General features: G+C 41.5%; 1 protein-coding gene across 6 annotated transcripts; it reads right to left on the bottom strand.

The window, feature by feature from the left end:
• Window positions 1-7,595: 7,595 nt before the first annotated feature.
• Klhl24 (kelch like family member 24) lies at window positions 7,596-40,133 on the bottom strand. Of its 6 annotated transcripts, XM_076942662.1 has the most exons (10): window positions 40,005-40,127; window positions 38,815-38,918; window positions 37,127-37,287; window positions 34,975-35,034; window positions 31,176-32,155; window positions 21,531-21,715; window positions 20,342-20,460; window positions 18,485-18,673; window positions 17,116-17,304; window positions 7,596-13,516 (listed from the first exon to the last, which is right to left on the bottom strand). In XM_076942662.1, the coding sequence occupies exons 5-10, from the start codon at window positions 32,093-32,095 to the stop codon at window positions 13,316-13,318; spliced, it is 1,803 nt and encodes a 600-aa protein (XP_076798777.1). In that variant the 5' UTR covers window positions 32,096-32,155; window positions 34,975-35,034; window positions 37,127-37,287; window positions 38,815-38,918; window positions 40,005-40,127; the 3' UTR covers window positions 7,596-13,315. The 6 variants fall into 6 exon arrangements, with proteins under 6 accessions (XP_076798777.1, XP_034370603.1, XP_076798779.1 ...); XM_034514712.2 differs by lacking the exon at window positions 37,127-37,287; XM_076942664.1 differs by lacking the exon at window positions 37,127-37,287 and having other exon boundaries at window positions 31,176-31,962.
• Between the last annotated feature and the right edge of the window lie 11,396 nt (window positions 40,134-51,529).

Genomic DNA, 51,529 nt, shown 5'->3' with positions numbered 1-51,529 from the left:
TGCCCTCTGGCTTTCCATAGAAAGCCATAGGAAATTGTATGTTTTCATAGAAAATTTATAACCTATTATGATGGCCTGCTTGTCAGTTTGAATACACTTATGACCTTGAATACACTTTTTCTGAATATTTAGTGTTTGGGCTATACTATAACATGGGAATTTCTTTTCTGGTCCAGTGTATTTGATGTTTTGTTCACCTCCTTTACTTTGATGGACATCTACTTCCTTACATCTGGGAAGTTTTAAGATTTGTTGGTTTTTGTTTTTCTGAGATAGGGTTTCTATGTGTGCCATCACTGCCTATGCCTAGCTAAATCCTTCCTCTCTCTTTCTTCCCCCTTCCTTTTTTGTCCAAAACAGGGTTTCTCTGTGTAATAGCTCTGGCTGTCCTAAAACCCAATTTGTAGACTAGGCTGACCTCAAACTGAGATTCACCTGACTCTGCCTCCTATGTGCTGGAATTAAAGGCATGTACCAGCACACCTGGCCCAAGTTTTAAGATTTTTACTAAAAATATTTTCTATACCTTTGGCATGGAATTCTTGTTTAGTCTCATAATTCATAAACTGTTTTTAATTTTTTATGTATTTATTCAGTCATTTAGTTATTTGTAATTTGTAGTCTCTCAAAGTTTCCCCCAGATCTTGTATACTCCTTTTCTACTTCACTTTTTTTACTTTTAAGTGCAGTTATGTGTATGGGTGTGTGCATGTGTGAGTGCAGGTACCCACAGAGTTCAGCACCTAGGAAACGGTGGTGGATCCCTTATAACTGGAGTTACAGGTGGCTGTGAGCTATCCAACATGGATCCTGGGAACTAAACTCAGGTCCTCTGAAAGAGCAGCAAACACTTTAAACACTGAGCCATCTCTCCAGCTCATTCTCTAAACAATGATTTTAACTGACTGACTTTCTGTACTTTCCTTAAGCCTCGATCTTCTGTCCTCCAAGTCATCCATTCTGTTCGTGAGGCTTTCCATTTAGTTTTTATTTGGATTATTGATTTTTTTCCAGTTACATTCCAGTTTGGTTTTTATTTAGTATTCATATCTCTTTGTTGAATTATATTTTTATGTTGAATTCACCTTCGTTTCTTTATTCGGTTCCTGTTGTTTTCTTATAAATTGGGAGATTATTCACACCTTCTTTGACTTTGTTCACACATTTATTCATGTCCTCTTTAAGATCTTTAAATGTATGTATAATTGTTCTTTTGAATTCTTTGTCTGAAAGTACATCTAAGTCAGTCTCACTGGTGGCCATTTCTATGTGATTGGTAATTTTTGGAGGAGACAGTCCTTTTTGGCTTTCGTGTTACTTTGCCCAACTGATTGTCAGACGGTTTTATGACAAGATCTGAGTTAAATATGTTTAAATGTTTAGTATTCCTTGTTCTTCATGGCTCTTGGCTCAGCTCTGTTATGATTATTCTCTGTGTGTGTGTCCTTTATAACTAGAGTCAGTGCAGTCTGTGGGGTATGGGAGGTTGGTAGTGCAGGGGTGTAGAGATGGGATGATCACAAATGTTGCGGGCCTGGGGTGCAGGCTTATGGGGTGGTGTCAGTAGCAACTGTTTCATGTGTCCTCTGATCTCAGGATTCAGAAGGTGTTGTGCAAGGGTGGTCAGGAATCCCATGACCTCTAACTCAAGGAGCCAGAGTGAGTACAGAGCCATGTGCACATTTTCAGATAACAGAAGTGGGTCAAGCATCCTGTTACTTCCCTTGTCAGGAAGCATGTGCAGATGCAGGAGAGAGTACTGCTGGCCAACAGGGGAAGGGATTAATGATTTATTCTGGCTTCACCAGTGATGGTATACTCAGGTCAGAAGTTGTGCCCTGGGTGGAGAGTCCAGAAACCTCTAACCTGTCTGCATGAGGTTCTCATTGGCAGGAAAGGGAAGCTGGAGAGCTTAGAACCTCCTATTTGTACAGGCTGGGCACTTCTGAAGAAGGAGAACTGTATGTATATGTGTGAAAATTTGCTGATTTTAAAAATCCACACCTTACCATGGGCTGAAAAAAAACCAAAAACTTGAGGGTCAGAGTGCTGGCTCAGTGGTTAAGAGCACTTGCTGCTCTTGCAGAGGATCTTAAGTCTGAGATGCTTAAGATCTCAAACTTAAGATGTTGGTGCTTGAGTTTGGTTCTCAGCACCCACATGGTTGCTAATAACCATCCACAACTCTGGTTTCATCTAAAATACTCATCCAGTGTCTGTGGGTACCAGGCACACATATGGCACACAGATATCACAGATATATATGTGTACACACACACACACACACACACACACACACACACACACACACACATCCATCTTGTAAACAAAACTCTCCAAAGGCAGTGGCCCTTATGATACTTGTGCTGATGATTGCCACCTACCACACTCTGTGGGAATTTAGACCCTCAGTAGCTTCTTAAATATTTTTATGTTTGTGTATAGAAATGTTTTGACTACATATATGTCTGTGTATCACCTGTCTACTGCTGGCCAGAGGTCAAAACAGGGCATCAGATCCCTTGGAAGTAGAGTTATAGGCAGGTATTAGCTATCATGTGGATATTAAGAATTAAACCTGGGTAACTGCAAGAACCACCAGTGCTCTTAATGGTCCTCCTGTTGTCTGTCTGCTTCCCCCTGGGGCGTCAGACACCTCTTCGCCAAACAAGACTGAGGAAGGCAAAGCAGAGCTATGAAGAATAGGTTCCATGGGTTTCTGGTCCGGCCAGGAATGCTATGAGTGTTACAATTCTTAAAAGAGAAACAAGGAGGTTTGGGCAGCCTGTGTGGGAGGGGCAGCAGGCAGGAGTGGGGGGGTAGGGGTGGGGGATTGTATTAGTCAGGATTCTCTAGAGTCACAGAATTTATGGGTAGTCTATACAGTAAGGGAATTTGTTGATGACTTACAGTCTGTAGTCCAACTCCCCAACAATGGTCAGCAGCAGCTGCAGCTGTGAATGGGAGTCCAAGGATCTAGCAGTTGCTCAGTCCCACAAGGCAAGCAGGTGAAGAAGGTGAGCCTTCCTTCTTCCAATGTCCTTATGTAGTTTCCAGCAGAAGGTGTGGCCCAGATTAAAGGTGTGTACCAACACGCCTGGATCTGGATTAGGGTGTGTACTACCTTGCCTGGGCCTAAGCTTTTCATAGCCACTATGCCTCAAGATCAGGATCAGAGGTGAGCCTTCCAATTCTGGATTGTAGTTTGTTCCAGATATAGTCCACCAAGAACAGCCACCAAAGGGCCCTTGGTTTCTCATCAGCTACTGGGGTAGCACCAGTGGCAGAGGTGGTGTGAAAGGCTGGTCCAAGATATAGCAGTGAGCGCTCTGGGAGAGAGAACTCTTCCGCAAGTGTTACAGCTCAGTAGACAGCCACTCTCAGATGAGCCCTGGTGAAATAACTTAGGTGCTTTGTCCAATGTGGATAAGGACTATATAAACCTTGAGGAGTGGGATTTAGGGGGTCGATGTTTCCCACTGGCTGAGTCTGAGATGTCAGTGATGCTCTATTTGCGTGGACTCCAGGGGCTACTTTACATGACTGACTGTCCATGGTCCTCTCAGTGGTGTCATGGTTACATGTTCCAGAGCAGGTACAGAGATAGGTAGGGAGCAGCTTCCCTTCTGCTGGTCTCAGATCTCTGAGATTCCCAGGATCTGAGGTCAATCAACCTTGCCAGTTCTTATGCCTGTGTGGTGGCATGGCCCCTACACTATCTCTCCAGACCTAATTTGCTTTTATGACACTGCTTATAACTGTTTGACATCTCTGAAAAACTAAATGTTCTGTCAAGACCCATATATACCAAATTGGGGGGATATTTCAGTTAATAGATTGCTTCCCTTACATGCAAAAGACCCCGGGTTCAATTTCTAGCACTACACAGAACTGAGCATGGTGGCTTAGGTATAGAATCTCAGCACTTGGAAGGTAGAGGCAGGAGGAATTCATAGTCATCTTGAGCTACATGAAACCCTGTCTCAAAAAGGATCAAACGCCTTCTATCAGTTTGTTGTTTATAACATCTTGTATGTGTGTGTACGACTGTGGGAATCTGTTCTCTTTCTATCATGTAGGGCCTGGGGACTGAATTCAGAATGTAAAGCTTAGTAGTCATTCCTTTACTCACTGTACTGTCTAATCAGCCTCATCTTTTCCTTTTTAAAATTATTTTGTATGTATGGGACTATTTGCCTGCATGTTTGTTTGTGCACCACCAGTGTGCCTGTAGACCAGAAGAGAGCACTGATCCCTTGGAACGGGAGTTGAACATCATTTGAGCTGCCATGTGAATCCTAGGAATTGAACCCAAGTCCTCTGGAAAAGCTGCCAGTGCACTTAACAGCTGAGGAATCTCCAGCTCCAGCCTTCTTTTGTCTATAATTTTGTCTAACCACCTCCCTTCTCACCTTTCCCTCATCCTTGCCAATTCAGGTCTTCTTTTTCTCCTTCCTTTCTCCCTCCCTCCCTTTCTCTCCCCCTGCCACCCTCCTCTCTCCATTCTCTTCTCTCCAGCATTTTTGTGTAGCAAAGAATTCTGGAATTAAAGGTGTGTGCCACCACCACCTAGCTACCTTTATTATCTCTTATATGGGAGAATTCCTAAGTGGGTTGCCTAAGACCAAAAGCTCCTTATTGAAATGCAACTGAAAACAGTTCTCATAAGGAATTTATCTGAAGATAATAGGTTCCTGGCCTTGATGCAAGAGCTAGACATCAGTTAAGAGTCAGATGGACACTCCTGGCTGCTAGGAGAATAGGAAATTTAATCAATTTTATAGCTTCTTTAAAAAGAAACAAGAAAGGGTTGGTATGCTAGTTTTTGTCAACTTGACACAACCTAGAGTCAACTGGAAAGACAGACCCTCAACTGAGAACTTGGCTCCATCAGGCCCGAGGGCGTATCTGTGGGGGCATTTTATTGATTGATATGGGAGGGCTCAATGCACAGTGGGCAGTTCTGTTCTTGGGTAGTGTGTGGGAAGTCTCGACTGTCTAAGGTAGCTAGCTGAGCAGTCAGTAGGCAGCATTCCTGTGGCTCTGTTTAGCTTCTGCTTTCCCGGTCTTCCCTTGAGTCGCTGCCCCGACTTTGTACAATGACTGACTATAGTTTATAAGCTGAAATAAACCCTTTCCTCCCCCAGTGGTTTTTGGTTTAGTGTTTTATCCCAGTAACAGAGGAGCAAACTAATACATTTGGGAATGGATGTTAAATGTGCCGCAAAACGTGCTTTTCTAAAGGAAAAGAGTTCTGAGCATGGAGAAGGAACAAGCAACGGGAAGAGGTGGGGCTTCTTCCTATGTTAATGCATAAACATTTTATAAAAATGAGAGGCCAATATCTCAAAAAGTCCCCAACCTGGCTAGGAGCAAGCTATCTCTCACCAGTCAACAGCAGAGGAGCAGAAGAAAGGCATGTTCCATTTTCTCTTCACGTGAGTTTCTTTTTTAAGAGTGTATGAGTGTTTTGCTTGCATATATGCCTGTTTACCACATGCACTCCTGGTGCTCTTGGAAGCCAGAAGAGGGTGTTGGATCCTACTGAACTCACAGAGGTCTCCCTGCCTCCCAAGTCCTGGGAAGAAAGGCATGTGCCACCATGCTCAGCCAAGTACTTTTTAATGTAAAGTTACATAATATTCCCAGTGCAACAGTAGAGGGTGACTTCAATACCAAACTCTCACCCATTAATGTCTTCCCAACAAAGCCCAGAAATACACTAATCAAATGATAGCACGGATCAAACAGATTTGATATCTAGAGAACATTCCACCAAACAGTAGAGTACACTTTACTCAAGGAAATCCACCTGCCTCTGGCTCATGAGTGCTGGGATTAAAGGTGTGCACCACCACTGCCTGCTACCTTTAAAAAAAAAAGACAGGGCCTCATTATAGAACTCTAGCTGGTCTAGAACTGGCTATGTATGCCTGGTTGGTCTTGAAGTCAGAGATCTGCCTGGCTCTGCTTCTGGGTGCTGGGATTGAAGTTGTGTGCCTCCATACTCAGCTCTTATTGGACACTGAATAGGTAATTTAGACTTAATAATAGCCTGGGTAGTTTATACAGAATAAATTGTAAGTCTTACTGTGCCGATAGCTTTACAGAGGTTGAAGACAGGGCACCAGCAATCCATTAGTTCTTACTGGGGTTGGGGCGGGGCTCTGCCTTGATTACATCATAGATAGCCTCATGGTGAGGAATGCGTGAGAGGGAAAGATCACGGAAAGCCAGAGATGGACTCAAAGCTAAGTAGTGTCAACCTGTTCTTGTGAGAACTGACCTACTTGATCCCTTACAAGGGCAGAGATACATAATTATTTGCCTTTCTCTAGGTTTCATTTTTTAAAAGACTCAAAACTTTATTTTTAAAAATCACCTTTGTTACAAATTAAAATTTTTAAAGAAAGCTTCTTTTACTATATCCAAAAAGTTAGTAAATATGCACAAAAGAGAAAACTAACTTGAAAACATTAAAACAGTAAAAAGTGTCTTTCACATGACTTCTAGCTGGTATCATGTCACAAAGGCTGTTTAATCACATACATTTCTAACCTATCCTCCACCTAGGACCTAAAAAGGAAAGTTAACAGCCCATTCAGGAACAAGTGCGCTCAACGCACAATTCTGTACAGTGCAGATTTTTTTTTTTATTGTCAGTGGTCTTTGACTTCCCACATGGACTACCATTTTCTCCTTTGTCCCTGTGAGGAAATCTAAACTTTCAAACAGAGCGTGATTTTTGGGACAACCTCTGATAATTAAAATCACTGGTACATATTTCTTGTTTGTTCTTAAGATGGGGTTTCACTGTGTAGACATGGCTGGCTGCAAGCTAGATATGTAAAGTAGGCTGGTCTTGAACTTAAAAGAGATTCACCTGCCTTTGCTTCCCAAGTGAGATTAAAGGCCTGTACCATCATATACCAGGAGATTGGATTTACTGGGGTAGCATTTAATTTTGACAAGGAGCCAGTGTCCAAAAGTGTTTACAAATTTCCTTTAGTTCGAATGGGTGTGCCAAATACAAAGAACCTCCCCCATGAACAAGATCTTCATGGCTTCAGACAGTAAAGCAGAAAAAACCAGGAGCAGGCTAGAAGCCTTCATTTCTGAAAACTTCTACCTCTCAAGGGTTGCGATGTATAATTCCTCGAACACACACGGCAGCATACGGCTGTAACTCGAGGAGATCCAATACCCTTTTCTGGCCTCCATGGATACTAAGTGACTCTTAAAAGAAGCCAACTTTCATGCTCTTGGGTGTGTCTGTGTCCTGCCCCCCTCCTGGATGCCTTTCTCTTACACTCACAGATAAGCTGTATTAACACATCTTTATTAAACCTCTGCTCTGCTTCATACAAATAGTTCAACTTTAACCCCACTACATCAGGGGCCATACTTAACACACACCAACTTTAGTATTCTTGTCGGTCACCTTTTCCTTTCCTCAAGTCACTAGTTTAGTTTCTTGTTTATGTTCTGAGTTATTTTATGGTTACTCTGGTAGATATAAACATCTGATTTACCCCTTGTCCCTTTTTACACAATCATTTAGGTATATTTAAAAAACAAACTGAAAACTCATCGGATTTTTGGTAAACAAAATTTAATGTAACCATATAGTCAAGTAATGTTTAAAAGACATTAGATACAACTTTTAAAAATTTAAACTATGGAAGAAGTGCAATTAAACAAAAACATAAGCATTGCTGTAAGACAGCTGAACTGAGAACAAGGATACAGAAAACATTCTTTTCTCACTGTGAAGATTCAAACTCTGAGCAATACAGTAAGGGTGTGTGGCAGTTACAGTGAAGCACATACACTGTGCGGTTCTGAAAGCCTTACCGCAGCTAGCCCAGAGACACACACTGCAGGAAGGGGTGGCGATGAAGAGGAAGCGCTTTCAAGAAAAAGCCAAGAGCAGAACTAACTACTGATACAATGACAAACAGAAATAACTACACATACTTTTTTTCCCACTATCTCAAATGACCTTTATGAGAGCTTAATGGGTATTTATCTGAGTATTTTACAAAGCACCTAGGTACCAAAAATTAAAAATGTAAAACTCCAAGCAACAACCTTAACATTCACTTTCTGCCAAGCGGGCAGCTGGAACTCACTAAAGTATTTCAAGACGGCTGGGAGCGGTGGCTCAGGCCTACAGTCCTAGTACTCACAGACAGAGGCAGAAGGACTGCCACTAGCTCAAGGTCAACCCGGCCATATACTGCGTTCCAGGTTTGCCAGGGCCACATTAAATCCACCAACTGAACAGCCAACCAACCCACCCAGCCCACAGACAGAAACCCACGCAGCCAAGCATGGTGGCACATGCTGTCATCCAAGCACTTGGGAGACACAGACAGAATGACTGGAGTTCAAGATCATTCTCAGCAAATCAGAGTTCTTGGCCAGCCTGGGCTACATATGACCCTGACTCCATCTAGGCCAGCCTGGGGTATATATGACCCTGACTCAAAAGATAAAACTACACCCTCAAAATCCAATACTGAGGTTTATTAGACTGAAATGGCACTGGGTAGCTTAAGGCACGAACATTAAAACAAAACTTCTTTGGAACAATATATAGTTATGACTTCACTTTCTATGTTATGATCACCTTTAGCAATTAATATTTAAGGCAATCACACAAATGTAAAAGGTTCATTTACAACATTTAATGATACTTATTTTTATGTGTATGTTTTGCCTCTACTATGACAGTTTACATATAATGTACATGCACCATGTGTGCCTGTGGAGGCCACAGGGTATTGGAACTTCGGGAACTAGAGTTACAGACACTTGTTAGCCAGAGTGAGGGTGCTTGGAACCCAAGCCAGATCCTCTGCTAGAGCAGCGAATGTTAGTGCTTGCTCCTAACCGCAGAACCATCTCCCCAACCCGCTTACAAATAAAACACTTTAATATATCTAAAACATTTTGAAACATCTCTGGTATTATTAGTTTATACTCCTGGAAGTGGTGTTTGATGCCTACCACTAGATGTGGCAGTAAGCATACTTAGCCAGTCAGACCTATGGCATCACAGGTCAGCCAAGCTGCTTCATTCTGGTTACATGGTATGATGAATTTTCATGTTGGTTATGTGGTTTGATGAATTGTTTACCTAACATAATGTGTGAGATGATATCATTCCATCTTTCTACATAATGCCAGTCAACTCCATTACTGTTTCTCACATGGGATTTCATATGGCCAAGGATGACCTCAAACTGGCTGTGTTGCCATGGCTGTCCTGGAACTTTCCTGATCCTCTTGCCCCACCTCCCAAGGGCTGGAATTACAGACACTGCCACCACAGCCAGCTATGTACCACTAACTGTAGCATGACTAAACCATTTTAACTAGTAACATCTTGGGTTGACTATGAGGCAGTCCACAGGAAGCTTCTGGACATTATCTTATTACTTGGTACCACATGAAGTCTATAGGATGTATCTTTTCCCACATAAACCTAAAGACGTTAAAGGCACACACAAAAAATTCAACTCCCTTTCTCTCTTCCTGTATGGGCTCTCAGAGTGATTTTTAAAACTCTACTGTCAAATCAGGAAAAAGCAGCGCACACCTGGTTTGGACACCAATAAAAGTAGAAAACCCACCTTTGTCTTTCCTGAGTTTCAAAATGAGAGTCTGACAGCAGACACAGAAACAATTCATATTCACCAGGAAAATGTGTCAGTTCACAAAGCACTGTCATCCTTCCAAGCAGAATGGATGTTCAACCTCTGCTATGTGAAGTTTCCGAAACATTTTAGTTTAGAGCCATCAAGTGAATGGTTTCCAGGTGCGAGCACTTTGCACACCCTGACGGGCAACACAGACAAGCTGATGCACTCCCTGAGCATTTGTGTTGTTTTAAACCTGATTCAAATGGAGTAAACACCTGGATCCCAATCACGTATGAAAAGTGACTACTGAAACTCCAATTCCTATCTGTTAGTCAAGTCGGTGTGGAGATAGCACAGTAGAAAGGGAGGAAGTCAGGCCACCTTGTGGAGTACATGGAGAAGACTTGGAGGAGGCTGTAAGTTCATAAAAAATGTTCACAAAAACCAATTGTAAGTTTCTGTTGATCCACAAAACATACGTCCTTTCCGACAGAACAGCCACAAGTGATGTTTGCAAACGTCTCTCGAGGTCTGCGTTCTGACCTTGTGACACTGCTGCTACACAGATGCACAGATCCTTATGACCAGATTGCACTTTCAGATGAAATGATTATTTTAGAAAATGGGTGCTGGCTTCCACTTCTAACTGCAGCTCTCAGAAGGCAAAGAATTGCCAAGAGTTTGAGGCTAGCACAGGCTACAGAGATCTTGTCTCAACAATAAAGAGTACTATAGAAATGTTCAAATTTAGTCTTATGCAATTGAATTCTACATGATCAACTAATCTTTTACTTTATATATCTCTGACTAATTTTTTACTTTATATATTCTGACAATTAAACTACAAAAATCATTGGGTGTTTGTGATATATGTACACAACCACATTATCTATAAATAAACACATACACACACTAACTTAGAGGCTCATATAAACATCACATATCAAAAGAAAATATGCCAATTATGGGATGACAGAATGAAGATAACCTGACTCCAAAATGGTTGATATAACCCTTTTAATACACATATTAATTATTATTAAAAAAAAGAATTATTTTTCTTAAACCAGGGCTTACCACCATTATCAAGAATTAGCAAAGGTAAGTAATTAAAGGAAGTTAATATATCAACTGGGTAGCTTTTAAAAGTTAACTTTCTAGGATTTGGCTACTTTCTGCTGACTTTTAATATAATTAGCAACAAAGAAAAATTAATTTGTTTAAACAAATTCTGATTTTCAGGATTTTTGTCCAATTTACTAAAATAAACATGAGGATATATGAAAGATAAACATTATAAGATACAAGTAGATAATACTTTTACAACAGACAAAAATACTAATACAAACTTACTTTGACCAAGTCTTTTATATGATGTATTTATGAATGGACATGATCTTACAAATATACATGAGAATAACAATTATCGTTTGTTGAATCCAAGCATTTATAAAACACCTTTGTTCATACACTACACTGTTAATAATTTCTGAACTAAACAATTTCCATTCTCTAACAAAAGTATAATGCAGATATTTACTATAAAATTACAGTACAAACACCCTCAGTTATACATACATGTTTCTTAACCAGCAGATGACTGTCTTCTGAACTGCTTCTATAGCTATGTCATATCACTTAAAATTTATGACTTGAAAACAATTTCCTAAGTGTATTTTTTTGCATTTTTCTCAGAATTTAGATTCCAATTAAGCATGACTCTTAAAAAATGTTTGTATTATCCTAAGATGAGGAAGAAGTTGTTTGCCAATGCTAGACTTCTGGTGACTGCCTTAATTTGAACAGAAATCTAAAGACACTACTGTCATCAACAAGGAGTATATTATAGTGGGAGACTGGAAAGTTACACAGCAAGCCACCTAATGCAGCCTAGGGCATTGTAAATCATTATCTGTCCACACATAAGCTACAATAATTAGTTGTGCTAATTCTTGCTGTATTCACTTATATTTCTAAGAAAAAATTCACATTTCCTTTTGAAAACTGCTTTTATAAAATGGAGGTGAAAAACTTAGAGGGAAAATTTTAGTAGAAATCTGAAAATGTTGATCAGTATTTTATACAAATAAAAGAGCTCTCCAAAACAAGAGATTTCTCTCTGGAGACCAGAACTGCTGCTGGTCAGAGTTACACATGAGTGGCCCCACTGAGAAGCGTGACCTCTGCTGGAGGAGCTTAAGGATCAGTCAACACTCCTAGACTGGTAACTGCTTACAAGGCCTCGGAGAGGCCCTCATAAAGCATCACTAGGAAGGTCAGACTCTGTGGGCTGGGTAGGGAGCAAACCTGTTCTTTCTTACAGCAGTATTGCAAAATGCAGTTTTGTCTTAAGATATATTTCTTTTACATACATGTGTGCCTGTGTGAATTTAATGTGCACCACATGCTTGTAGATGCCCAGGAGGCCAGAAGGTGTTAGATTTCCTGACTAGAATTGCAGAAATTTGTGAGCCACCTGATACAGGTGGGAACCAAGCCTGGGTTCTCTGCGAGTGCAAGTAAGTGTTCTTAAACACTGAACCATCTCTTCAGCCCATTTGGTTTCTTTTGATGCACGTTCCAGACCCTGGATACAGGTGTGTACTACCATGCCTGGGAAACAGATCTTGGACACAGACACATGCCTGGCTCTGTAAAAAGGATTTCAACTCGAGTGTTAGTTTAAAGGGAAGAACTTCTTTAGTGGACTCATAGACTGATTCATTAAATACCCTGAGAACCAAAGTGCATCACATTTTTTTTCTTCAATAGTTATTTTATTTTTTCTTAGGGACTAATATATAATTTAAATTTCCTAACTTTCATATCTCCTACATAAGCTCACAAAAAGTATTTAATATCAGAGAACAGTCTATAAAGTCATAAAATTTGGTGTTTTATTCATTTTTTGAGGCTGAAGAGATGGCTCAGTGAGTAAGAGCACTGTCATTTCTCCCAAGGACCAGGGTTCAATTCCCAGCACCCACATGGCAGGTCACAACTGTCCGTAACTCCAGTTCTAAGGGATCTGATCCCCTTCCACCAACACACATAAAGTTAGATAAATTGTTAAAACGAACAAACAAACAAACTCATTTCTTCCTCTCACAATGAATTCTAAACATTTTTACCATCAGGCAATTCAATCTAAATGAAGCTTCAGTCATGCAGTATTCTCTACATAATTGACAAAAAAAAAAAAAAAAAAAACACATTCCTGAAAGACGGTTCACAAATCCCTAAGAAGTTTACACTGGGCATTACTGCCTACCCCACATAATTTCTCAAAAATGCCAAAGTATAATCATAGGCCAAATTATTATGTTTAAAAAAAAAAAAAAAAAAAAAAAGACAAGGTCCTATTGTGTAGCCCTTGCTGGCCTAGAACTTGTTGTATAGACCAGGCTGGGTTCAAACGTATAGAAATCTTCCTTCTGGGTGCTGGGATAAAGGTGAGCACTGGCCTCAGTATAACCAGCACCCTCCCTCCCCCATTACAGGAAAGGATTTATGACAGATTGAAATATTGGTATTTTGGGTCAGAAAGGCATCAGGATTCTTTCTTTCTTTTTGCATATGGCCCAAAGGAGTTGTATTCTCATGTGGTAATTTTTAAAACTTTCCTCTTGGATTGGCGTTGGCTTCTGTGTGAGGTATCCTGGGTTTAGTTAGAGCTTAAAGCATTTCTCATTGTATCTATGAATAGTTACACAGCCATGGTAGGATACTGGTCTGGGCATTGCAGCCACTCCTGTGATGATACTTGTCGCAGGATCGTAACAGAGAACAGTATCTGTGGCTTCTCCATTTTCCCGTCTTCCACCCAGGATATAGATTTTACCATTACAAACAGACATACCACAGTTTTCCTGTTTAACCAAATGTATAAAAAAAACAAACAAAAAACCAATTAACTGTTGAAGATAAAGGATTTGACAATAAACTGAAAAAACATCAACATGCTTTAACACAGTATGAGAAAGGGAGATGTAATCTAAGCAAATCTACCTTTTGCCCAACTCCTGTTGTATGTTTGAGTGTTGATATTTACATGAATAAAGTGAACAGTAAGATGAACTGTTAGTAACAGAGGCTGAGATGTGAAGGGCATGACAGACAGACAAGGCTTTTGTTCTAGTATAGGAAATAAAGATTAAAAACCAGGGCAAGGGCTGGAGATGGCATTGTGTTTAAGAGCATCTGCTGTTCTTCTAGAGGACGCAAGTTCGGTTCCCAGCACCCACACTGGGCAGTTCAACTGCCTGTGGCTCCAGCTCCAGATCTGATGCCCTTTTCTGGTCTCTAAGGGCACCTGCATACATATGGCATCCATTTACACAGATCCATAAATAAAAATTAAATCTAAAATAAAACAAACAAACAAACAAACAAAAAACAATACAAGGCATGGTAAAGAGTCGGCTTAGTGGTTAAGACTGCTTGCTGCTGTTCCAGAGGACCCAAGGTCAACTTCCAGCAGCCATTCTAAGGGATCCAACTCTCTTTCTGGTATCTGGGGGCACTTATACACATGGCATGCACACATATGGCACGCATACACAAGTATGTACACACACACCAAACCATAAGGGGGACCTGGTAAATGGGTTTCTGGGTAAAAGATGCTTGTGTGGAACTTCTGTGTTCCATTCCAGGACCCACATGGTGAAATCCTACATGTCCTCTGACCTCCACATGTGCTCTGAGACACACACACGCACAAATAAATGTTTTAAAAAAGCACCACAGCTTACAGTGATGATACATGCTTTTAATTCCAGCACTCAGCATAGAGAGTTGACAATCGACAGAGATAGAGAAATACACACACACACACACACACACACACACACACACTGAGAGAGAGAGAGACACACAGAGAGAGAGAGAGAGAGAGAGAGACAGAGAGAGAGACAGAGAGAGAGAGAGAGAGAGAGAGAAAATAAAGCAATCCCTTCTTGGCCTTTTGGCTAAGAACAAAGCAAAGATGCGACATCAGAAGGAAGTGGTGAGCTTTAGAGGTGCTCATTAAGGGACACAGTGAAATGTGACTGGTAGCAAACTGATGCAGAGAAGCCAGACAAGGTGGAGAAGGACAGAACTCTAAGGACAGCTTCAATGTGTGTGCTTCTCTCTTTTAGAGACAGTGAAAAAAAAACTTCGTTAAGGATTCTGGGACGTCAAGTTAGAGACAGCATGAGAGGAGCAAGCAATTCCTCTGTAAGTCTGAACTTTGGTGCACCACAGGCACTGCCACACAGCCAGTGAAAACAGAGACTTGAAACAAGATCAACTGTAAGCAGCAAATGAAGTAAGTCAGGAATAAACTAGAGTTATGTCATGAGAAAGAGGCCGAAGTAACACTCATAAAGACTTAAGAGGAAAAAAAGAGATTAAAAACAAAGAAATGACTACTAGTGACTTTTAAGAATTTTGTCTTTGGAGACTGGGCATGCAGAACTGTGGAGGGTGAGGAAAACAGATCTGTTACTCCCATGCCAGCCAGGGAGTAACAGAGGAGTAACTTACAGAGTAAGACCCCATTGGAAAAAAAAAAAAGAGGAGGAGGAGGACGAGGAGAAAAAGGAAGGAGAAAAGAAAGAAAAGGAAGGAAGGAAGGCAAGCAAAAATCTAGCCAACTTGTGGGAAGTATTAAACTTCTCGAACTACTGCTGGCCACTCTCTGTCCTGGCACAATTCCGACAGGCTACTGTCTGCCCGCCAACTCTCTGGCAGGGCCGGAGCTCCCGTGTTCCCTTCACTGCCACGCCAGCCCCATGCAACGACTGTCCACCCTGCAGTCAGCCACCACAACACCACCCATTTGCCTGGTAGAAACAAAACTCTAGAAGCTTATAATTAACAAGTCAGATTTACATATGAATAAATTCTAAATTCACAAGATGTTCACACAATAATTCCTGGTTCAACTGATAATGATACAAGCTGCCAAACTAAATTAGACAAGTTATCACAATTATTCTAACCTTATAAGATATTCATAACTAACTGTGGCTACTTAAAGCCATACTGGTTCTTAATCATCCTGTCCTTCTGTCTCCATCTTGGCTCCTTCCTCCTCTCCTCTTTCCCTTTCTCTCTCTCTCTCTCTCTCTCTCTCTCTCTCTCTCTCTCTCTCTCTCTCTCTCTGTGTCTCTCCCCCCCTCCCCCCCCCTGTGCAACTCTTAGCTCCGCCTCCCTTTTCCATGTCCAATCACAGGCCTCCTCCTGCACTAATATTTAAATAGATTGAACAGGAAATTTCCTGCCACACCATCTAATCAAACTAGAAAGACAAAATACAGCCAACAAGCTGAATGAAGGAAAGAAAGAGATAAAAAGAGAGAGAGAGAGAGGGAGGGAGGGAGGGAGAAAGACCGCAGATAGATAGACAGGAGGAAGGAAGGAAGGCAAGCAAAAATCTAGCCAACTAATCAAACTAAGAAAGACAAAATATAATCAACAAGTTAAAGCAAGCAAGCAAGCAAGCAAGCAAGAGACAGAGACAGGACAGATGGATAGACAGAAGGAAGGAAGGAAGGAAGGAAGGAAGGAAGGAAGGAAGGAAGGAAGGAAGGAAAGAAAGATGAATGGAAAGATAGATGAATGGATGGAAGGAAGGAATACATGAATACGTTTTGGGAAAGCAGGCTGGAGAGGTGGCTGGCTCATTGGTTAAGAACACTTCCCTTACTTCCAGAGGACTGTTTCTACTTACAGAGTTCGGTTTCCAGCACCCCCATCAGGCAGCTGACAGCCAGCTGTAACTGAAACTGCAGGGCACTGGCCTGTCTCCTGGTCTCTCTGGGCACTCCCATTCCTGTTCACATACTAACATGCTACCTCAACTGTGCTCTCCCCCTCTACAGCATCTTTACTGGTATGAGGAGAGACAAAATTCCAGCACTGGGAGCAGCATTTTGGTAATAAAAGGAAAGTAAGCAAAGCTGAGACCCACAAGCTGGGAGCCTCTCTCAAACAGCAGAGATAAAGGGGAGTTGGGGCTTCAGGTGGAAAGTGTGGATGAATGAGGTCTGAACACAACCATTTCCTTTATAACAAAACAATTAGTAAAACCATAAACAGAGAACCACCTTCTCTCCTCTTCTGAAATATAAGGAGAAAGGGTAGGAAGACTGGAATGAAATTCTAAAAAAAGGTGAAGGTTAAATTTTTTTAAACCAAAAGCCTAAATATAATGGATACTTCTTGTTGGGTTACTGAAAAGGAAGAAAGTTTACTAAAGCTAGTCCTTGGGGCAGAGCATGTAGTTCAATGTAGAGTGTTTATACCTAACGTTCATGAGGCTCTGGACCCAATCTCAGCACCACAAAAACAAAAATAAATAAAAGCAATTCCTTAGGAGGAAATTTTAAAAAATATGAAATATTTGAAGAGTGAGGTTCCAGTAAATAATCATGTCACTTGTTCCCTCCTGTATGTCTGTCTGGGCTCTCCATGCTCTTACCTGACGGCTGAATGTGTTTTGTACATGCATCCAGTAGTCTTCAACGGGGTCATAGCAATACACCGCCTTGGTCAGTCCACCAGCTACATATATCAGGTTGTTTAGAGAGACGGCTGTTATGCACCTCTTGGCGATGGGGATAGCTGCACGAAGTAGCCAAGAATTGGTCTCTGGGTCATAAGACTGGACCTAATAATAAAGAAAAATATGGAACAAAATGTCTAAACAAACATGTAAATTTGCTTTAAAAATCTGTCAATATATAGAAACATCGTTAAAAATTAAATCACGTTAATTCAAAGAATTAAATGAGGTTACTCTGATTAATAAAATCCATGTATTAGGAAAATTACTGCTTTTTTGTCAAGGATAAAACTCCTTTGGAAAAAAAATTAAAGAAAGGCTAACTTTTTACCATCAAACATAAGACAGTAACAAAATACACACTTTTTTTGTTTTCAAGAAGAATGGCATCCAGGTTGACTTATGTACCCTAAAGTCTTAAGTTTCTCTGAAATTGTTTCATGTAAATTAATCATGTCTCAATCTGAATATAATTTCTTTATGCTTTTAGGGAGTCCTTACCTCAAAAGAGCAGCAGGCAAACTCATTTTAATATACTTTTAATTACCATAAATTCTCAACAAACTGTAATAAGTGACTTTCTGTATGTACTGCCACAGTGCCCATGTGAAGGTCAGGGGTCAGACAACCTGCAGGGTTGCTGCTCTCCTATTATTACAGGATCTGGGGACTTAACTCAGATCATCAAGTTTCCAACTCACTGGTTCCTTAACATTTGATGATATATTAACATTGATGTAAGAAAATAGATTGACTGCACATTTCATTATCACTGCTAAGCCAACGAGCCATCGGCTACTCTTCCCTAGAGTAAACATCATGTCTACTGAAATGGCAGAATGGCTCATGCTCTTCTGCCCCAGAGCTGGATGGACTGCTGCTGCTTTGGGCCATCCTCTCTTCACACTATATAGGCAATCTTTTCTCTTTTTTTGTTCCTTTCAAAGGTTTAAAGCAAATGACCTAGTTGGAAGCAGTATAATTAATTAGTGCCTTAACCTTTGCTTATTTTTTGTGATGCATGTAGGTTTTAAATGCTGTAGATGACAGTAAAGTCTAACCTTGAGATTAGCTCATTTCAAAAAGGTTTAATCCCATTTGTTACACATTGCGGTATCACTGTGGCAATTTGGGATTGAATGCTTTTCCCTTCAAAGAACAGAATACCAGACAATTTTTAAAAGATCCCTCACACTTAGTGACCTAGCTATCTATCTACTCAAGAGACCACCCGTTTCTCCCTTTTGTACATGGCATGGGTAGTCTCTCTAAGCATACGGATTACCTTATCAGAACAAGTATTATCATCAGGTCCTCCCCCAATCACAAACAACTTTCCTATACAGCTTGTCACTGCAGGAGAGCTCACTGCTTCCTTCAGGGGAGCGACTTCTGTCCAGCGATTTGAGAAGGAGTCGTAGCACTCTACACTGCTGAGTCTGCTTTGCCCATCATAGCCGCCAACAACATACACCTGTGTGTAAATACAGGGAGAAGAATCTGAATTAGCAAGTCGAAAGAAAATGTTTCTCTGCTCTGTTAAATTAGAGAATCTCTCTCATTCAAGGCCTAGACAGCTGTAACTACAGTGTATTTAGCTCAGTTCTCTGAGCCTGTTTAATTTTTTAGTACCCCTCCGACTACTGTGGCATTACAGAGCCTTTCTGTTATGTTTCCTTCAATGACATTTTAATTGCACAGGCATACTGTGTATTTGTGTTCTCTACTGTGTATCTGTGCTATGTCTAGAAAGACCTTTTTTTCCCCTTTCCACCCCCTTGAAAGAACAAGTCTTTACCATACCTGTGGGAGTAAGGTTTTTTCTGTTTTGTTCAGTCAACAATGAGCTCTTTGATGATAAAGTAATAAAGCCGTGTAAGTGCAACACTAGGTAAGGTCAGCAGCGTGAGCTCTCTGAAGGCAAGACTTATTGTTCTAGCACCTACGGTAGCTAGAAAAGTACCCAAGACAACTGAGCTCAAAGAGCTTCCTCAACATTTTCCGTGGCTACTGGTAGGGCAATACCTTTACCTGACAGCTGAAACAATACACATGACATTTAGTAAGTGGCTTACATGCAGAACCATCCCTGTGTATTGTGAAGTATATTAGAAACGTTTGTTAATCAAGCTTTGCATTTCACATCCACATTTCTTTTAATGAACAATTACAAACTCTTCTTGCGACATGTAATTAACTGTGAAGTCCAACTGGGACTTCCAAAGGGTCTCTCATTCCCACCCTTCCTTTTGTTTTCCATCATTACCATTTATCCAAGGGTCTGCATCATTTCAGAGTTCCCCAAACCACATGCCAAACTTCTGAAAATATCACCAATCAATCCTTTTAATGGATCATCAATGAATCCTTAAGAGTCGGGCTAAACGTCACACTTTGTGATTTAAATCTGTCCACAATTTATCTCTGTGTGCCTCTGTGCACCCACAGTAGCCAATGCCACGTCTACTGTACATTGCACCTTTCTCGTGTGTAATGTGATCTTGTCTCAAAAAAGAAAAAAAAAAAAAAGTAAATATAGGGCTGGAGAGCTGCTTAACAGTCAGGAGCGCTTGCTACTCTTATAGACGACCCAGGTTCTATTTCCAGCAGGCAGATCCAGGGGATCGGACACCATTTCCTGGGCACACACACGTGAATACACACAACATAGAACATAATCCATCACCACTACCACCCCCAACACACAGAGAAAGTAAACAAAACATGTTGGAGAGTTTATCTTAGTTTTATCTCCTCTTGCACAAATAAAGAAGGTGAAATAATACCACTTGAGATAAACATTTTTTTCTGCTTGATTGTCAAAGTCAGTAAAAGGGGAAAAGTTGTGTGATCAGACACTGGCCTGGTTTGTAATCTGACATAATGCCTTTCTAGTCCTTCTTAAGCATCTGGATTCCAATGTGTGAGAAATGTGCTGTACTGCTACAAATTTGAAACTGGGAGAACAGAGTATCTATTCAAAAGCACAGTGTCATATTGTTTATGTCTTTAGTTTATCTTGGTTAGTAATGGAAGGAAATACCATTTGAAGCCAAAATACCCAGAGGGAAATGCAAGATGCAGCTGTGGCATTTCTTTTGGACATTTACCAGCAGAAGTAATAAAAAGCCTTTTCTCTTACTTTACCAAGAAGGACAGCCATTTTGTGACGCCATCTGCCTTTATTCAGAGAAGCAACTCTGATCCAGATATTTAACTGTGAGTTATAAATCCAGACATCACGGCTGTTGATTCTTCCACCTTCAAATGTAAAACAATGCACATGTGGTAATATTACCAACTACAACCGAGAGGGCTACGCCACTAACACAGGTAATGAAGCAGAATTTACCCATTCAATTCAAGAAGTTCAGCATCTGCTCAACAAACAGAGGAGGAACCTTCTACAGCTTAATAGAAACAGTTACATAGAGCAGATTTAAATTCTGCCAACTCTTATCTTAAGAAATAGTGATTGTAAATAATAAATAATAAACTGCAGAAAGTGGATTTTACAAACTAGGCATCAGATAAGTACAAATAGGGTAATTGTAAAGATGTCGTAAGGTTACAGGAAATCAGGTGTATGCTGCAGAGCAATCACTGGGTAGTGAAAGTACAATCTGCAAGAACTGCTGTCAATCAACAGGCTTCAAAGCACAGATACTAGCTATACTCTTAAAATCTGTCATTCTGACTGACTTTTAGGACTATATCATATATAATAAATATGCTCAAGTTAATAATTTTATAGATATATTCTAATTGATCGACCTGTGGAGAGAATTTCAGAAAACAAGCAAATTAAACATGTTTAATTATATGAATACTTCTAATTTTACAGTTTACAGAGATTCTTTTAAAAAAAAAAAAAAGATAAATCATACCTTTAACTTTAAGCTGGAGAGGGGGCTTAGTGATTAGAGCAGTTGCTGCTCTTCCATAGGACCTGAGTGTACCCAGAAACCCCATGGCAGCTCACAACTGCCTACAACTACAACTCCAGGAGATCTGATCATCTCCTTTGGCCTTTGCAGGTACTTCTATGCTATCCCGTGCACATATATGAACACACACACACACACACACACGGAGTTCAAATACATATACTCTAAGTGTACACAAAAGCATTTAAAATATCATGACCAAAACCATTTTTTGGTATAACTTTTGTAAGTAATTCTTGTTTTCAAGGGCAAAAGGTCTTTTCAGTTTTGTTGTATAAACTTGTTTACTTGAAACTTGTTTTACAGTCAGTAAGTCATTATTTAAAAACAATCAATCTGATTCCCAATCAAAAGTTGTAGCTACTGTAATAATTTTGTATTTACCTGAAACAAGAATATCATTCCTCAGTGCGCAGACTGCATACTCGGATTTGGTAAATTCTGGAAGCTTGGCCAAGGACTTCCATTCTCCGGTTACTGGATCATAGCACTCAGTGTATGGAAGATTAAATCCTCCGACTCGCTCACAGCCTCCAACCACAACTATCACCTCTGAGTAGCCAGTAGACCTACAATAACCATTGGTAAGAATGCACAAATCAGAGTTAAGTGACACATTAACATATAGTCACGACTGTTCAAAGCCCTAGCACCATGAGAGGCAGTCAAGTTTGCCTCTGCAGACGTGCTGTACAGTACAGGCTGCTAGTGACTTACAGAGAGATCATGCATTAGTACTATCATTATACCACAGAAAATGTCTACAAGGATTTTTCTTTTAAAGTGTTTTAGGTTTACACGTATGAGTGTTTTGCCTGCATGTATATATGTGCACATGCATGAGCTTGGTTGCTACAGAGGTCAAAGAATGGCACTGGATACTGGATACTCTGGAACTGGAGCAAGGGATGGCTATGAGTCACCATGTGGGTGCTGGGAACCAATCCCTGGTCCTTTGAAAGAGTATCAAGTGCTCTTAACCAGTGAGCCTGCCCCTGCCATTAAACTACTTCTTCCAAAAGACACAGCCTCAGAATATAGCCCATCCAGGCTGGCTTAAACATCATGATCCTCTTGTCTCGGCCTGAGAACACAAGTGATTACACTCACCAGACCTGGCTTTTCTGCTTGGTTGGCTGATTTAGATACAGGGTTTCTCTATGCAGCTCTGGCTAGCTGGGAGGTCACTATGTAGACCAGACTGTCCTGGAACACACATCGGCTAGTCTCTGCCTCCTGAACGCTGAGACTGAAGGCAAGGAACAACACCTGGCTTTATAGGTTTTGACTGTTTAAGCCTTCTGTTTTGTCATAGTACAAGGGTCTGAAACATGGTCATTGGGCTTTCAAGGCAAGAACTTCACCACTCTTCATTGCTGCTAGTTCTAAAAATAAATCTGATGTCTATGTATTTAAGAGTATTTCTTCAGAAATAAGTTATTTTATTTGCAAGGTCCTCATGCTGTCCAGCTAGGAATATATGAAATCAAAGAAAATCCAAAAACATCTGTAGGTCCAACTGTTGCAACATGCATGCACCTATTAAAAACGGAGATTATGAGACTTTAAACCTTAAAGAAACAGAAGAGTTCTCGATCTGTAAGATATAACATAATCAATTCATTGTATTATTTAAAGACAGAATTGGCCAGCCCTAGAAGAAATATGTAAATGAACAAAGGAGTAAAAGAATAAATCATAATCACAGGAATGAATATTTGCTGTAACCACTCAACTTATTGTCTTAGCAATGTTGACTTGAATGTTACAAATTCTTTGGCAGGAAAAATTTTAATGTTGGTGAATTTCTCAAGTTGCTATTAGCTGAAAGGACCCAGTTCTAAAGCTCTATCAACTTCCTGTAGAGGCTTGACTATAACAACATGCTGAGCAGGCAGCTTTAACATATTTAATCTGCTAGCTGATTTTCCTCCTTTCTCTTCTCTTTTTGTGTGGTACTGGTTTTGAACCCAGGGCCTTGTGCATGCTAGGCAAGCTTTTGGCCACCAACCTAAATTTTCAGAGTCACTAAGGTTTTTTTGTTTTTGTTTGTTCTGTAATAGAGTCTCACTATTGTTGCTTAGGCTAGCCTTGAGTCACTGACATTGTAATCCTCTGGCCTCAGCCACTAGAGCAGAATAGATTTACACAGACTAGAAGAGAAGCAAGTTAACTGGCTTCTCATAGTCAACATTAGATCCGGCCCTAAAGACAATCTGACCTTCTTATTTTTTAAACTTGGCAAGGACACAGGAGTCTGTGTGCGAGGGCTTTCCACTGGGAACTACCCCAGGCAGGCGGCTTTTATAAGGAAAACACATGTAGTGACCAAGACTCACAATGTGTACTTTTTAAAAGTAGCAATTATCTAAAAACTATTATCGGGAACTAATGGTAGATATGCTTAAATACTGAGACACATGATGTACATGTGACTTAAAGGTAAAAAATTGGGAGACAGCTTAAATCTGTATGGGCATGGTAATGATTACTAGATGTCATGACACTGAAACACGGCCACTACAAAAAGGATGATGATCATGTAAATGGATAGTAAATTCATAGATAAAAACATCTGGGTGTGGTTGGTGTCACATACTTCTAATCCCAACATTCAGGAGGCACAGGCAGGAGGCTCATAAGGAGGCAGGGCTACACAGTGAGGCTCTGTTTCAAAAAGCCAGTGTACAAATGGACACAAGGGCAAACTACCTTCTGGGTGTCTGTGTTTATACCTAAAGTACTGCTCTCAGCCTCAATGAAGGAAACATTTTGCAGTAGGCAGTGGGTTACAGTGCTGGGAAGAAGTGACTGAAGTGCAGCTCCCTGAATCAGACAATCGCCACCACGCCCTTCCAAGGCTCAGAGAGCAATGCTAAGAGCTGGAGAATGGGGAAGAGAGTGATGCAGCTCTATTTTCTGGACACACTATGGCTGTAGCAATAAGGAACACACAGCAGCTCCTCTGGTTATCTCTACAAGATTGGACCTGTCAACATTTCACCATGGATGGAGAGGAGCCATAAGGCTCCATCCTTCCCTGAATTACTATTGGCATTAATGATTGTCAGGGGAGAGAAAGGCATTTTCAGTAGTCTTGGGTAAGCTGCCCATGTGTCAGGAAGTACTCTCCCACATAGGCTTTGAACACTTACAAACATGAAAGTAGAGGGGTTAGTGGGTGGGTAGTTGAGGAGGGCGGTTGTGGTCAGCAGAAATGGGAGAGGATAAGAGCAGGAAATGGGGTAGTAGAACATATATATATATATATATATATATATATATATATATATATATATATATATATATATATATAATTGTCAACAGAATAATAAAATCCACTAAGATAATAGGATTAGGGAAATAACTTAACTGCAGAAGAAGCCCTGGGTTCTATCTGTAGTACCACAACAAAGAAAAAATCACTTCTTATAGCAGTCATGAGTTCCTCATGCTTACAGATAATCTTTAGAGAAACCAAAAATAATATATATGTGGGCTTTTCTCCTGAAGTGGAAGGAATGTGCATATCTGCTTTCTACCCAGAAGGCTGGAGTGGATATTGCTATAACCTGGGGATCCTTTACCTAGAGAGCCAGCCATCACCAGAATCCTCCAGACTCTAGAGCACTGCTTTTTAATCAAGAACCCATTCCTATGAAAGAGGTTCTCTGTACTTGCAAAAGAGTTTACTACTATGCTTATTACACACCTTTCCTCCCTAGACCCTTGCCATGAACACAGATTCTCAGTGAACAGAACGCATCCTTGTAGAGAGGTCCCATGGACTTTGAAGCTAAGGAGTTAAGGAGTTTTGATATAGTCATGCCTTAAGCTCTGTTGTGATAATTGTCACATGGGAACTTTCTTTCAAACTTGTACTGAGCTTAAATATATCAAAAATAAACTGACTGAGGTCACAACTCCTTGAAGCAGCCCAGCTAGCTAAGTCCTTCTTGCCTCCTGCAGTTGTTTCTCTGCTGGCAGTAGAGCCTGCTAGGACCCCCACAACATCTTCCTTTAATGGTCACTACTGGTTGTTTGATCAGCCTAACATAGGGGAAGGTTTTCAGTTAACATCCTTTTGCTTAGCTATTCTACTCCTATGTGGTCATAAAGCCGTCCTAAAGTTGTCTGGCTGAGGTAGAGAATCATTGTGAATGACCAAACGGTAATATACAAATGCAAATCCATGAGTAGCCATGTTCATGGAAAGCCTACTCATACTAGCCAAAGGACAAAAACAATCAAAATTTCCAGTAAATGACCAGTGGTAAAGACAATGGGAAAAAATTATGAGCCTGGAATGGTGGTACGCACCTCTACTAATACCAGCACTAGAGCAGAGGTAGGTAGATCTCTGTGAGTTCAAGGCCAGCCTGGTTTACATCTCTGACTTCCAGGACAGTCAGAGATAAAAAATAAGATCCTTTCTCAACAAAATAAAACAACAACAACAAAACCTAATTATGACCTATCCATGAAGAGAGTACTCTATTCAAATGTTGCTTCAGAGAGGGAAGGAGTGCTTCAGAGCATGGGCTGGTCTCTCAGAGGTCAGCTCCCAGGTGCCTGTAACTCCATCTCTAGGAAACCAACACCCTCTTCTGGCCTCTCTGGACACCACACACACACACACACACAAAGGTTTTGAAGCCTAACACTTAGCATACAAAGATGTCACTTATTTACTAGATGAAACTTGAACTGTTCAAGATGATTCAATTCAAAGGTACCTTCATATAGGGTACATACCTACAATCTTGTTACCTGGATGGTAGAAACAGGAGAAACAGGAGTTTAAGGCCAGCTCTGGCATTATAGCAAGTTTACAACCCTACAGTCTACAAAAGATTATCTTTCAAAAAATGAACAAACAAAAAAGCTATGGGAAAAAACTATTTCAAGGGTTATCTAGTAGGCTGAGAGAGACAGCTTGACGACCTGCCTCTCACCCTGGTCTGAACATGGCAGAAGGAGAGCAGCTACACCACTGGTCATTCTCTGATCTACACACACACACACACACACACACACACACACACACACACACACACACACCGGCATGGCCTGAATGGACCTATGCATTCAAAGTTAAAAAAAATGCAGTACCATCAACAAAAACATTAAAATTATTTCAAGCCCAAACTTGTGGAATTTTTTTTTCTTTTCCCTTTTTGTCTCACACAGGTCTTGCTATGTGACCCCAGCTCACCTGGTACTCACTTATTTATTATACGTCAGGCTGGTCTCAAATTCAGAGCAGTTTCCTGCTCAGCCATCAGAGATCAGGTTTACATGTAGGCATCCTTAAACAAGTATTAATGTTTCCCACACTAATACTAAACTTGCCTCCTGGAGGGGCAGGAGGAGCAGCTCAGAGCTAGAGGACCTGCCTAGTATGCACAGGCCCTGGAGTCAATGCCCAGAATGCAGCAGTTACACAAACCAACGCTTTCATTTTGGGAACAAGCTTCCTATCTGTGTTGAATACTTAGGGAAGGGGAGGAGGGAGAAAGGAAACCAGGAACGCTAAGGGCACTGAATAGAAACAACAGAGGCAGATGCTTGGTGGCCCAAGTCGATCTGAGCCCAGTATTGAGTAACCCTGAAGATGTGAGAGCAGAATTGGAAGTTCAAGGTCATCCCTGGCCAAGTCAGAGGGTTGGAGGCCAGAGTGGGATACAGGAGACCTTGTCTCAAAACAACCAAAATAAGAGTATTTAATGAAGTCCTATTAAGTCTAGTATCATTTTTATGAAATGTCTTTGAAATACTCATATTCAAAAGTTACTATGGAGGGAGTATGTATACTAGGAGAAGCTGAAACTGTCACTGACTAAATTAACTATAAACAAGTTATTTCTCTGAACCTGAGTTTGCTGGTCTGTAAAATGTGTTTTACAGTACTAACTCAAGGTTATTCTGAAATTTAAATGAATTAACATGGGTTATAGTACATAGAATAGTTCTGGGACTGAGTTTCCTAATATTATTATGAAATTATAGCTGGAAAGATGCTAACATAGACAAGGCCTTTTAAATAAGCAATGTAATATGCACATCACTTAGAATGAATTCTAGCCCCAAATATTTAATGTCTATCAAGCAGAAATTTGTAGAGCCAGCTTTCACTTTCTAAGAAATATATATAATATACATGTATAGCTAAATACATATAAATATGGCCATAGGAAGTAGCTCACATTATTTTAAGCAATTTTTATATTAAATCAGAAACATAAAAAAGCAGTTATTTGGAATAAAAAAGACTTCTTAGAAACAACTAAATATAACGAGAGATTCTGGATCCAGATATAGTAAAGGACAATTTAGAAATATTTAAATATGGATATTTAAACATGGCTCACTGGTAGAGCACTCACCTAGCATGTACAAGGCCATGAACTCAATCCTCAGCACCAGAATCAATACAACATAACATTCTGAAGAGAAATCAAGCTGGCTCCAGACTAAAAGGAGACTAACAAATAAAACAAGGCAAGAATGAGCTGATTAGAGGCGCTTCAGCCATGGCTGAAGACAGGCTGAGTCACAGGAGGGGCTGGAGCTAAGTAGTAGAGAATGTGTAAATTTGGAATTTCCCAGAAAGATAAGAATCTATACAAACTAACATATTATCTTCAGATAGTTTCTAGTTGTTAATGTGACAACACAGAAACAGAGACGTGCTAAGCGGTGGAAGGACAAGAGACTGACAGCTGACTTGTACGTGCAGGATCCTCTAGAACTTCAAGTAATGGCCATGCAAAGGAAGCACCTGCTACTGCATATACACCACGTTTAACAGAATTGTACTTTGGGTCTTCATGCTGGTTTCCTAATGGGGTACTACCACAACCTGACACACACTTTTCACTGTGAGAAATGGGACTGGTTCCCTTTAAAGTTGGATGTAGAACAGGGCTGGGAAGATGGCTCAGTGGATAAGGGAATAATGACCCAGTAAGGACCTGACTTTGTCTTCAGCACCCACATTTAACAAAAGGCAAGGATGCACTGGCCTGTCACAGCAGTGTGAGATGGAGATGGGTGGATCTCAAGAACCAGCTGGCCAGGTGGCCAGCCTAGGTGAAAAGAACTCCTGGTCAGGGAAGACTCTACACTTGCAGGTACAAAGCAGAGGGCAACAGAGGACACCTGATGTTCTGCTCTGGCCTACATAGTATGACAAGTGCCCACACACTTATGTGTCTACCCCATGTATTTATTAATTTGTATAAACAACCATGTGTGTAAGTATGTGTGTGGGTTAGTACATGCTGTGGTGCTTATATAGAGGAAAACTTTTGGGATTCAGCTCTCCTTCTAGCACTTGGGTCCCAGCGTTTGAGTCCACATCCCCAGCAGAAGGTACCTTAACCTGATGAGTGATGCACCACCCTCTGGATACAGAATCTCCGTATCCCGGCTCTGTCGGTCTTCTATGTGTTCTACACAGGAATGTGGCTACTGTATCTCGTTTGCTTCTTTTCATTTATTTTGGACCACAGGGGAGTTGTACTATCTAGCTCTGCTCTGCCTGAAACCTGCTATGTAGACTAAGCCATCTTGAACTCAAAGTCAACTTGTTCTCTGCCTTTACAGTCAGGGTTATAGGCATGTGCCACCAAATGTGGCTTCTGTTTTGTTTTTGAGATAGTATTTAGGGTTGGCTTTGCATTTGGTATGTAGGGAGGATTAGCTTCAACTCCAGATCCTTCTCCTGAGTGATGGGATTACAGATACGTTCTTCTGACCCAGGTTTACACGGTGCTGGGGATCCAACCCAGGGTTTCAGGCATGCTAGTCAAGCTCCGAGCTACAGCCCCGGGCCCGTTTCCTGTTTATATGTTTCTTTTAATAGGATGGAGCTCAGTGTTAGGGTACTTGCATAGTACACAGAGGGCCTTGGATTTGATCTTTAGCACCACAAACAGAGCGACACTGAAAAAGCCCTACAATTACTTAACTAACTTCGTCTACCTTATAAAAAAGGGAGCAAGGGGGGCTGGAGAGGTGGCTCAGAGGTTAAGAATACTGGCTGCAGAGGTCCTGAGTTCAATTCCCAGCAACCACATGGTGGCTCACAACCATCTGTAATGAGGGACACACAGGACGTGGATCTGACGCCCTCTTCTGGTGTGTCTGAAGACAGCAACAGTGTACTCACATACATGAAATAAATAAATAAATCTTACCCAAAAAAAAAAAAAAAAAAAAAATGTTAGGCACGGTAGCGCATGCCTTTAATCCCAGTACTATCTATCAGTTCCAGGCCAGCCAAGGCTACATAGTGAGACCCTGTCTTAAGAAAGGAAGGAAGGAAGGTACGTAGGTTAGTAAAATGTCATGGAGTAATTACCCAATACTGTACATAATTTCTAAAAAAAAAAAAAAAAAACAAAAAAAAAAAAAAAAAAAAACCCTGAAAATCTTTTTTTTTTAAAGAGGCTTAATGTAGATTAAGCATCAGCTTTAAGAGGGACACACAGGGCAGGACGTGGAGATGACACACTGGACAAGAGGCACCTGCTGCCAAATTTGACCTTAGTTTAATTCCTAGGACTCACACGGTAGGAGAACTGACTCTCACAAGCTGTCCTCTGCCCTCACAGCCACACACACACAGACACACACACACACACACACACACACACACACACACACACACAGAGGAAAAAGTGTTGCATTTAATAGTTTCATTGGAAACTGTGAAGACAACACTGTCGTCCTTATTTCATATACAAAAGAGATTAAATCTTGCTATAGTTAAACTAGTATAGATTTAAAGAACTAACTTACATGATGAATCTTAAGTATGTTCTAAAACAAAGACACTCAAAATCAAAGTCAAGGGCATGATTTTGATAACCTACATTAAATGCACAGGAAAAGTAGTATAGGAAAGTAAACCCTGGCTCCACGGCATCCGATTATATCTAACAATGGTGACTGTGCTGCTGAAATGGGAGTAATGGTAAATTCTGTGTCATGTACTTCACCATAATCAGTAAACAGTGAGTCTGTGTCCTTCACACACCAGGCATGTACACAGTGCACTTACAGACGTGCAGGCAAAACATTCATACACAGAAAAGGTAAATAAGGGGGCTAATGAGATGGTTCATTGGTTAGGAACACTGGCTGCTCTTCCAGAGGACCTGGGTTCAACTCCCAGCACTCACACTGGGACTAACAACTGTCTTTAACTCTAAAGGATTCAATGCCCTTTTCAGGTTTCTATGGGTATTGCATGTATATGGTACACAGACTTACATGCAGGCAAACAAACAACCATACACATAAACTAAAAAAAAAAAAAACGTTTGTGGAAAAGTAAATCCAGGGCTGGCTCGATGGCTCAGTGGGTAACGTGCTCATATAAGCTCGGGGACCACTGTCTCCCCAGAACTCAGGTAAAGGTGGAGGAGAAAACTGACTCTACAAAGCTGTCTTCAGACTTTCACACACATGCTGTGGAGTGAGCACCCACACAGATATACCACCACCAAATACATCTATGCTTTCATTAAAGCATGCACACACACACACACACACACACACACACACACAATACCAATAATCACAGTTCTCCCCAAACATAAGCTTAACTGTTCTTTAATGTGGGTGTAATTTTCAAATTCAAGCAAAAGATGTGAGTGAGGCATGGTCACATGTCAGTAATGCTAGCACCTGGGAGGTAGAACACTAAAAAAGTCCCTGAAAGTTGAGACTGACATTAAGCACAGACTGGAAATGTAACATCTACATAGTAGCTGAAGATAACCTTTAACTCATCCACCTGTCTCTGTGTGCTAAGATCACAGGTATGTATGACCACGCCCAGTTTATGTAGGTAAGTCCTCTACAAACTAAACTACATCCCTAAACCACCAAATAAACCTTCAACTGTGTATGTCTCATATAAGCTATACATTCAAATGAGTACACTGAGATTCAGTTCAGGAGTTTAAAATATACAGTTACAACGACTGTATGAGCTACAGTTGTAAAGCACCTTCTCACCTGCGTGGCCTAGTCCTTGGGGACATCATTTCATTGCCAAGTATGTGGTACCGTCTTGCTTCGTGCAGCAACTGATAACACTCAGGGGAATTCTGAATCAACTGGTCCACCTCAACTGTCTGAACAAAGTAGTTGGGATGCAGAAGAGGAAGCCTCACGTGTGTCAGGAGCTCATGTAGCAGTGGTCTTCGCAGATCAACGGCTCGGTAGACCCAGCGCATGACAGCCTCAAAAACCATCTCTTCCTTACCAATAACAAGTTCATCACTGCAGATGTAGTCAATAAGTTCATCCTTGTCAAGCTCGAGAAACTCTTCATGCTGGGACACATCTTCAAAAGTCTGTAACGCAAAGGTCTTGCACTTTGTGAAGAGTGTTTTGAGTGAGTGGGTGTCGGCGAAGCGCTGGATTCCTAAGCAGTTGCAAGGATCAAGCTGTTCCTCTAAGAACTTGGCGCAAGCATCACGGAGAACACTAATCTGAAAGAGGCTGGAGGTTTCAAAGAGATACTGGACATTCTCTGTTGTGATCTTCACCTTCCCAGTATATACATACTGCAAAAAACATTCCATAGCCTCGGCTAAAATGCCGTTGATCTCAACCAGCATTTCTCGGCTCTCCCTGTGGTCATTACAGAACATGGCTCTGAAGTAGCTGCTACAGGCTGAGAGGACTGCTCGATGGCACGGGAACTCTCTCCCTTCCACACAGATAATAACATCTGTGAATAACCGGCTGTCTCGGAACTCATTAAATATCTGGAGGATGTTTTCAGCATGGGATGATCCTGAAGAGAAGTCAAAATACTCATGACCTGTCAGAGATTTGGGGTCCATTTCAAAAACTTTACGCTTAGTTGCTGGGGAATCGCGCACCCCAAGATCCTCTCTGTTTAATCTGCGACCCAATATTAGTACCATTGTTACATCAGTTGACTATATAATTGTTGAGAAATGGTTCCTAAGGATCTTCTTATGTAACTAAAAAACAAAACAAAAATATTTAGACAATTTCACTTTTTTTGTAGATATAAGTCACATGATTATTATGTTCTACAATATAGCTATCTCATTTTAACAAAAACTGATAGAAATTTGCATTTGCACGATTAGAACACGAGAGTTACTTATCTCATTTTAACAAAAACTGATAGAAATTTGCATTTGCACGATTAGAACACGAGAGTTACTTTGCAATATCCTAATGTATCTGTATGTATTCTTGGCTGGCCTGCTGAAGTTCTCTATGTAGATCAGATTAGTCTTGATCTCACTAAAAAAGACATCTTTATAGCTAAAGATGGCCTTGAACTCTTGAGTGGTTCTCAGCAAGGCCTAAATAACAAGCACATTTACTATTGTAACTCAGTACTACCTATTTATAATGGGAGTTTGGAGAAAACTGTATTGGCTAGGTTACTATCATTATGACAAACACCATGACCAAAGGCAAGTTGAGGAGGAAAAGTTTTCTTTCCGCTCGAAACTCTCATGGTTACACTCTATCCCTGTGGCAGGAACTTGAGGCAGAAACTGAGAAGAGGGCATGAAGTACTGTTTATTGGCTTGTATCCCATGTCATGCCCAGCTGCATTCTTATGCAGCCCAGGACCAGGTGATGGTGCTGCCCCCATGTGGTCTGGGCCCACCTATGTCAATCATCAAAAAATTGTCCTGCAGACTTAACTACAAGCAAATCTCAATGGGGGCATTTTCTCAGTTGACGTTCCTCTTCTCCAAATAACTCTTGCTTGTGTCAAGTTGAAAAGCAAACAACAACAAAACAACCCCAAACAAAACACTAATCAGCACAAAAATAGAAGTAATAAACACCTCCTCTGAAAGCATGAGTTTAAGAATGTATAATTTCTCAACTATGCCAAATATAAGGATGCACTATTAATTGTATGAAGAACTTCATGAACCTAAAAAAACAAAGGCAGCTGCACTAATGAGCCAGAGCCAGCTTATCAGAAAGATACAAAGGCAGATTTCTGAGTCAGCCTGGGACAGTTGGAATTTAGGTCCAGCCTAGGTGGGAATAGTGATCTCAGAGCTGGATCCCATCGAGGTAGCTTACTGTCTGTGCTTACAAAGACGGGTAGATTCTTGAGTTCAAGATTAGCCTGGGACAGAGCGAATTTAGTTCTAGGGGTGATGGGGATGGTAATCTCAGAGCTGGATCTTACCCTGCTAGTTTATTGTCTGTGCTTACAAACAAAGGCAGGCAGATCTCTGAATACATTTGCTATGTTAAAAAATGTACTTGCTGTCTTTTTCTAAGAATCAAGGGGCTAAGGTCATAAAATGCTGATTTGTGGGATAATCAAAAGAGATCCTGGGTAAAACAATATGTAATAAAAGACTGGGCTTTGGTATGAATAGGTGAGCTGTGTGAAGAGCCAGCTCAAGCAGAACACAGAACTGTCAGGTTGTACCCTCCATTGACTTCAAGTTGTCCTTTTGCTGCTCCCAAAGACCCCCTTTTCAGGAACCCCCAACCAAGCTGAGACTGGTCCTTGGCAGGCAGGAGCATCTCAAGTTCAAGGTCATCCTCAGCTAGACAGTGAGTTCTATACTAGCTTGGGATACATGAGACCCTGTCTCAAAACAAACATACACACAGAAATAGTTATGACATGGAAAGGAATTCATATTTGAATCTTTAACTAGACTAGATTCAAAATAATGGAAATTAGTTAAAAGTCCATTTCCCAAATCAAGCATCCAGAAAATCAAGGACGTATTCTTTGTATCAGTTCATTTAGTTCATTATCATCATTTCTGTACTTCAGGCTCAGAAAATCTACATAAACAATTAGGACCTTGATTAGTGACATAACTACTGGTGTTGACAACAAGAACCTCTTTAAGCTGGGCATGGCAATGTATGCCTGAAATCTTAGCCCTGATGAGGCAGAGGCAAAGACAGCTGTAGGTCTGAGGCCAGCCTGATTTACAGAGATATACTGTCTAGAAACTCAAAACAAATCAAACCAACCAACCAGCCAACAAAGACAACAAAATTACCACCTTAAGAAATAAACAACCCTTCACCTACTAGTCCTTGAGGGCTCCACACACATTTGCATTTCCTTGACATCTATAGGAAAACATGGGCCTGCTTTCTGTAGCTAGGGCAATGTATAGTGTATTAGGTAAATTTGGGGACATAGAGGTTAATTAAAACTTGCTTTCTTGCTGGGCAGTGGTGGCAATCACCTTTAATCCCAGCACTTGGGAGGCAGAGGCAGGTGGATCTCTGAGTTTGAGGCCAGCCTGGTCTACAGAGTGAGTTCCAAGACAGCCATGCCCACATGAAAACCTTGTCTCAAAACAAAACAAAAATAACAAAAACCAAAACAGAACAAAAAACCCCTTGCTATCTCTGAGCTTTCTAAGATCACTATTAACCAGCCTTCCACAACAGAACCAAATACAAACTCTTACCACTTATCACAGGGTAAATGACTTGCAGAGTCATCTTACAGTGTGGTATGCTTTCAATGTTTACCTTTTAGTCTTCCATATATAACTAATCAGCCATTGTTTTCCCATTTTTATAAATAAAGTTTTACTTATCTATTTTTTTTAAACAAATAAACTAGTAATAGTTAAAAATGCTACCGCATCTCCTGAGAGCTGGGGTTACAAGTGTGCCTTGCCATGCTCAGTCCCACTGTCTTACGATAAAACTGGTCACTGTTATTCACTATTCTGACTAGCACTAAGTGATCCCAGGTTAAAGGAATAGTTTAAACTAGTAACAATGTTTAAATAGCCAATAAATATAAATATACCTTCTCAGCATTTGTTTGACCAAAGCCCCAGGCAAAATTGTGTTATTTAAATTTTCACACCTAAAATAGAGAACAGTAACATATAAGGCAGATGTTATCAGCTCAAGTTCATTAGTAATATGCTGAAAACAGATCTTAGTAAATTATAATTTCTTACTGAAAGCTCACTTTCATACAGATCATTAAAAGTAACTTTCTTAAAGCAAATTAATAATTTTAAATTCAATTATATTCAAATTTCTTTTACTACTCATGAAAACAGTAAATTTGATGGTAAGATGAAGAAAAGTATATCCTGGGATAATTACACTTTGAATATTTGAAGAATGCCTACAAACTTACATTGCACTCAAATTTGATAAAATTAAGTTACTCTAAGAGTTGATGTCTTAAATTTAGGCAGATTCAAAGTTGATATCAAAACCAAAACATGACGAAAGAAAACAGTTTACTCACTATGTACTACATGTAACGATGGAATCAATTTGAGAAAATCTCGAGTTAAAAAAAAAATCACCTATTTTTAATTTAAGCTTTTATTATATACTTTTATATAGAACTTCCAAGCGTATCAAATAATTTTAATACATAATTCTGCTTTACTGAACCTTACAATGTCTACACAACAACTAACTCAGCACAATCTCTCTGTGAGCTATTGTGTGTGTGTCAGGCATGCATGTGTGTGTATGTATGTTTGTATGTGTGTGTCTTTGTGTGTAGGAGATGAAGAAGAATGTTTAAAATAAAACTACATACCAGGATATATAGTAGTACATAGTATAGCAATTATATTTAACTGTAAGTGGTTGGGTTTGGTTTCTGATCCAGTTGTCCATAAAGAGAGCTTGTACATTCTTAAGTTTACGCAGATTCAAAAGTCCATATTAAAAACAAATATGAATAATCAACTTAAAACAAAACAACCCCCAAACACCAACAATCACATCTTTACACCCAGAGTAAGCTATGATTAGGACATGAATACTAACTATCTTGTGTATTTCCGTACTTTCATTAGGCAGTCTAATTTAGTGTACACTTGATGAAGAATATTGGATCTTGGTAAGTCAGGTGAAGGTTAGTCCTACCTGTAGGTATTCTTAACCAATAGTTAGTAAGGCCCAAAGCCAATGAAAGGGAGTAGTACCACTACAGTCTGACACCAGGGTAGCAAATGCTAGATCCAAATTTGATTTTAGACACTGTAGGGTTGGCCAAGATTAGAATCAAACAAGAACTCTAAGAGTAACACTGAAATGGATCCGAATTCTCAGCATTTCTCTAGCAAAAATCTCAAGCACGAATTGGAATAGAGCTTCTTATAATTCATTTGGTGTGGAATTAAACCATTAGAAGTAGAAAACAACCCATCCATCATTTTCTGCAGACTTTTAAGTAATATTCATGCTTTTTCCTTTTTTTTTAAAGTGATATTTGGTTTCTGTTTGAGACAGGGTTTCTCTAAGTAGCCCTGGTTAGCTTGGAATCAGGATAACCTGGTGTAAATCAGGCTAGCCTGTTAACATAGGGAAATGTGCTTGCCTGTGGGATTAGAGGTACCAGAATGACTGGCTGGGTGACCCCGAGGACCTGAACAGATACAGAGCCAGGGACAGGGGTGGTCAAAATACAAAGTCTGGAAGAGCTAAAACGTGTGATTTACAGCGTGGCAACACTAAAAGCTTCCTTTTCCTTTAAAAGAATCCTCTACAAAGAAGATTACAAACATATAGTATAGATCAACTAAGGCCTTCCAAAGATGACAACACAAGAAACAATTGACATGCTACTATTACAGCACCTAACAATGTGCCAAGCATCCATGCCATCATGTTCCACATTACCTTTTATCAAACTGAACCATGGATAAAGCAACACCAAGAAAGGGTAACTAAAAGACATATCCTTAAAGATCTAATGATAATGTAAAAGAATGCTAACAAATGCTTCCAATAGACTAAGTCTTTTACAAAAGTACTATGCTAAACTAAGCAGGCTTTTACAAATGCATATACATTGTACAAAGTTATATAAAATATGAAACTTACATAAAATATAAAATTTACAAAAATATATAAATTTCAGGCATTTTTATTGCCTGAAAAGGCTTTGACTGACTTCAGGTCCCCTCCCCCACAAATATACTTACTGCATTTTTATTTAAAAATGAAAGTCCTAGCAAAACGAGAGATTGAACACTTGTAACCTCAGCAGTCCAGAAGCTGAGGAGGGAGGATCATTGTGAATTATAGGCTATTCTAATTTATTTAGCAAATACCAGGTCAGCCAGGACTACAAAACAAGTTCTTGCTGTAAATGAGAGGGAGAAACAGAATTTTGACGGTTACTTTTTCTGCTACCAAAATTAGTTTTGGCTTTTTACAACTAAACCAGCTATGGTTGTCAATAAAAATGCTCCATGACCTGGGATTCTAAATGGCCTTTTAGAACACTCAGAAGTCAATGATTTTTATTTAACGAAGTATTGCACCAAGTATTCAGAAATAACTTTAGAAACTCCAACAACCTAATCACTTCGGTTTGAGACAAGGTCTTCCTCCCATCCCACCCCTCTGGAGTTATACACATGAACTCCACCCTTAAGAAGGTTTTCATTCTCTTTATTTTCTATTTGGTTTAGAATGTTTTAGATCATCTAAGATCAGTCTACTAAGGAGAATTCAGTGACTAGCATGTGTGAGAGGGCCCTTGGTTCAGTCCTCAGTATCACAGGAGAGTATGTGTGTTTGGGGAAGGGGGTGCTGGAAGAGTTACAACTCTTCAAGATAATAGCTTTTCTTTTGTTGGCCCCCCAACCCCCAAGCCCATGTTCCCCAGGCTGAACTCCTGGATCTACTGATCTCTTGCCTCAATCTCCCAAATAACTGGAACTAGCCACAGGGGATTCACCTTGTTGAGCTTATGGGAGTATTTACAGCATGAAGAACAGAAATGTTACAAACACCCAGCTGTCTCGTATCATTGTTGCAGTCCTAACAGAAATGAAATCTTTTTTTTTTTTTTTTTTTTTTTTTGTATAAATGCTTGTGAGGACACTTTATTGGCATTTTTCATTACAGAGTCCACACCCACATATTTGATAAAAGAGCTGTCCTGAATGTTCCAGTTAAGAGTAAAGTACATATAAGAATAAATGCTGCAACATGTTTGCTAAGTATTTATTTTCCAAAGGCTTGACCTCTGACTCTTAATGAAATGGCAGGAAAACAAGGAAGTTAAAAAAGCACACTGAAAAAAGCATTAAGGTTTTTAGCAATCTGGACAAAAGCCAGGAAAGTTTAAGATATAACTGATAGCTCTTAGAATATTGTTTTCTTCTTCCTGTTTAGAGACTAAGTCACAGGCTTTGTTTAAAGAAACTCAATTTATCAAATGGTAGTTTTTATTAAAGTACAGTGGATTGCATTTGTATATATTAAGGTCTACTAAATAACCTTAGTATACTAGTGACTGTGTTCTTATCAGACAGCTTCTTATTCTAATATAATCACCAGTACTTGAATTTTTAATATGAAGAGGGGCTGGAGTTTAGCAGTGCTCTTGCAGAGGACCCAGGTTTGGTTTCCAGCACCCACAAGCCAGCCGACAACCTGAGCCATCTAGAACTCCAGTTCAGGACATCTTCTTCTGGCCTTCTTTGGCACGGAACGCAAGTGGTGCACACATGCTGGTGAAACACCCACACAGAATAAATTTTTTAAAAGTATATTAAGGCTGTGCACCAGTAATTCTTGCTTCACTGAAGAAGCTCAACTCTTTTGCGATAAAATGACAAAACCTAACTGCACTGTAAGTTTAAGAGCTTCGGAAAACCACCTTTAATATCCTCTGGCTGGAAATGACTGGGCTTTTGGTGATCTTAATAATGTGCAGGTCTCCAAACACACCTTCAACTCACTTCTCAGAAACTTCTGAATTACCTGCAAGATTAATACACAAAAGTGTGTGCGCTGGAAATCCCCCCAAAGGGAAAGCTAAGAAAGCTCATTCAAAAATCCCAAAACAAAAAAACTTTTAGGTGAATAACCTCAAATTATCTTTTTTTTTTTTTTAAGGTAAAAGCCATCGTTTAAATCTTAAGTGGCAAGGGTTAAATATTAAATCCCAATAAGGAAAAAACAAAACACTAAAGCTTATCAGCCACCTGGTGGTTGTGACAGGTGTCAGCTGAGCACACTAACAGAAAAAAACCTGACTTATGATTAAAATCCGCTAGAGCTGCCATTGAGGCTTCCCTTTACTACCTAAGGCTGGACAGAGCAGGCAAGGGCAAGCTCACTTCTGCGCGCTGTCCCGCCGCTGCACGACCGAAGCCAAGCTGCTCCAGGTTAGCCCCGGGGGTACGCGGGTCACGCCCCCTCCCTACCCATCCCCCCCACTCCCCCCTCCCTTCCCCCCGGTGCCCGCGTCCTCCAGGTCACCTTCAGGCGAGGGCGGAACTGCCTAACACGGGCCACCCACCTACCATCCCCCGCCAATAAAAACTCGGAACTCGCCGGCCCGGCCCGCCTGCAGCGCCCAATCCTGGCCGCCCCAAAGATCTTAGCCTCGGGTGTCCAGGACGTGGGGGCGGGAACATTGGGAACTAAATTAAGAAGCAGAGGCCGGCGGAGAAGGAAGCGGGCAGCGGGGTGGGGGCTCCCCCGGGACAGTCTGAGGCCGGGCTCCCGGTAAACAAAGGCTCAGCGGGGGCGACTAACGGTCAGGTGACCACGCCCCGTAAGTTTCGCAACCGTGCTGCAGGCTGCTGTGGCCCCAGCACTCCGATCCTTATCGGTGCTCCGCGACAGTACCCACGGTCACCCCACAGAAACGCCAGGTCCGAGGCCAGAGCACTCCGGACGCTTCCGTCCGAAGTGCATCGCTGCCGCGGGACTCTTCCCTGCCGGGTCCCCACGCCCGAGGCCGCATCGGGCTTCTGGCAGCCCGGGCCCCTCGCCTCCCTCCCGCCGGTGCTGGGGATCAGCGTCCCGGCCGCGAGCCGCCTGAAGCGGCCACCCTGGTACCTCTCGGCGCAGGCTGGAAGCGGCACGAGCGGCGACCCCCGCCGTTCCTGCTGCGCCGGCGGCTCCTCGAGCTACCACCAGTTTCTGCCACTGCTCACAACAAAGGAAACATGTGACCGTCGAGCCAAAACACTTAGCGTCACCCACCCTTGGCCAATGGGGGCAGGCATTCCCCTTCCCGGAGCACCCTGGGAGATGTAGTTCTTACTGCCGGCGGGCCCTCAGGCTACCTGGATTCCGCTAAAGGCGAAACCCAACCCCGGGCTCCTAACTCCAAACATTTGTTTAAGGTAGAATCAGGTTAAAGGAATGCATCTTGATCAAAAGTGGTACGTTGATTGCCTTCAAAGAGCTCCTTACATTCCAAAGCCAAAGCACAAGACCAGGATTTAGCCGACCTTAGAGCTTGGAATAAAGCACTTGGGAAATCAGAGGGCCTGAGAGGGGCCCTTCTATGACTAGAAGCCTGGTCATAAGTGCAGAAGATGTTTTATTTGTAAATCTGTCAAGGTTGCTGTCAGTGCCTACGTTACCTTTTTTGTCTTAATCAGAAGCACGAGTCGAACAAAAATTGTAACCTTTATTTTCCAAGGCACATGAAATTTTCTTCAAGACATTTTGTTTCTAGGAGATTCCTTTTCAAGGATGACGGTCCTCTGCTCTTGAAAATGTTTGGTTAGTTCTGGCTTCTGATAAAAGTTACCATGTACTTTTTCTTTCTGCACTTCATTAAGACAGCCGTGCCTCCGTTAAAAAGATGTGTTGCCACAGGGTAGAGACATGAGGAGAGTTGATGGGCAGGCCATTTGATAAGCTTTTAGGCCTCCTTTTTATGTCCTATTAACCTTAAAAATGCCTACTGAGTACTTCCTGTAGGAGGGGAAACCTTTCTTTGATTTTTTTAAGGCTCATGGCTAGGTCTTCAATAAAACTGCTTGCCACTCTGGCTTGACCAGTTAGTGCTATCAGCTTTGAAAATCTTTACCTTTGGTTAACTCTTGTCAAATCAAGGAGATTTATTTTCATATTTTCTCCTCTCTTCCTACTTTTCTTCCCTCCCCTTTCACCCCTCCTCCCCTCTTTTTCCTTCCTCTTCTCCTCCCATCTCTTCCCCAAATTGATTTAAACAAGACACTTAACTTGAAGGAAAACTATCTAGGATTAATATATATATATATATATATATATATATATATATATATATATATATATATATATATAATTTCTCTGTATGTGTGTGTTTGTATTGGCTGAATGCAGATGCTGGTAAGTGTCAGAGGTGCAGAGGTGTTGGATCACCCTGCAGCTGCAGTTGGGGCTAGCTACCTGATGTAGGTGCTGGGAGCCGAACTCTAAATAGAGCAATACGTGCTCCTAGCCATTAAGTCATATCTTCAGCTCTATTTATTTAAATTTGTTTTTTTAATTTGAATGTGTTTTGCCTGTATCTGCATCTGTGTACCATGTTCCTGCATGCAGTGCCCATGGAGGCCAGAAGAGGGCACCAGATTCCCCAGAACTGGAGTTAGTTACATGGGCCACCATGTAGGATTGCTGGGATTCTAGACTTCATCCTCTCTAAAGCAGCCAGGTTTTTGTTGTTGTTGTTGTTGTTTCTTTTTTTACAATGGGGCCATCCCTCTAGGTCCTTTATTTAGGTTTCAAAACAGGGTCTTAATTTCTCTGAGGCTGACCTCCAACTCACTATTGATAGATTTTTTTTTTTTTTAAAGGGGGAAGATTTGATTTGAGAGAGAGATGCCGAGCTCACTCATTTTTCAGGCAAGCATTTTATTAATGCTGAATCAAGCAGTACAGTGGGGAGGTCTGGCTTAGTTAATATGTGTAATGACAGTGGGTTGGATATGTGCTGCTTTGATTGCAGCTTGGGGGCTGGTACTTTGAAGGCATGGGCTCTAATGGCAATACAGCTGAGGGCAACATTGAACTTCTGATCTTTTGCCTTCTGAAGGCAGTACTTTCAGTGCTCAGATTATGAGTATACGCTACCATGTCCAGCCTGTCACTGCCACAGATGGAACCAGGGTTGCATTCACATTAGTGTAATGTACATTGGTAAATTGCTTTGTGCTGTTTGAGCTTACTAAGAAGCTGGCATTGGAAATGGTGTCCTTCCCTCCCAACTCAGACCCAAGCATGTTGGTCTAAAGGGTCCTCCAAGGTCCCTTGTCTGGGATGAAGTTCCCTGACTCTGTGGCAGGGAGGGAAGGGAACAGTAAAACAGCCCAAAAATAAAACACAAAAATCATTATGTCCTTGAAAACCACTAGAAAGTGAGTCACCTCCAAGAGCGATTAGAGTGGGAAAAAGAAATTGGAAGTTTAGCCATGAGAAGCTCATTCATGGAGAGAAAGCTCAAGTTGGAACTCCAGCTGACTGCCTCAGCTTCTCCAGTTGGTTTCTTCTAGATGTGTGAATTCCCATTTTGATGATATTATCTCTGTCTGCTGTTATTCATTCTTATTTTTAGAAAAGGTTTATTTGTTTATGTTTTATGTATATGGGGGTTTTGTCTGAGTGTGTTTCTACAGATGAGAGGAGGGCATCAGATCCCACAGGTCCACGGTTATAGACAGTTGTGAGCTGCCATAATTTAAGTGAGAACTTGCTTACAGTTTTAAAGGGTTGATTCATGATCATCATAGCAGGGAACATGGTGGCAGGCAAGCAAGGCATGGTATTGGCAAAGTAGCCAAGAGCTCATATCTGATCTGCAACTTGCAAGCAGAGATGGGGTGTGTGTGTGAAGACTCTGAATAACTGCCTGCCCTGCCCTGCCCTGCCCTGCCCTGCCTGTCCTGCCTGCCTGCCCTGCCTGCCCTGCCTGCCTGCCCTGCCTGCCCTGCCTGCCCTGCCCTGCCCTGCCCTGCCTGCCCTGCCCTGCCTGCCCTGCCTGCCCTGCCTGCCCTGCCTGCCCTGCCTGCCCTGCCTGCCCTGCCTGCCTGCCCTGCCTGCCCTGCCTGCCCTGCCTGCCCTGCCTGCCCTGCCCTGCCCTGCCTGCCCTGCCTGCCCTGCCTGCCCTGCCCTGCCCTGCCTGCCCTGCCTGCCCTGCCCTGCCTGCCCTGCCTGCCCTGCCTGCCCTGCCTGCCCTGCCTGCCCTGCCCTGCCCTGCCCTGCCTGCCCTGCCTGCCCTGCCTGCCCTGCCCTGCCCTGCCCTGCCTGCCCTGCCTGTCCTGCCCTGCCTGCCCTGCCTGCCTTGCCCTGCCCTGCCTGCCCTACCCTGCCCTACCCTGCCTGCCCTGCCTGTCCTGCCCTGCCTGCCCTGCCTGCCCTGCCTGCCCTGCCTGCCCTGCCTGCCCTGCCTGCCCTGCCTGCCCTGCCTACCCTGCCTTGCCCTGCCTGCCCTGCCCTGCCTGCCCTGGCTTTTGATACCTCAGAGTCCTCACCTCCTCCAACAAGGCCACACCTCCTAATCCTTTCCAAACAGTTCCACTAACTGGGGGCCAAGCATCAAACGTATGAGTCTATAGGAGCCATTCTCATTCAAACTACCACAGAGTTGAAAAGAGTTCGTGTTCCTGCCCCAGTTTCTTGCTCCAATGGCCATATATGAGGCTCAGCTTGATCTGTTATGCCTGGCACTCTTCTCCTGGAAGATGCCAACAGGTTCTAAGAATTTATCTTGTCCACTTGTGGTCCTTTGATTGCTTAGTAGACAGTTAGTCATTCCATGAATCCTGTAGCGTTCATGAAAGAGAGAGGCTAAACCTACCCAAAAGTGACCTCCCGTTCTGTTCTTGAAAAATCTCACCAACTTTCTTCAGAATTTGTGCTGATCAAAGCTTGAGCAACAACCTCCAGACCAAGAGCTCTCATTCTGTCATCTCAGCTGATGCTGTGCTCATCAGAGGCGCTTTAGACATCTACTTCAAGCAACACAACCTCTCTGAAGTTCTCCTAGAGACCTCAGAAAGTTTCCACATGGGATAGCCCAGAGGTCACCCTACTATGTTGCCTTTGTTACTCCATTACATAAGCTCAGCACTCTGATAGTTGTATCCTCCAGTTTGGTGTTTGCGGCCGTGCTCTATAGTCAGAGGCTTGGTTCAAAAGCTAGCTTTGCTTCCTAGTATCCTCATACTCGAATATGTCAACCTTTCTCAGCCTGTCTTCTCATATTCAAAATGAGGATAAGTCTAGGAGTGGCGGTTCACACTTGTAATCTCAGCTCTGAGGAACTTGAGACAGGAAGATCGGGATTTGAGGCCAGTCTAGATTATATAGCAAGACCCTAACCAAAAAAAAAAAAAAAAAAAAAAGATATTTAAAACACTAAAATATAAAAACATTTAAAATATAAAAATAAAATGAAGATAAAAGTACCTATGTTGTATAATTGTGAGGATTAAATAGGAAAGAAACATAAGTGCAGTACATGGGATATAGTGAGTATTTAACAACAACCAAGAATGGTCACCATTCTTTCTCTCACCAATCTTCTGTGTATATGTTTATGTGCCTGAGGATATGCATGTGTGTCACATTAGTGCTGGTGTCCACAGAGGCCAGGAAGAAGGCATTGGATCTCCTGACAAGCGCTAGAACTGACCCTGGTCTCCTGCAAGGACATTACATGATCTGAACTACTAAGCCATCTTCCCAGCTCCTCACATACTGTTTCTTCCTCCCGTGCTTTGTCCTGTACTTTAAGAACAGGAGTTATAAAGAAGGGAATAAAGAAAGAGTAAAAAGAGGTATACTATTTCTTATATTGACTTGGAAAAGCAAGTTTTAAGGAAGAAACTCAGAAATTAAAGGTAAAAGAATTCACAGACATAAGCATATGTTATCTACAGGTGCAACTCAAGGTAGATGACTATCACATGGCTAGAGGTCAAAGGTTTTCTGAAACTCGCCTCTCTGGATCCTATTTTGGTTGGTTGGTTTTCACATTGAGATGGGGTTTTTCTCTGTAGCCCAGGATGACCTTGAACTCACTATGAAGGCCAGGCTAGCATTGAACTTGTGGAAATTCTCCTGTCTCAGCTTCTCAAGTGTGGGAGTTATAGACATGAGCCACCTTGCCTGGCTTTTAAAATATTTGTTTTGTTTCTTGTTTTGTCAGACTGATCTTAAAACTCATAGCAATCGTCCCCTCTCAGTCCCCCACATGCTGGTTTTGTAGACATGTCCCCACCTTCATGTACCCAGGCTTCAGTAGATCCTCATTAGACACGTTATCCTATGTTATACATTCTTTTTTACACAAAGGATATTATGGAGAAGAGGGTTTACTCTTTCTGATGGAGAAATACAATTTATCGTAAACTACGCTGTATTTGGAAATATTGAGAAAGAGAATAAATAGCTGGAAGAAAGGTAGTTTGATATACTAGTATCATGGAAATAGGCTTTACAATATCCCTTCTGAAAACTATAAAATGTTTTGGGAAACTACAATTAAACATTAATTGACTGATCTGTAGATATTGTTATACTAAAGCCAATTTAATCAAAAACCAAACAAACAAACACAAGCTAGCCCTCTGAACACCCCAACGAGAGTCCTGTCCTCTAAAGGTATATGAAAGTGTGTCTCTGCCCCTAGAATATCTTCACACAAAGGTGACATGACAGTTTAAACTATGGTTGACTTGGAACTGTAGAACACAGGTCAAAGGGTCAGAGGTTGAAGAGACCTATGCTTCTTCTAGTAAAAATTTGACATAAAGATTAGACCTATTATGTGCATGCATGACGTATTAAAATAATAATTTTATTTACTTGTGATTCATAGTTCTGAGTGCTGGAGAATCAAATTTGGGCTAACACGAGTGTTAGACAGGTATTCTGACCCTGGGCTTACACTTCAAGCCCCTGAATGTTTCTTTTAAATGTACGTTAAAAGCCATGTCTATTTGCTTGCAGTTCTAGATCACTCAGTAACTGGCCTAGAAAAGGCTGAGGTCTCCCAGGTCACCAGCACACAGGCACAGAGCCTGGCCCCACGGTGACAGCATTGCAAGCACATGCCTGGCATAGTTTGGTAAGCCTGTCTTGTTCTATTACTAGTGCATAGACTTTTTGCTCCAGTGGCAAATCTCTAAATTTAGATGCTTCATAGGGTGAACTGTGAGTGACCTTTGTCCTGAAGATTAGTGAAGCCTTGCTTTTTATTCCTGAGTTTGAATGGAAGAGCTGGTACTTGGGAAGCAAGGCGTGTGGAGGTTTCTGTATGGATGGAGAATGAGTTAGTGAGTATCTGAGTTTCTCCTTTACATCTCTCAGTAGGCATTTACCTTGCACTTGTTTATTTGTGGAGATCAGTTCTTGCTTGGTCAGGAAGAACCTCTTTTCCCGCTGCTCTGCCAGCTGGCCCGTGAGCTTCTGGATGACCCCTGGCCCTGCCTCCCATCTTGCTATAGAAGGACAGGGATTACAGATGCTTGCCTCTGCATCTGGCTTCTGACGTTTGTCTGGAGCTTAAGTGTGGGTCATTAAACTTGTGTTGGTAAGACTTACCTATGGAGCTCTGTCTCCAGCCACTGGATGTAACTCATAAAATAAAACCCAGGGTAAAGTTCTCTCTTTCCTTTTCTAGTAACCTTATAGAGCTATCTGAAATTAATACAACTTAGCTCTAATATAATATCTTCGTGCTACTTTTTAATCCCCAACTTTCCAACTAAAAGTGACAAACACTTATAATCCTAGTGCTTGAGAGACTGAAGCAGAATGATCTCAAGTCAAGGTCAATCTTTGTTATATAACATGGCCCTATGGCTGCTGAAAGCAGATAACTGTCTGACCATACAGGACATATTCAGACTCTCTCTATTCAATCTTAATCTCTCCCTCTCTCCGTGTGTGTGTGTGTGTGTGTGTGTGTGTGTGTGTGTGTGTGGCTGGCTGTCTGTCTGTCTGTCTGTCTGTCTGTTTCTGTCTGTTTCTCTCTCTTTGAGACAGGGTGTCTTTATGTAGGTCTGGCTGTTCTGGAACTCTCTATGTAGACCAAGCTGATCTCAAACTCACAGAGATAAGCCTGCCTCTGCCTCCCAAGTGGTAGAATTGAAGGTGGGATCCGCTATGATATTCTCTTCTCTCTTTTTAAATGTTCATTTTTATTTCATGCGTATGGAGGTTTTGTATGTCTGTGCACCACATACATGCAGTGGCCCCAAAGGCCAAAAGAAGGCAGTAGATCCTTTGGAAATATAGTTAAAGATGGCTGTAAGCGGCCATGTGGGTGCTGGGAATTGACTTGGGAGTCCTCTGGAAGAGCAGCAAATGCTTTTAACTGTTGAACAATCTTTGCACCCCCCCCCCCCCCATTTAAAGTCTTTAAAGAAAATTAACATATTTTAGTTAGTTACTAAAGTACTAGGCTTTCTTGTGGCTTTCCACCAATACACTCCTGTTTCAGTTGATTTTCCCTCCCACTTCTACCTTCTCCACTAATTCCATTTAAATCTTTTCATTCCTACTATTTCCTCTACCTCCTTTTGCTTTTTAAAGTTTATTTTAGTTTTTTTATTATATGTGTGTCTGTGGTTTTGTGTGGGTATGTGCATATGAATGCATGTGCCCACAAAAACCACAAGAGGGCGCTGGACCACTGGAACTGGAGTTCCCGTGGGCTGTGGGCCACCTGATGTGGATGCTCTCAAAGAGCAGCAAGCTCTCTTACCACTGAGCTAGCTGTGCAGCTATCACTTTCCCTTCCTAACCCAAATGTACCAGTATGCTTCAACAGATGTTCCTGGACACTCCACAGGTTCTCTCCCAACTAAGATCCACACCAGGAACATCTGGATAATCCAATGGGAGGTGATCTTTCTCTTCCTAATTTGTATTTTTTTTCTGTTTTCCCAGAGCCCTTAGGAACTTTGTGTTAGTGTGGGGGCCACTTCTTCTTTTCTTTCCCCATCAGATTTCCTTTTGGTTGTGGTGTATGGTGTCACAGACTGGGGACACAGTGTGTTCTCTTGTTTCGCAGACAGCTATTTGAGCTTAGGTGCAGAATACAGTGTGCACACTGGCTGCCAACTGCCAAGGGTCCCTTAGATGATCTTGCCTCCAGCCAGCATGCATGTAGCCTACCTTTCTGGAGCAGTTGGAAATGGTTAGGCGAATTTTCATAAGACGTTTGATTCATGAAAATACATAGTTTCTCTTTCCCTTTACTCAGCTAATGATGTCCCATGACATCACTCTTTGGGGGCCCTGCTATATGGGCACTAGCTAAACTTATGCTGATGGCCAAACCTGGGAGACTCCTCTGTGCCCTGCAGATTCATAGCAACCTGGTGCAAAGGTTGGCATACACATGGAACCTCCTGAGGCAGCAGGTGCAGTCACCTGGCAGTAAGTGTGCATTTGCAGTCAGTATTGTCGAGGATCACGTTGGTGCTAATGGTGCCCTGGGACTTCTCCACACTGCGGGACTTCAATCATATTCCCAAACTTTCTCTTTCCAGTTCTTCTATTATTAATTAGATTTGTTCATCTACAACTTTATCCATATATAAAACACATTCTGATCATCGTCACCACTCACCCCTTCATATCTCCTTCCCAATCCTGCTAGCACCTCTTTCTCTCTACTTGCCCTTTCCCACATTCCTGTCTTTTGTTTTGTGACCCACTGAGTTAACCAGGGTCATCTGTATGACCTTGCATTTGTAAGGATCCATTGGAGCCTGGTGGGTTCACCAGTGGTTGCATAACTGAATATAATGACTGCCCCCCTCCCTCATAATGGATTAGTATTCAGTAGTTCATCAGGGAGGGGTAAGGCCCAATGTGCCGCTTCTCAGGTTTGATTTTTGGCACACCCTCTCGTGCAAACCCAATGAGGCCACCACAGCTGCAATGAGATCATGGTTGTAGTGCTTATGTCATTCCTGGATGACAGCATTTCACAGTCCTTCTCCATGTCTTCCTGCTCTCACATTCTCCAGTTATGCTGCCTGAGTCTTAGAGGGAGTGGTGTATTTTGTCTTTTTTTTTTTTTTCTTCTTCAGTGCTGAGGGCCGAACGCAGGACCTTGTGCTTACTAGGCACCCTGAGCAGCAGTGAGTCTCCATTCACTAAATACATTGTTCATTGCAGAGAAGCTTCTCTAAGGTTTAGAGTGGCATTTGTCTATAGATATAAACACTTGGAAGGCAGTTTGGTGCTGTGTGAGAGTATCTAAACAGCAGGTAGTAAATCTCCCCCCACCCTACCCCCACCTCCTTATGGCTTTCCTAGAAATGAGGTTCTTGAGTGGGTTTACAGTACAGGCATATGTCCCTGCTGTGAGCAGGCCTCAGATGCAAGCAGAGAGTAGTAGTCTATCCCAGTAATGGTCATGCTACTAGCATGCTGCTGGGCATATCTTGCCAAATGGGGTTTCATGGGGTTCACAGATGGGGAAAATGTCACTTCTATCCCAGAAGCCCGTATAACATGTTCTAGCCAGCAGGGAGGACGCCTCAAGCTCACTCCCATCTTGATTTCTCTATATCATATATCTAAATGGTGTGGTGTATTCAACAGTAGCGTCTGAACATCAAATTCTGGTGGGTAACCAAGAGGAATGGCAAGTGCCTTTGTTGCTTGGTGGCTTCTGGGGCTTCCATTGCCAACCATGGGGTAGTATTTTACATATGGCACTGGGATTTTTATTCATTAACCCATGGCTTTTATGTAGGCTATCTCTGTCCCAACATAAACAGTTAGATATATTATATTCTTTTACTTATGTGTATCTGTGCATATTTGTGTGAATGTATGTCACATGTGTGCTTGGGCTCACAGGGGCCAGAAGTTATTGGATCCCTTGGAGCTGGAGTTACAGGAAGTTGTGAGCCACCTGACATGCATTCTGAGAATGGGATTCCTCTGGAAGAGAAGTATGGCTTACAAAGTTACAGGTTTCTACGGTGCCTTTTCATACATACTTTGTTTTGGTTAATTTTTCTCTTCTCCTTATTCCATATAGCCATCCCTGTTGAAACTTCGCATGGTGGTCCCATCTCCTTTCATATCACCCATGTTCTGCTGCCCCTCCTCCTAACGTTAGGGTATCTGACTTCCCTGCTGACCCCTTTCTAGTTTGCTGGCTTTTACACTCATTCTGGTTCAAACACAGAGAAATTTGAAGCTAAGGTGTATAAACAAGAGAACATATGGTGATTGTCTTTCTGAGCTTGGATTACTTCACTCAGTATAAATCTTTCCAATGCTATCCATACTATAATTTCATTTTTTTCTGTAGCCCGGAATGAGATTCCATTATGTAAAATATAGTCTTTTTCTCTGTTTTGTTTGTTTGTTTGTTTGTTTTTGAGACAGGATCTCACTTATGTAGCCTTGGCTGGCCTGATCTGTCTGCCTCTGTATCCTAAGTGCTGGGATTAAATGGGTATACCACCACACCAGTCTTCTCATCTATTTTATTTCAACCAAACTACATTAGTAAGAAAATGTAGGTAAGAATTAGTACATCAATATTAATTTAAACAATAGGAGGAGTGGTTTTGGGGGGTTAAGGATGTTTTGGGTAGTGTACAGTTTTGATTAACGAGTTACTGAAACTTCATAAGGAAATGAAACTTAGTTGTCTGGCTTTAAACAGGTGTTTGAGCATGGCTGTAGAGGATTATTCTGTCTGGCAAGGCTGGTCAACATTTAATTAAATGTATTCTTGTGTTGCTGGTAAATGAATGGGGAAGTCAAATGCGGAACAGAGGACTACTGGGGACAGGAAACAATGGAAAGGCAAAGCAACGTTGTTCTTGACCTAGTCCTTTGCCATATCATGATGTTTTATAATATAGAATATATATGCTTTAGGGCAAAGCTCTTTGGACCACCATTAGTTACTCAGCAAATTACTGCTGATATGTCTTGAAGACCCCAAAACTCGGGAGACCCTTCTTCAAGTCTCAGGCAATCACGACCACCCAAAAATCACAAGAAACCATACCTGGATGCAATCAGCAGAGGTTTATTAGGGAAGAGAGCTGGCAGCCAGCGGCCAAACTGCACACTCGTGCAGGAGTAGTTTGACAAAGCCAGTCAGTCTGAGGAGGGTTTTTAAAGGAGTAAACCACAATCCAGGGGAGTGGGAAGGGGGGTGAGGGGTTGTCAAGGATACATAACATAAAAATAGTGGAACATTTCAGAGGAACCCACCCAAAATGATTTAGAGTCATGTGAAAATCACTCTGCACACTCATTCTTCTTAAAAATGTAGTTTTACCACGTCACTGTGCCCTACCCTGTCATTACCAACTATTTCAGGTTAACTATTTCTCACTTGCCATAGCCCCACCCTGAGGCTTGAGGAATGTTAATCCAGCAAGTGTCCTCTGATTCAGGGATAATGCCCTCCACCCGGAATGTGTCCTGGGGCAGTGAAAGCCTGAAATTTTATATCCAGTTCCGCCTTCTGGGACTTGCATTCTTTTGCTCAGGTCTAGGGTAAAGAAAAAACCTACATATATTTCATAAAATGGTCTTATAATTTTTTACTCTACAGTCTCAAGTCCCAGTGAGGACCAAATATTTCTGTTCAA

This window comes from Arvicanthis niloticus, chromosome 12 (genome assembly GCF_011762505.2).
Source record: "Arvicanthis niloticus isolate mArvNil1 chromosome 12, mArvNil1.pat.X, whole genome shotgun sequence".
Taxonomy (NCBI): domain Eukaryota; kingdom Metazoa; phylum Chordata; class Mammalia; order Rodentia; family Muridae; genus Arvicanthis; species Arvicanthis niloticus.
The sequence above is the reverse complement of the archived record's forward strand: the minus strand, read 5'-3'. Positions and strand labels throughout refer to the sequence as shown.

Excerpts from the sequence above, each read along its gene's own strand:
- Klhl24 (XM_034514714.2), bottom strand. The coding sequence starts at position 32,095 with ATGGTACTAATATTGGGTCGCAGATTAAACAGAGAGGATCTTGGGGTG. Across the intron at positions 18,674-20,341 it reads TGGCTGTCCTTCTTGGTAAA|GTGTATGTTGTTGGCGGCTA; the intron begins GTAAGAGAAAAG and ends ATTTACACACAG. Across the intron at positions 17,305-18,484 it reads ATAATACTTGTTCTGATAAG|GTCCAGTCTTATGACCCAGA; the intron begins GTAATCCGTATG and ends CTTTATTATTAG.